Source organism: Diabrotica undecimpunctata, chromosome 3 (assembly GCF_040954645.1).
Source record: "Diabrotica undecimpunctata isolate CICGRU chromosome 3, icDiaUnde3, whole genome shotgun sequence".
NCBI classification, from domain to species: domain Eukaryota; kingdom Metazoa; phylum Arthropoda; class Insecta; order Coleoptera; family Chrysomelidae; genus Diabrotica; species Diabrotica undecimpunctata.
In genome coordinates this window covers 174534559-174606647 of record NC_092805.1, presented here as the reverse complement: position 1 = coordinate 174606647, position 72089 = coordinate 174534559, and the positions used below count along the sequence as shown (strand labels likewise).

The following is a 72089-nucleotide window of genomic DNA, read 5'->3' as shown; positions in this document are numbered from 1 at the left end:
CGATATTATGGTTCCTAAATACTTGAATTTATCTGTTCCATTTATTTGTCTTCCCTCGTCTATCTCTAGGTTTCTCATATCCTTGTTTTCTGTTGTTAGGTATTCGGTTTTCTCTAAATTTATTTCCATTCCGTTGTTTTTATATTCTTCTTCTAGTTTTCTGAGCATAAAGCTGAGATCTTCTTCATCTTGTGCGATGACTACTTGATCGTCGGCAAAACTTAAGGTGTATAGGTATTCGTCTCTTACTGGTATGCCCATTCCTTCGCACTTTCTCCCCCATGGTTTGAGTGTCTTTTCCAAGAATATTTTAAACAGAGTAGGGGACGTAGCCCAGCCTTGTAGAAGTCCTTTTGTCGTCTTAAATAGATTGTAGGCTTTATTTCCACATTTAATAGCTACTTTGTTTTCTTTGTATAGTGCTTTAACTGCTTTTATTAGTGTTTGTCGGATTCCGAGATCATTCATTGCTTCCCATAATTTGACTCTAGGTATTGAGTTATATGCTTTCTTTAGATCAACAAAGGCCAGATGGACCCGTCTACCTTTTGCCATTTTCTTCTCTATCAGTTGTTCTAATGTGTACGTATGATCTAGGCATGATTTTCCTACTGTGAACCCTGCTTGGTCTTCTCCAATTTTTCCTATTATTTCAGTTTCTAGTTTTTCCTTAATAATTTTCCCGTAAAGTCTACCTACCGACGATATTTCACTTTTTTTCCTGTTTCCTTTCTTATGTATGGATGTGATGTATGCTTGTGTCCATTCCGCAGGTATTTCTTCTCCATTTAGTCCTCTTTCGAACATTCTATGTAGCATGCGGAATAACTTTTCCGTTCCGTTTTTAATTAGTTCGTTTGGTATTCCACCGGGTCCTTTGGCTTTTTTGTTCTTCAATGTCTTGATTGCTCTCTTAACTTCTGCCAGGCTTATTTCTATCTGGTCGTATGCCCCATTTGGGGCATACGATCTGGGTTTTCTATGTCTTATTTCGTTGAAGTGCTTTTAATATTCGCCATGATTCTGAATTTCTCGTTCCTCCGATATGTCGTTCTATCTCTGTGCATGCTTGTTTCCATCGTTCGTTCTTTTCATTTGTTACTCTTTTCTTTACCTCTCTGTTTTCCGCTCTATATAGGTCTAAGTCTTCCTGTTTTTTGGTGTTTAGGTATTTTATGTGTAGTTTTTTCTTTTCTTTTATGCATTTCAATGTGTCTTCCCTTAATTTGATATTCTGATGGGTGTTCCTTTGGTCGTCTTCTCCAAGAGCTTCTAAGGCCGCTGAAATCAGGCAGGTTTTTATGTGTTCATGCATTTCATCTAACGTGTCATATCTAAATTCTTCTAGTTTTTGGTCTAGTCTTCTTTTGTATAAATCTTTTATTGATTCTTCCTGCAATAGATGTAATTTGAGCCTCTTTTCGTTTATTGTCGTTCCCGTTGTAACAATCGATGTATGTTTTTGTTTTGTCCAGATATAGGGGAATTCCATCCATGCCACCACAAGTTTGTGATCTGTTCCACACTCTGCCCCTCTTTTCACTCTGGTGTCTTTCACTTTGATGGAGCTTTTGTGGTTCATGATAATGTAGTCAATAATGGATCTAATGAATCTAATGGATGCAACCTCTAATGAGGTTAAAATTGCTCTCACTAGGTTCAAAAATACAAATATACAAAACCCTAATATGACCAGCAGTCGCGTATGGAAACCAAAGATGGACGCTAACAAAAACGCAATAGATAAATACTCCAGTTGTCAGACGAATATGCCACTGAACCTCTAAAAATCATACGAGCAAGCTGAATTTTGTCGAAAATGTCAACTTTAGGACGCTGAGAACGATCCAAAAAAGTGTACCACTTTTACTCCCCGGCTTCCCACAAAAACTCCCCACGTAGAGGGAAGAAAACGGAAAAAAATCGATTTGTCAAGAATCTGTACGCCATAGAAAAAAATGTTTTAAATAAAAATTGTAGCTAAGATAATTTTGAACAAAAACGTTTATTAGAAGTTTTTGTGTAGAATAAACCGTTCTCTCGGAAACAAGGATTGAAGTGATCGGCGATTTTTAATGTCAGTTCTTCTACTCTATGTGACCTATCGACAAAAATCAAGATGCGTTTTAAAGGTAAAGAGGTTTTTCTATGTCATTTTTGTATGTTGCCACAAATGAACTCAGTTTTTTTAAGGTTTTAAATAAATAAACGTGGCGCGATGTTTTCCATTTTTTGTATCCCTTTCATTGACCGGCCACTATAGAGTTTCCATAACAAGAACCTAATATTTAAAACTTATAGCATGAAACTTGGGTTTTGAGTTTTGGCAATAAATGTGGGCATGGGAAATATGCTTAAAAAACGAAAAATTTAAACTTTCACATTATAAACGATCTAAAACGTTTAAAACTGCCCTTTTTTATTTACACTAGTACATTAGAAACTGACCTTATTTGCGACATAATACAAAAATTGCATACGAAAGCTGCACTTTTTACCTTTACAACGCATTTTGATTTTTATCGATAGAACAGTCTGATCAAAAGATATCGATTTTTTACCGTCGACTTAATACAAATTTTATTAAACATTGATTTCGCTCGCGTAATTGACATGCAAAAGCGACGGTCGCCTCAAGCGTTCTGAGAGAACGGTAATGACAATCGCCTTATAAACAATTTATTTTGGGAAAATCCAAATGGAAGAAGATCTGTAGGACAGCCGAGAAAAAGGTTGAAAGATGCAGTCAGAGGATTTTCGGAAAATCAGAGTGAGATAAAAGAAAATAGTGGCACAGGACAGACAAACATAGAAGGCAATAGTAAACGTGGCAAAGACTGCCGAAGAGTTGCAGCACCATTTGTTGTGATGATGGCATATTTATACAAATTTTAATTTTTTATACATTTATTTTAAAACCACGTATTATATTGAGAAGATATATCACCATAATTTTTTGATTTTTTTTTTAGTGAGATTTTTCTTGGATTTTTGCAGTTCCCAGTTAGGTTCTTGCGACTTTAACGAATGTAGAGCATGCTGCCCATTTTATGGCTTGGGCGGTGGTAAATGTGTTGATTTTGAAAGTAATTCATATTGTATTTGTGACTATTATTTTTTATAACTAAAAACTAAACTATAACTAAAAAAATAATACGATATTTTAAGAGAAAAAATTTTGTACCAATCATCGTGAACTGATCTAGATGTATTTGAATCAATAAAGTGGTTTATAAATAAATAACTTTTTCTATCATGTTTTGAAATTCGTTAATTTTTTCCTTACCATCAGATGTATCATAATCAGATCTGATCACTCACCCATATTTTTAACTGCGAGCGATACGGTCATCCAAAAGGGAAGCAATCAAACACTGTCTATATTTTGAATCTCGAAGAAAAAGGTAATGTGGTTGATGAAATAGAACTACTCTACTAGAAAAATATTCGGCATACAGGATGGCAAATACTGCTCCATTGAATCCAAAAAAGAGTAAAAGTTAACAATTATCTAAAAGAAATTAAAGATCAAACAAAATAAGGTTCCGCAAAATAAAACAAGTTTAAATATTGCCTATCGACAATTAAAAAAGAAGATACAAAATATAAAGAATATATCAATTAGCACATACCTAAATAATTTAACAGCTAATAGTAGCACAGATCATTCACTGTGGTGTAACGATATATTTTGCCTACCATAGGGGTATTACTATTAGGGGTAGAAAATTGGGGAATAAAAAGTATGGGGGGAAGATAGGGTAAGCAAAATAAACGCTACTTGTGCGAACGGGCACTCAGGCTTTGGTAGGAGAGCTGGGGTCGTGGATAAGTAAAAGACAAGGGGGTTTGGATTGGGGCAACTACAGAAAAATAAAATAAAGGGTCATAAATCTCTTGGGACAAACAAAAAACAAAACGAAACAGGAAACACCTCAAGAAATTTAATATAGGGCGCCACTTGAGGTGCCTAATTATACCTATTACAACCAGCTAGTTATAACTGGAGATATAATTATCAGAAATACAAAACATTCAAAATCTTTTTCAAATTAAACTCAAAAAAAGGTTAGTAAAAAAATAAACAAAATGTTGAAAAACAAAATTTAACATTTATTTTTGTGTCACCACAAACAGTTACAAAACATAAAGAATACAAGAACGCTCAAAAAAGACAATACAAAATTATAATGACAATAGCTGCAAAATACAAAAATACAAAAAAGACTTACATGTGTCATCTGTTTACAATTTCCAGGAGTTGGAGATACAACAAAAACTTACAAAATTTACATGTAAGCTAACCTTTCTTTTAAAGAAAACAAAACAAATCAAAAATGCTAAAATGGGCTGTCATAAATTAACATTAAATTTAAAAAAACTGAACAAATAAATTAACAGCTAAAGTCAAACCATAAAATTTACTACTTTAAATATTACAATTACTTTTTTTGTATGAAAGCAATTATTACTTTTTTTAAAAAATGTCTGCTTTACTTTAAATTTACACAAAAAAATGTTACCTGGATTTCACTATTTTGCAAATAACTCTCAAAAAAAACTTGTTAACATCCATGGACATCTATCTGGACATATTCTGCAACAGGACCAAAAAACCATTTCTATGCTCAGGAACGAAAATCTGACGTGGATGGAGTTGAATCCTGGACACGAACACACGAACAAAAGGGACTGGATCTCACACTACAAATTGGATCGACCATTTGAGGCCAAAGCCGGCACTGAGCACAAAACTTATGACTCTGCCTCTGATTAACTGCTACTAAAATTGATTTCCATAACGAAAGACGAAGATTTCCCTGAAAAGGGACAAAAACAGAAAACTACAAATTCAAATTAAATTTGGACATGACGTTGGCCGCTCTTCTCCGCGGCTCCAACGAAACAACGAAAGTGACGAAATTATCTTTAAAAATTGCTCGCATAAGATAGAACAAACAAAGCACTTAGCGTATAAACTAAACACAACGGAAATTAAGACGTAAATTAATTTGAAAACGCAATATCGGGCGGTTCGAACAAAGAAATATCGAAGAATTTGCGCCTGTGACATAAATAAACAATAAAACGATTTATGATCGACCGTGGCGACCTAAAAAAATAACGAAAGATTATATGGGTTTTAAATTGAAGGATACGAACTAAGAAACATTGAAAAAATTCTTCGTTATTATAATGCATATATAAGGGGATTTCAATTAACACATATACGAGGGGACTTCAAAATAAAATGCTACAGTGGAAGGCAACAAAGAGACTGTAGAGACCAATTATCCATGATTATCAAATTAGGAAGAACAATTCTAATTGGACTAGAAGCAGTGAACAAAAAGCAGATAGATTTGCCATTCACCTGAAAACACATTCAGACCTCATAGTAATCGAGAAGAAAGAATAACCCTAACAACGACTAGAGAAGTTGCAATAAAAAGAAAATATAAACCCAAAAAAGCTCCAGGATAGGATTTAATCACTGAAGATGTACTAAAAAAGTTGCCACGAAAAGAAATAATCCAATTAAAATCAATTTAATAAATGTTTTATTCAGACTGAGATATGTCCCCAGGCTCTGAAAAGTGACAAAAGTTATTATGATCGAAAAACCACGAAAACGTCCTAACGAAATATTATCGTATAGACCATTACTCCTGATGACATCAAAATTCGTTGAAAAAATTGCAACCAATAATAGACAAACAAAATCTGATTCCAAATCAGACTTAACCCTCTACAATTACGCAAATAAACACATCAAAAATGTCTAAAGAACACATAGTTTTTTCCCACATATCCATCAATTACGATTGGATTTTCAAAAGTGACATACCGTTAGAAGCCATGCCTGATAAGTCAACAATAGATTCAGGTTAATTTTAGTGTACTATCATTTCTTTATGATGAAATAATCAAAGAAAAGTTAAGAAGTGTACTAATATATATAACAAGCGAGTCTTCTACAGCTGGCGCCGCTTCTCGCATCCTAATTTCCAGCGTTTTCTGTCGAAGCAATCTTCAGTTGTTAAATCTCTGGCGGTCATTGCATCGTCGACATCGTCTCTCCAGGATCGTCTTGGTCTACCTCGTTTTCTTCTAGTTGGCGGAGTCCATTCTTCTATTTTTTTTGGCCATCTATTTTCAGGCATTCTCTGAAGGTGTCCATACCAGTTAAGTCTTTTGGCTTTGATTGTGTCTATTATGTCTAGATCGATTTCCATTTCTCTCCGAATATCTTCGTTTCTCATCCTATCAAGTCTAGTGAGCTGGCAACATCGTCTCCAGTAGTTCATTTCCATGGCCTTAATTTTTGATTTGTTTCTTTGGTTTATTTCCCAGAGTTCGGCGCCGTACAGCCCAATACTTTCTATTATTGTTTTATAGATTCTTCTTTTATTTTCTTTTGTTATTTTTTTATTCCATAATAGTCCGTGTAGCTGTCTGGTGGCTGATCTTGCTTGGCCAATCCTGGAGTGTATTTCTTCGCTACTTCCTGCTTTTGATGTTATTTGGACTCCCAAGTATTTGAAATTGTCTGTTGGTTTTATAGTTCCCATTTCGATTTGTAGGCTTTCTGGTTTTTCTCCTACAACTAAGTACTCAGTTTTATATTTGGTATACTCATCTTCCAGTTTTCTAAGCATGTAGCCTACATCACTCTCGTCTTCAGCTAGAATGGCTTGGTCGTCAGCGAAGTGTATCGTGTACAATCTATCATCTCCGATTGGGATGCCCATATTGCAGCACTTTCTTCTCCACACTGAGAGTGCCTCATTTAGATATATTTTGAAGAGTGTAGGTGCTATGCAGCAGCCTTGCTTTAGGCCCTTACTAATAGGAATTTCTCTAGTTAATCTATTTCCAGTTTTAATGTTTGCCGTCATATTTTTGTAGAGTTGTTGTACTGCTTGTATATTTTTTTTTTGCTTATTCCTTGTTTTTCCATTGCTACCCAAAGCATTGAAAGTGGTACACTATCGTATGCCTTTGTCAGATCTATAAAGACTATATGAGTTGAAAGGTTGTGGGCTAATCTTTTCTCGATAACTTGCTTTAGAGAGAATATACTGTCCATACAGGATCTGCCTGCACGAAAGCCATTCTGTTCTTTAACATCTGTCATCTCTTTTTCAATTTTGTTTTTTATTATTTTTCCATACAGTCTTGAGAGTTAATTTATGACACTTAGCCCCCTGTAGTTTGAACAATTCTTTCCATCTCCTTTTTTGTAGATGTTGTTAATATGTGCTTTTGTCCACTCCGGTGGTAAGTCGTGTCCATTATAGAATAAGGTGAAGATATACGCCAGTAATTCCCGTAATACTTGTGGGCTATGTTTTAATAATTCATTTGGTATACCTTGTGGTCCGCATGACTTTCGATTTTTTAGAGTTTGTATTGCATTCTCGACTTCCTGTACTGTTATTTCATCGTCTTCACTGAATTCCAGTTCATATGTTGTTGAACTGATGTTCGTGAATTGAGGTCTTGTTTCAGTCAAAAGTTGTGAGTAGTGTTCGATCCAAGATCGTTCTTCTATTAAATCTATTCTAATCGTTTCTTTTCTGTTTGTTCTCAGATTTTTACCGTTTTCCATGCTTTCCTTGATCTTGTTGACCCTATATATTTGTTGAGTTCTTCGCATTTACTTTCCCAGGAAATATTTTTTGCTTTAGTTACTAAATTTTTTACTTCTCTGTTTGATCTTGCATATGTTCGTCTATCATCTGGATCATTTGTTTGTAGCCACTTTTGAGATGCTTGTTTCTTGTTGTGTACTGCATTGGCGATGTCATTTGTCCACCACAATGGAGTATTCTTTTTGTTCTTTTGGATTGTGCAGAGCGCTTCGTAAGCTGTGTACTAATTTAATGTAAATGTTTAACATTAAAATCAGTTAAAAACAAAAAATGTGTTTGTTTAATATTCTGTGTTTCCGTTGGCAGCATTAATTACAGTTTGACCGCTCCTTGTCATGCTTAAAATTGAACTACCAATTTCGTTTGAGGCAATAGAATCCATTCCTAGTTAAGAAAATCTTGAAGACCTTGTATAGACTTAACATTGTGCAGATGAGGAGCAATCTGTCTCTGAAGCATGTCCCATACATGCTCGATGAAATTAAGATCTGGCGATTATCCTGTCCACAGTAAAAATGTAATATCCACATTTTGTCAGCAGTACCAGTCTTTATTATCCAAAAATAGTCACGTAAACAATGCTAAAAATGCCGAAAGCTTATAAAAGCATGATAAAAGTTTTAAAACTTCTTATAAGACCAAAGAAAATGAATTTATAATATATTAATACAAAAAAATAACACAAAACATAACATAAAAACTTACATTTCTTGTAGTGTATCAGCTATCATAAAGCTACTAACACTTTGCACAGACAACACTTATTTTCAACTATATAATGATATTTCTTAAAAAAAATTCGCCCTAGTTATGAGCTCGTCCTAATCCTCATTATTAGCAGATATATTCATGAAGGATTTGGAACAAAAGATTATACACAAACAAGATAAACAACCCACAGAATAGTAAAGATATCTAGATGATATGTTCTTCATTTACATAATAAAACAAATAAAAGAAAAAGCTATAGAGTTCGGCATGCCAGCGTATATTTGCTTCATTGATCTGACGAAGGCGTTTAACAGGGTTCGCCTGGGAGACATTCTAAATATATTAATAGAAAATAAAACACCGACCAACATAACAAAGATAGTCCATAACCTAAATGACAACAATGTAATCAAAGTTAGAGCAGGAGATCAATTCACTGAAAATATTCCAACATCGGGAGGAATTAGACAAGGCGACAGTTTAAGTTCCTTCTTGTTTAACTTACTCATGGGCAAAATTATAAACAAAGTAACATTTCTCAATCTCGGATACAGAATGGGCAACAAAAGAATTGGTATGGTGTGTTACGCAGATGATGCAGATCCGCTCAGATGTAAGTTAGTGCAGCCCCATAGAACAGGTGATGAAATTCAGATATCTGCGCATAGATATATCAAGCACACACGATTGAGTAAAGGACCTAAGGAGTCAGATCAACAAAGCATCTGCATTGTCGGGATGTCTACGAGAGATAGTCTGGTCAAATCCGTATATGCGCATAGATAGTAAAATTAGAATCTACAAGACTTGCATACGAGCGATCATGACATATGGCATAGAAGTGCGCGAAGATACCAACAAAACGAAATAGATGCTAAGGGTTGCCGAAATGAAAACTCTAAGAACAATAGTGGACAAAACAAGAAGAGGCAGGGTGAGAAATACATACGTCAGAGAGCAGTGCAAAATTCAAGATATTGTAAAATGGGGAAGGCAGCGTAAGAGGATGTGGTACAATCATGTAAGACGAATGGATGAGAATAGACTCCCAAAACTTGCCCTAGAAAATAGCCCGTTCGGTTCAAGACCTCCTAAAAGATGGAGGGATAGTTGGCAATCTATCTCCCAGGAAATTAACCTGTGGTAGCTTCAGAATTAAAAAGATTGAAAGATCTCCAAGAAGTAGAAGAATAAGACGAAATAATATGTTTAAAATTGAATAAAGTATTTTATTTATTAATTTAGACTCTTCCAATTGTTTACTGTGACTACTATTTTGTAAAAATCCATATTTAATATGTGCTGATTTAGAATTCTCTTCCAAAGTATAAATATAAAAGTTCAACTTAAAATGTTTTACTAATACCTTTTTTGTCACACTTTAATACAATTTTTGAACTGATAATATTTATAAGAAAATAATTTTAAAATGAGAAGTGTATAGAATAAAAATTAAAGCCCGATTTCAGAGTGACAACCTAAACTAAACCTTAACTAATATTCACTTTAGACTAAAGTACACTTTAGTGTTACACCCGATTTCATAATACCTACAGCTCTTTTCATTATTAACAGTAAACTTTGGTGTTTGCAGGTTGGTAATTGTGTTTCTATAATTTTTGCTTTTCAAAATAACCTTATTTCTTGTTGTATGTTAATTTATCTGTAAAATTGTTAATTGTTATTAACATTATCTGTATCTAAAGTAAGTCGTCCTTTAAATTTCACAAAAAGAGGAACTTCTGTTTGTTGAGGAAGTATCTAAATATAAATCAATTATAGAAACCAAGAAAAAATATTAACGAAAGCTGAAAGTTTTAAATGAAAAGAATGATTGATAAGAGGACAAAGAAGAGAAACAAATTACCAAACATGAAAAATATTACGGAACAAGAATTAAAAATTGAATTCAATTTAAAACAGAAAATTTATAATAAATATACTGTACAAAAAGTGTTGTGAGTTAACGCCATTTATATTAAATAAGTAAATTTAAACTATACACAAATTTTGAGAATGCAGTACATAAATTAAGGCTATGAGTGCAATAACGGACCAACCCACAAAAATTCAAAATTTATTTTATTGTAGAATATTAACTGTCTAGTTGAAATCTATCAGCAACATAGTGTACCAATCCACATTTTTTTATCTGTTATTAGATGGCTGCACTAAAGTATATAGTTAGTATAGATTATAGATAGTTAGTTAGTATAGATAGTTAATTTAATATAGTTAGTTAGATAGTTAGCTAGATAGTTAGTTAGATATATAGTTAGTATAGTTAGATAGTATAGTTAGTATAGATAGTTTTGGAACTACATATTTGATAGGATGTTAGAGAAGCAAAGTGGACCATGCGCGGTTAGTCCACTGTGCTGCTGACAGTTAGATATTTTTGTATCATTCTTGATTAATATTTTTGAAACTTTTAGTAAATTGTCATTGTAGCCTTGTGACTTTTAATTATTGTTAAATTTATTTATTCTGTTGATATGAATTTTGATGAAGATGTTACAAGTAGAGTAAATAAACGAGTTATATATAGGTGGAACACAGAATCCCCTATTCTATTTTATTTTCAGAGAAACGTTCAACAAGGAATATAATTCACACTTTCATCCACCAATTAATGACTCTTGTACGGAATGTGATTTATTTGAAGTCAAAATATATGCAAATAATAGTGAATCAAGTAAACAACTCGAAACCGAAAGAGAACTTCAACAAAAGAAGGAGAAGCGGACTAGAGATTCTTTAAAAAGATACACCGAAATGGCAAAAAAAGGAAACGCGTCGGTCATCTGTTTAGATCTGATGAAGACTTTACCTCCACCTGTGCATACCGTAAGAATTTGTTACTACAAGCGGCAATTATGGACTTAAAGCTTCAATAATCATGAAATAGGAACTAACAACTCGTTTATGTTTGTGTGGGATGAAACCCTTGCCTCTAGGGGTTATCAAAAGGTAGAATCCTGCATTTTATTTTACACAAAAAATTTCGTAAAATCGAAATGACTTATGTATTCTGACCAATGTGGCGGTCAGAATCGTAATATTAAAATGTCATTATTATGCAATTATATAACTACATCTCCAGATTTTACCGTGGAAGAAATAGACCACAAGTTGCTGGTAAGTGGTCATGCTTACTTGCCATCTGATCAAGATTTTGGTATAATAAAAGAAAGAGATTTCATCCACATGTATTTATACCCCAAGACTGATATACAGTGATAAAACACACTAAAAAGAAAAATCCGTTCACAGTAATAAACATGGAAAAATCAATTTTTTTTCTACCAAATTGCTTGAAAGTAATATAACCAACAGAAAAGTTTCTGAATCAAAAACCAAGGTAGAATGGCTTAAAATTCAATGGTTAAGGTTTTGGAGAGACTTTCCCAATACTCTTCAATATTTGAACAATGAAGATGTTTATTTTAAAACAGTGGATCCTAATAAAAGGAAATCTGTTTCCAAGAAGACAATATAATTGCCACTTCTGTATCCAAATGGTAATACCATTAGTGAAGCTAAAAAAGACCTTTTTCAGTTAATGAAATTTACACCCCTATACACTATTAGATATTTATTAATTAAATACGAAACTACATTTATTTTAATATACCTATTCAGTTATACTACTTTAGTTTGGCATTTAATTAATACAAATTTTAGCGTCCGCCTTTGGTTATTTGTCAAAAAAGTTGACGTTTGTCAATTCTCTAGTTGTTTTTAGTTTTTGTTTCTGCTTAGTTTAGCCAAGTTGTTTTTAGTTAGTTGTTCTTAGTTAATATTTAGTTTAATTATTGTTTACCAAGAGGTTTAAATTTTTACAAAGACAAAATGGTACGTACTGTAGCCCACGAAGTAGGAGCTGTGTTAATGATTGGTCATTTTAATGAGAGGTACCCCGATCGCCCTACATCGAGAGGTTATTTAAGGAAGCTTCTTCGGAAGTTTAAACAAACAGGTAGTGTTCGAGATGTCAAACGATCTGGTCGATCAACAATTAGTAATGACAAAAAAATTGACATAATTTCAGAAATGGTAGTGAACCCTTCTTCTTCTACAGCCCAAGTTGCATCTATCTATGGAATCAGTCAAAAGACAGTACACCGAGTGTTGGATGAAAACAAATTTCATGAATACAAATTAAAAATTGTGCACTAAATTTTAGATGATGACCCCGACCGAAGACTAGAATTCTGTGAAAATATGTCCAATAAAATTAACCAACAGCCTGATTACATAAAAACAATTTGTTTTAGTGACGAAAGTACTTTTTCTCTCAATGGAAATGTTAACACACACAATGTGAGATATTGGAGTGACAAATCCTCACATCTTTCGTGAAACACATACTCAATTTCCAAAAAAAGTAAATGTTTGGGTAGGTATTCTGTGAAATCACATAGTTGGGCCTGTTTTTCTCAGTACTAACTTAACCGGTGAAGTATATCTGAAGATGTTACAAAATGCAATTAAAGCGTTAATACTTGAAATTCTGGAGGATAATCCAGATAAATTCGGCAACTTGGAAATAACGTTTCAACAAGATGGTGCTCCTGCACACCATTATGGTGCAGTTAGATGTTACCTAGATGAATAATATCGTGGTAGATGGATTGGACGACGAGGTACGATAGAATGGCCAGCTCGGTTACCAGGCCTCACACCATTAAATATTTTCTGTGGTGATACTTGAAATCTAAAGTACCGATAATATTAACATTTTGAAACAACGAATTGTTGAAGAATGTAGGACAATAGGATACATTACTGTCAGGAAGTAGATGAAGCACATTTTAAACACTTACTATAGGATCTGGTTGTTAAATATTTATTAATTAAATGAGAAGCTATAATTTTAGTATTTATTTAATTTATTCATCAAAATGACCTTAAACTCAAACAAAATTATTACGACAGAATAGATATTTTCAATACCTTTCAAACGATGTATCACTTGCCATAAGGTCCCATTAAAATTATCTATCACAGTGGCGCTGTAATGTCATCTGTCACTATTACGTTACCTAATATGACTAGTTGAGAAGTCTAGGTCTGTTTATTACCTCCCTCTAAATTTCACTATTCTAACAATAACCGTTCAAAAGATACGAGGGGGGGAACCGATTTTTGACTAGCACTTATATAACATACAATACATAACATGTAGAATGTTTAGATTTTAAACTAAAAGCACGGGTACTTGCCTACAAGATCGAGTTGAAGTAAGTCAACCGTCAATTTTCAGAAAACATAACCCAAACAACTCTTGGTTATGTTTCATTAGCACATTTTTTATACCAATAATCTTTTTTGAAAACGATTTCCGGATTATAAATCCAAAAGTCAAATTTTTGTATTTAAAAATTCAATTTACATTAAAATCAATTGTGGCTTAATCCCATACGAACATAATAACAAATGTTTTATTTAATTATTGTCTAAGTTATAAATAATATTTTTAAAAATATTAATACTATAATGCAATAAACAAACCAACAGAAAAGAGTTTGAGATTGTTAAGATAATATTTTTCGTAAATATTTTTTAGATTTGTAAACTTTTATGCATAAATAAAAATTACAAATAGGAATAATAGGATTAGAATTAAAAAATTACAAACACAGCGTTTGTATAAAATATAATGCTGCAATATTTTGCTGTACATAATTTTACACACACATTAAAGATGAAAGCTGTATATTTGTGTTTTTTTATAATTTTATTAGTTGCCTACATCTCAGCTGCGGAACAGAAACTTCAAAAACAAAATGTACCCACGATAGCGAAACCGATAAATGACATGGAAAACTTAAAGATTGTGCCAAATATTAGGGGTTTGGGAAAACGTAAGTACATAATTTAATTAGCATTATTTTCTAAACATTCCTTGTTAAACAAAATATTATAGAAGATTGCATTTCGATTCAATTCTCTTGCCATTTTCCTACACGTGTTTCAACTTTTGACTTTCATCAGGGAGACTTTGTAAAAGAACTGAATTGAATCAAACACGTACCATCCAGGTGATAATTATTATTAAGATATTGCCCCAATAAATAATAATAACGGCCTATAATGAGGTAAAATGAAGTCAGTGTCGTTGGCGATTAAAGTAAACTGTAAGCCGAAGCTAATAATACTTAAGTATTATTAATAATAAGTAAATGTTGAGAATATCATATTCCACTAATATATTAATAGTTTACCACTGTAAATCACCAACATTTTTGTCCTCCTTTCGTCGAGGAAGAACGATAAACAAATTTTCCATTGTCTTTCTTTTAACTCTTTATTTATTTATTTTTTTAACTAAATGTTTACTTTATATTTAAATGGGAATAAGCCACAATTAGAGGTTAAAATACGTTTATTGACGTTTCAATTTCCACTTCGAAAATCGTTCTCAAAATACAAACATTAGTATTTATATTTATATTACATATCTACTAATGTTTGTATTTTGAGAACGATTTCCGAAGTGGAAATTGAAACATCAATAAACGTATTTTAACCTCTAATTGTGGCTTATTCCCATTTAAATATAAATTAATTTAAAATGCCACAAGAAAATAACTTCAGAACAATATAAATGTTTACTTTTATGGCTAAAAAAGGTTTTATTTATATAAAGCTTGCCATGAGTTCGCTTTGAGAACGCTAAGAGGCAGAAATAGAGATATCAGCAACTGATGGTATGCTGTTATGAAATTTTGCTCTAGTATAGAGTACAAAGAAATCGTTTTCACAAAGGGATTTATGCCTAGACGAATTGGTATGACGTTGATACAAATTATAAATCCCAATGCCAGTGCATTTCGGAGCATTCGTTGTCTATTTATTTTGCAAAGTTAGAAAACACAGATTTGAGCCGAATCCTGAATTTGATTTCCGATTTATATTCTCGTTATTTTTTTTTTAAATAAAAATCTTTATTCTTGATCTTATTTTAAGACAATTTAGTTTTTTTTTTATTTGTAGCATAAGTAGACAATTACACCCAAGAAGTGTCCATACAATGAGGAGTCAGACAAAGTTGCATTTTGTCCCCAACATTGTTCCATGTTTACTCGGACCAGCTTTTTAAAAAGGCACTTGAGAGACAGCCATATAGAATAAAAATCAACTGACAGATACTTTCTAACAGAATTACTCTATCCAAATTCTGCTTGATCGTATTCACGAAATAGGAGAGGAAATGAGCATTAAAATAAACTTAAATAAAATTAATTTTTCAGTCTTTAGTTGTAACACACATCCAGATGCAGAGCTTCAATTAAATAGAAAAATACGTATTTGGGAACTGTCATAACGGACCAACTAGATCCAGGTATAGAAATAAAAAGAAGAATAGCAATTATTAAAACTACTTTTTAAAAATGAAGATATTTCTTTGCAATTATCTCAGTTTAGAACTAAGACAAATAATTGTAAAGTAATATATTCGGTAAATATTTTTGTATGGATTTGAGCAGCAAGAAAAACCAATTAGGAAGTACTAAGGAGGTTCAACAAAGATAGAGAATTGCTAAAGACTGTTAAACATCGGAAAATGTCTTATCTGAGTTATAAAGTGAGGAAAAAATGATATAAGATATTACAACTAATCCTTAACAAAGACCGCAGAGGTGTAGGAAGAAAACCGATTTTTTGGTTAAAAAAAATTCGTGAATGGACTGAGATATCAAATGCTGGGCAATTATTTCATATGGCAAAAGATCGACCAGCCTTCGCAGTGGTGACCGTCAACGTCGGACTACTGATATGGCACGTGAAGAAGAAGAAGTATAAGTTGGGATTCCCATGTCCAACTTTCATACTAGCCTGTGGTCTTCCGGGTGGTCTGCTGATGTTCGGTTTTTCTGTATTTGCAACCTTACAAATATATTATCACATATCAACGAATTCTCCTCTTGCTTTATTTCTGACTCTAGACCATTTTACAACAGTCTACAAGGTCTAAATTGGATATTACACAGGGTCCTCATATCGATGCTCTTCTGTCTATCTCTAAGTATCTTGCCATTAATTGATCTTATGGTCTTTAATTATGACGTTCTCAGTAGATGCTTAGTAAAGTTTATTACTGCTCGTATTTCTTCATATTACATCCCAGAGAAATCCTAAACACCCTATACCTTACACCCTCTACAAACTATATACCCTAAATTCTTGTTTGTATTTCCTATTTTAAATTTCTATTGCTTGTAATATTAGCTTGTAGATGTTTGTAGGATATGACTTGCTTCAACATTTTTTTTAATTTCTAACTTATTAGTTTCTAATTATTTAGGCAATCCGTTCGTCCAGAAGACTTTCACCTTTTTATATATTTATATTGAACATCACTCCAACTATTCAACTCAACAAACATCCAAGTTAAAAACGCTTGAATTTTTTAGTTGCCCATATCTCAGCTACGGAACAGAAGCTTGAGAAACAACAAGCACCTATAGTATCGGAAATGATAAATAACATGGAATACTTAAAGATTTTTCCCAATACTATGGATTTTAGAAAACGTAAGTACAGACTTCAATTAACCCGCTCATGCATAATTTTAAGGAATTTTCTTTTCTTAAAAAAATTATTTTATTGCGAAATATTAAAAATTAACATTAGAAAATAGTATAGTAAGTGTAAAAACATGATATTTTTTTCTTGAAACCTAAAAATAGTCCGTCCACTCTAGTGGTGACTATGCACTTGCGAAATCGCGGAAGCATCAATTACTGGTATGTAAATGTTCAAAGCACGATGGACACAGCGAGCAGCTGTACGCGCTGCAGATGTATTTTGTTTTTTTTTTGTAAGATTCAGAGTGACATCTTCGACCATTTGGTATATCAATTAGTTGTGGCCAGTGCCCCCAATTATTTTGTCTAATTTCAGGGGGTGCATGATGATTCGGTTTCTTCGTTTTCAAATGGAAGGTCATGTACCAGACAAAGCCTCGTTTATTTTCTTTCTGTATTCCCAAATTTATTAATGCTCTGGTAATACTTGCTTTAAATTCAAGCAGATCTTTTTTTGGATTTTCGTTTTTCTATATAAAATAAAAATTTACAAAAAGAACATCCACAAAATGTATAAAAACTCTTATGTACCAGCGATTGTTTCTTCTCCTTAGAGGATACAGGGCCAACAACTGGTCCATCAGATTTACTTCTCCCACGTTTATGTTATAAAACTGAAGAGAAAATGGTTTGTTCATTTCTATAGTAGTCTTAGTAGATTTAAACCAGCGTTTTGTTTTATTCTTAGTTTCTATTCGAGCACAATTAGAAACAATGTAAATAGTCTTGTTTTGTAACCATTTAGAAACAATTATATTGCCACCTTTAGCACTTGCAACGAATGAAGTTCCCAATTTTGTAGTCGATTCAATCGGAGAGTTTCTGTCACCCATATACCTCTTTTATGCAGTTCTTCGTTAAGGGAAAGTGAGCAAAATAAATTATCAAAAAATACTTTATGATTGATTCCCTCTGAGTCGTCAGTTAGACGCAAAACTACATCAGCGCACGCTCCACTGTCTCCCGAAGCTCCTTGGTAGACCTCAAAATGATACATTTATCCACTAACTTCAGCTCTTACCCAAATTTTAATTCCCCACTCTTTAGATTTTTTTGGTAAGTATTGCTTTATACCTAATTTTCCTTTTAGTGGAATAATTTGCTTATCAACTGATTGGTATTCCTCTGGATCTGTGGCACCTAAAAGGTTTTTCCAAATTTTATCTAAAATTGGTCGGATTTTTCGCAATTTGTCAGTGTTATTTTGATTTGCATTATTATTATTTACGAAATGTACAAATCACAAAATATATTCAAATCTATTAAAAGGCATAGCATCTGCAATAAGGTGCATCCTCAGGCCATTATCACTTGACCAGTAAAGCCGTATTCTGGGATATCTGATGTACGATATCACTAAATTTATGCCCAAGTAAGCATATAGCTCATATTTTGTAAAACCAAAATTTAATTCATTGTTTTGGCCAGCACATAAATTGGTCTGAAAGACGATATCATCCATTATATCTGCAGTGAACAGCAATAAAAAATAATCAATGGGATTGTTTTCTTGAACATAAATATTTTCTGTTCCTCTAAACTGTGGTAAAGTTGCTGGCCCATACATGCTGTTATTATTGCACCATTTCCAGTCATTTTTTTCTCAGCCTTTTTTGGTTTTTCTCTTGATTTTTATGTTTTGATGAAAATGCCAAAATACGTTGAGCTAATGAAATGTCATCTTCACTTATATCATCATCACTATTTTCTGGCTGTATTTCTTATAAGTCACTTTTAACAATTTGGTCTACAGCCATTACATGTTCGAGCAAATACGTCTCTTCATCATTGTAATCAGATTTCAAATGTGAACCTTCTAATAAATCATAAATATTGTCATCATTGTCAATACCTATAAATTCTTTATTTTCTGGTAAACATAAAGGTGTTTCATTCCCTTTGTCGTCTTCATCGGCAAAAAGTACTTACTGAAATAGAATAAAATTTCCCATCGAAGAAGTAATATATATGTAAAATCTAAATTGATGGGAAAATAATAAAGCAGGAAGCAAGGTTTATATATCCGGGAATAGATAAATCATCGATAGTACCAAAGAAATCAGAGGTCCGCAACAACAAAATCAACATAGTAAAATGTCTAATAAAACTAAAATAATGCTAAAACAAGGAAAGGAAATGAAAGTTAACAGCAAGATACAAAGAATACAATACACTGAACTTTGTAAGACGATAAGGAAAAGTATCAAGGAAGACATAAGAAAATACAATAAAAGACTGATAGAAAATTCAATCGAAAATAGAAAAAACTATAAGAAAACAAGAAGAGCATTAATCATTGGGAAGAAGCATATCGTTGGTCTACCAAACAAAAATAACAGAATTACAGAAAGAAATGAAATAATACAACTCGTAACTAAATTCTACAGCGAACTATACAAAGCCCCTGACAGACTTGAAGAAGTAATCAGTAACCAAGAAGATGTACCTGAAGTCCTTCCGGAAGAAATAAAATAGACAATTGTAAAAATAAAAAGCGGTAAAAAACATCCTAGCAGACATATTTACGAGCGAATTCATAAGAAAGGTAGCAAAGAGGATATCAAAAAGTACAGACCTATAAGTCTACTACCAATAGTATACAAGATATTCACAAAGATAATGAACAACAGATTAACAAACGCATTAGATGCTGCACAGCCGAGAGAATAAGCTGGCTTCAGAAGTGGATTTAGTACCATGGATCATATTCATACACTTCGAGAACTAATTAGTAGAACTAAAGAATATGAAATACCGCTAGCATTAACCTTCATAGATTTCGTGAAGGCTTTTGATTCTGTATATCTCAAGGCAGTAATAGAAGCTTTGACCAACCAAGGCATGGACAAACCTTACATAGAAACTTTAGCAAATATATACAGACAAACTAAAGCTGAGGTTAGAAAATGAGGATCAATATCACCAAAGATCTTCACTGCAACTCTAGAAAATATATTTAGCAAAATGAACTAACAGAACAAAGGAATATCCATTGATGGAGAATACCTCAGCCATTGGTGAATGACGAACCAGAAACAGGAGTGGAACGAACACATTAGTAAAATGGCAGAGGATAGGATAAGAATAGCACGACATAAGTTACCAAATGAACGAAGAATTATTGGCAGCCCAAAAAAAAGATCGTGCGATAATTTAAACAATTTAGGAGGCTAATATTGAAGAAGAAACAGGCTTTAAAGCCTATATACAAGAAGGAAGAAGAAGAAGAAGTTATCAAATCTGTATTTATTGATAGTGTGGAAAACCAACTAGATGACCAGGGAAATTTTTTTATTGATGAAAATATTGCATTTAGAAGTCCAGATCTCCAGCATTAACAGAACTCGACTTTTTTGATAGGATCTTTAACATTTAAGTTATACAAATATAAGAGAGCCTATTTTAAACACAGATTAAATAACAATGCAAATTGTAGAAAACAACATGATTGAATACAGATTAACCTGACCTTTTAAATAAGGTATGACTTGATATCAAAATTTGAAAAAATTTAAGATGTATCTCCAATAGGGAGGGGGTGAATCTGACGTCTATGACATTGGCGTCAGAAAGTATACCACTTTAGTAAAAAACGTAAAAAGTTAACGTGTTCAAGCATTTCTTTCTAATATGAAATTATTTTCCTTTTCAGATAGACATTTTATAGGCCTTTTTAGACGGCAAGCACTTTTCTTGTATATTTACATCGAACATTACTTTACAAATATTTAAGATGAAAACCGTAATATACATGCTTTTTTGTAATTTAATTAGTTACCCACATTTCAGCTGCAGAACAGAAACTTCAAAAACAGATTACAGTACCGAGACCGATGAATAACATGGAAAGGTTAAATATTTTGCGAAACACTAGGGGTTTAGGAAAACGTAAGTATATACGTTAATTAGCATTAGTTTCTAAATATACTTTCTCGTAACTTTCTTTTAATTCTTTTAATGAAATTTTTCTTCAAACGTCAAATAATGATGACATTACTTATTTAACTTGATCCCGTCAAAGTTTAATGTCTCCGCCGGCAGCAGTTTTTTTCCATTTCATTACGGCGGAGGGAAAAATGTTGTCATGGCAACAATATGAAACATGTCACAAAGCAACAATACAAATGTCATTAACAACAATTAAACATCATTTTTATTTATAGTAATATTAAAAGTACAATAAGTTAATGAGGCATTTTCAAAATTGAAACCGTGCAAAAATGTTCCCGACTCTTGATACGCATTGGTAATTGTTGATGATACTGATGGTCGAGAACAACTTTCAGCAATCATTCCCGATATTGGCGAATCATGAGGGTTTAAAATTTTTCGAGCATTATCGTTCTTATCGGACTTGGAGGGCCCCAAACGTGCTACTGCATCATTAGCCGCGGACTCAATTTCGTTTAGGTTTTCCATTTTCGCACTAAATTTGCGCTTGCGGTTGCAACAACAATAAGCTGTCTTTAATAATTGCAAACAACTGTCAAACAACTGTAACCAGGGAGACGCAAATCCCACCGACGACTTACTTATTTTAATTTCTAACATCTAGACGACTTTGATAGTTGTTACAGTTAATTTCGAGTAAAAATAGCGTATGAATTGTACTATTTATGGTTGAAAATTGCTACGTTTGAAGAAAAAATAGTATACTTTATTCGGCAAAGAAGCGACTTTTCTTGACTTGCCCTCTATATCGGGCGCGTCAAGAAAAGTCATGCTTCTCCGCCTCATAAAGTAATATACTATTTCATGTTTTAATATACTTAGCTCAATTCATCGTAAAATTAAAAAAAAATCCATTCATTTTTACTCTATTTTAAAGATGTTTTTATTTTACTATTGTTTTTGTTTTGTATATCTTCATTTTCGATTTTTTGCTACTTAGAAGTTATTTTTTAGAAGATTTTTATTTGCATAGTATATCTTATTTTTTTCCAATTATCCTCTCTTTAATTTTTTTTTATTTCCCATTGTTTTTTAATAATTTTCCCAAATATTGGAATGTTTTAACTTCTTTAAACATATTTTCTGCTAATTTAATTTTTTTTTCCAATTGTTTACCAAATCTTATTATTTTTAATTTTATTTAATTTATTAATAATACTTTAATAATTTAAGTCTTGGTTTTTTTCCTGTTAATAATTTTTTAAAATAATAGTCCAGAATTCTTTAAACTCGTCGTTATTTTCAGTATACTTCTCTATTTCTATTCTTAAATTTTTTTTATCTTTACTTTAAATATTATAATATTTTTGTGCTTCTGTTCTTGCGTTTTTTTCTATTTCATCTTTTTTATCATCTAACCAAGTTTTCTTATTTTTTAGTTTTCATTTCTTAATTTACCATTCCTATTTTTTGTGCTTTTTTTGTTTATGTGTCCAGCAGCTGCTTCATTTTTATTATATTTTCCCATTCTGTTTCTACATAATTTTTATTTTACGCTGTGCCTTCAGTTTTTTCTTTCATATCCTCTACAATTTATAATTCTTCTGTCTGCAACATTCTCTTTAAAATTTTATTATTATAATAACGTAAACACAAACAAAACAAACTGTTTTAAGTAAATTCTAATTTAAATTTAACTTTTGAACAAAGAACTGTTTCAGTAGATAACAATTTAAAAATTAAGAAAAAAACGTAGATAAATGTTGTAACAAAACGACGCTCAATTAATGAAAACTTAAATCATGTGTCGGGGCAAACTGAATTCCCCTTAGCATGCCTATAATCAAATGAGAAATGTTCTGTTGAGCAATAAGTTCCCATTTCTTTAGAAGAGCTTCTTATAACTGATTAAAGGTTAAAGGGGCAGCATCAAGACTTCGTATCCTTCGCTCAAGCATTTCCCAAATATGTTCGATTGTATTTGCGTCTGGAATCAATGCTGGCCAATCCATTACAGGAATGTTTATTTCATTTAAAAACTGTTGAGTGATTCTCGCACTATGAGGCTTGGCATTATCATGCATCAGAATAAAGTCATTTCCAACAAAATCAGCATTAGGCACAATAAAATCTTGGAGAATTTCACCAATGTACCTGGCAGCTGTTATTGAGAATCTCGGAACAATGAAGAACTCTGTACGTGCCTCTAGAGAAACTCCAGCCCACACCATAATTGAGCCCTCTTGATAGCCTATCCTAGGACTGAAGGTACATTCTGTAAAACGCTCATGTGGTATTCGCCATACTCTCTCACGGCCATCTGGAAACCGCAAGGTAAACCTGGACTCATCGGTTAATAAAACCTCTAATTATGTACAGTAAAATAAGCATGGTTTCTGGCAAACTGAAGCCGCGCACCTCTTTGACGCCTGAGAAGTTGTAGGCCTGTTGCAGGTCTGCGACTGCTTAAATTTGCTTCTCCAAGCCTTCGTCTAATGACACTAGTTCTTCGTTGGGGACCGTTTCGAGGTCGTCTCGTGTAAGCTCCGGTTGCCAAAAAACGTGTAAAAATACGGTACACAGTACTATTGGATATTTGATACTTTTGAGCAACATATCGGTCACTTCTTCCGTCTTGAAGTAACGCAACAATAGCAGCCGCTGTTTCGGGATTTACAACCATAATTCTTGAGATTAAATCAACGCAATTCAACTTCAAATTGTGCTTGACAATTGATTTGACTTGACAGTTTACTCACATTAACAAGAACAAAAGAATAACGATAAAATACCAACAGCTACCTTTGCACGATGGGATTATGGGATGGGAAGTGATTAGAATAGCGTATTCTCTATTTCTGATTTTTTATCCATTTTTTTTTTTGGTTAAGCATTTAAGTTCTATTAGAAATTACTTAAAACAGTTTGTTTCGTTTGTGTTTACGTTATTATAATAATTAAAGTTAAGAATAAGAATTTAAAGTTTTTATTTTTAAAAATGCAAGTGCTTCGTGTTTCCTGCCGGTGAGATGAGTGTATTTTAGATGACGACATATTGTAACGGAACTTTAAGAGGTTGTCTTAAACGAACTACACACATCAAAAATATCTAAGGAACACCATTATTATTCCAACTCTTTTCAATAAAAACTTAAAAACTCTTTTGTTAATACATGCCATTCACAAGCTGATGTTGCGCGTCATTTTCACGCGTCTCGAAGCGTAATTGAACAATTTGGTAATGTCGCTGAAATACGTAGATGTCGTCAACGTGCAACTACTCTTCAACAGGTGGAGATATAGCTGCACGTGAACTCTGTGGGACCTTAAAAAATACCCACATTACTGTATGTGACTTAACGTGAGGAATAGATTACATGAAACTGACCTGCACGACAGACGTTCATTGAGGATTCCCATATTACGTCATGGAAATCGTGGACTCAGATTAAGGTGGGCACAAAAATATGTGCAGTGGGGTTTACAAGAATGGAGTTCTGTGTTATTCACAGATAAGGCTAGGTTTTGTATCTACCCTGATTAAAGCAAAGTGAGAGTTTAAAGAGGACTTGGTCACCAAAGAGACTCGGGCATGTACAGGGTGTTGAGTGGTCTACAACTTATGATGTGTGCTAGAATAATTTTTTATAATCGAACTCTTCTCGTTTTTGTATAAGGCACTTTAAAACAATCTCAATATATTGATCATATTTTGGAACCTGTTGCACTTTCATTTGCCACTGTGGCAGATGATGATTTGTGTTACATGCAGAATAATACAAATCCATATACTGCAGCAACAGTAAAAGATTAAATTTATATCGAGAATATTACACTTTTACCGTGGCCAGGAAAATACGGAAATTTTGAAGAAATCTTTAACAGTTTGCTTAAGATTTCGACGTAAAGTTGTAATACCCAATCGTTCTTTCAGCCAGGGTTCGACGAGATGACGAGCCAATTCAACCATATATTCTTATCAGGATAAACATTTTTTATTTGCTTTTAATATGTTTGTGGTGTAAATAATACACGAGTTAATACTTGCAATATTTATCATATTATAGAAGATACACAAAGGCCATCTCCTCGTTTTACTACCCGCATTCTTACTCGAAAACATCTGTTCAAATGTATCCACTCCACCTGTCGTTCCATTATAATCAGTTATTATAGTGGGTTTACCATTTATTTTGGATACATTAGTGTATAAAGGATACATAACATTAGTAACTTTTGTTTTCTTCGGCGTATATGATACCAATGTCTTTCTTTTATCAAAATAAAACATGTAGATGTATTGGAGAATCTGTCCTTTACGTTTAACAAATCCTGTGGAATTTCTCTTTAATTTTGGAAAGAGTTCCGATAATTGTCAGTTTGTACTGATCTTTTAATAATTCCTTTGCTAAGCTAACTGATGTAAACCATTTGTCCATAGTAATATTTCTGTTACTACCATGAACTGATTTTGTAAGTTTCTTTACAAAAGATGTACCGGCAAACCATTTGTATTGGTTTTCTTGCCTAAATAAGAAATAGCATCGATCATATATTTCGAAGAGCTGTCACACATTATAACGATTTTGAGACCATACGAATTAAGTTTATCAGATAAATACATTCGAAAAAGGCAACGTCCTCGAAATCCTACCAACTGTTCATCAATAGTCAGATGGAGGTATATATGATTGTCTGCAGATGGTAATAAAAATATTCCATAGTTCGCGTATATGCGCAAAAGGATGATCTTGCTGCGTTTCTTTTCGTGTTTCCTTTTCATCAAACCTAACAGTTTATGAGATTAAAATTTTCCTGATTTATTACTATCAAACATATATTTCATGGACTGTCATTTTTTGCTGCAGACATTATCAAAATTGCCAATAAAGCTTTTAGCTCATTTTTACTCATGTTAGAAATATTAGCACGACTGGCATATTTTTTAGATTGTCTTGTAATTTCAGTAAACAGAGTACAACATAATATATATCATCTGGAAAAAATGTAAAAAATATTATTTAACTTTTGTGCGATTTTGGCATTTCCTTTGGGACCAGCTATAAAATGAATAATATTGCTAGCTGCTGTTCTTTTTGACAATGAAGGTATTTCATTTGACATACCACTTGTTCCCGTTTAACCACTTATGCCCGTTTTTACCTTTTAGAGCCTTTCCCAGATTTACAATAAACTGAGAAACAGATGTTCCAGTTACAATATTCCTTTTATATCTCGATCCATTAAATTTACAGATGAACTGGTTATACAGGATGGATAAAAAATTTCTGAATTACCAATATTTTTAGAGACACCTTCTTCGTCTGAATCGTCCGATTCAAACTCCAAAGCATCTTCTTCTAACTACCAGTCACTTCCACTATCTTCAAAAGCTTCCTGCTCACTATCTTCACCTTTAATATTTCACCTTATCAAAATTAAGTTGAATTTATTGCATACTAATCAGGCATTCTAACGGTAAAACTGTTTCTTCTTAAAATCCAGTCAAAATTAATGTATATATGAAAAAAAAATTGTGTTCCTTAGTAATTTTTGATGTGTTTAATTTAGAGCGCGGAATTGGTAACGGTCTAATCTGAATATAAATATTTTTGAAACAAATTGTTTAAATATCCTACTTAATGCAAAAATATTTTGGAAATGTTTAAGAAATGCAGAAATATTATGTTTTTAGGACATATTTGTACAAATTTTTATTTTTTATATATTTATTTTATGAAGACTCAGATATTTTTACATATTTAATATATATATATATATATATATATATATATATATATATATATATATATATATATATATATATATATATATATATATATATATATATATATATATATATATATATAACCATATAATATTGTTCTTTTCTTTTAGTGGGATTTAATGTATGTTGGTTCGACTTTTTCAACTGTGACTATTTAGACTGTAGGGAATGCTGCCCAGGAGATGGTGTATGTTATGGTTTCCGCGATTTTTCATGCTGCCTTTGTTACTAGTTTTAAACTAAAAAATACTAGGACATTTTACAACAAACATTTTTGTACCAAACATCCTGAACTTATCTAGACTCAATTAAATAAATAAAGTAACTTATAAATAAATTAGGTTTTTTCAACACGATTTGAAATTAGTTCATTTTTCCCTCACCCCTCACGTCCACGACTTATTTATTCTTTTTTCTTTATGACTATTCAATTTTTATATCATTTATTTTAGTTAATGATTATAATACATACCAACCTACTTGACTCCAGCTTGTACAGTTTTAGTAGATTGGGAACACCTTTATAAAATTTGAAATTGTAAAATGATTGGAACCAATTATTTTACAACTTGAATTTGAAGTGTCATGTAATAAAAGTTCTACTTCGCACAAAATTTTCACAGAATAATCCGATTCGCTACTGCAACAAAGTAGGCATCGGTCGTCAGAGGCCAGAACACATTTTTACTTTATTTGAGGGATTTTTATTTATCTAACAAATCAACGAAACTTTATATGGTAAGTGAAGCATTTGTGGGAAAAACATCTCTCAGAGGTGAAAAAAAAAATCGACCACAACACTTTCAGGACGGTTGACCGATATATAGGACAGAAAGAAAATTGCCACACAGACGACTGGCCGATATATGTGCCACTCCTTTACCCGTCTCCAAAGACCAGTCTATGATTGATCAGCCAAAATTTTAAAATGAAATTGGCAGATAGTTGACTGGGGGATATATCGTGAGTTGCTAATATGCCACACAGACGAGTGTCCTTTATATCAGTCACCGACCGATATATGCGACACTCGACTAGAGAGAAAAATGCGCGCGCAGTATACAGATTAGTTGAAATTGCCGTTTGCCACGTTGCCACGTGTTTCAGTAGCAATTAAAATGTCGTGAAACGAGAACGCTAGGCCTACGCGCAAAAAAAAATAAAGTTAATAATAAGGATACAAATGATTATTCTGTGTATTGTGGATTAACCTCACAGGAACTGGCTTATTTACAAAAAAAATAGTAGACACAGCTGAGTTTTCTGATAGTGAAGAGTAGCCATTTTCTGATAGTGGGAGTAAATATTTGCCAACTGGAGAAAGTGATCTGGAAAGCAGTGCTGAAGAAGAAATTGAATAAAAAAGATTATAGTGACATACAAATCCAGTGGGAAAAAATGAATCAAATCAAAAAATCAAGTTACATAAATTTGATGATAGTCAGAGCGTAGTGTAGGACATGATGAACTTAACGGAAGAACCAAAAGTAATAGATTATTTTTTTATTTTTATTATTGCTAAACAAACTGCTTGAACAACAGCAGTTTCCAACAATGTTGAAAGAAGCTAAGGTTGTCCTTACCCCGAAAGGTAGAAGTGAAGAGGAAGAGGTGCGATTTTGGCCAAAGTTTGATAGCTAAACGAGCAGCTTGTAAAAGGCCGACTTGAGCGAGAGCTAGAAGAAAAACATGCGCTGAGCGACCGCTAATATGATTTTAGGGCCAAAAGGTCCACCATAGATGCGGTCACAGAAGTAACTGTTTAGTTACGCAGGATACAAAGATATGGGTGGCTCTCATTCTGCTTGACTTCAAGAATGCCTTTAATACGGCATCATGGAAAAAAATCATGTACAGGCTGAAAGAATTGGGCATTAGTGAGTACCTGGTCAATGTAATTCATAGATACTTTACTGAAAGGTCCATAAGAGAAAAAGGTACCAGCATCAGGTTGTCGCAGGGTGATCCGCAGGGTTCAGTACTAGGTCCCATCCTGTGGAATGTCCTGTACGACGGAGTATTGAGGTTAATGCCCTGCATCGCATTGGTAGGTGGATAAGAGAGCACGATCTACAGCTAGCGCCTCAGAAAACTAAGGTGTTAGTTCTCAAATAGAGCCGGGAAAAATCCTCTCTTCGCTTTATAGTGGAAAGTGTGAAGGTTGCACCGGTTAAATCGGTTGAGAATCTGGGAGTCTGGTTTTCGGAAGGACTAAGGTTCGGGGTACACATCCAAAAGATGGTAGAGAAGGTGAACCGAAATCTGAAGGTGTTGATACGGCTGATGCCAAACATTGGAGGCCCAGGTAGCAACAAAAGAAAGGTGCTAAATGGAGTTTTCTAGTCGATGGTAACCTACGCTGCCCCCGTGTGGTGTAGTGTACTGAATACTACGAAATGCGCTAAGCTGATGGAGACTTCGTAAAGGCGAATGCTCCTCAGGGTATCTAGCGCATATAGGACGGTTTTAAATGGACGAAGGAGCTTATTCCCGATCTGAGGCCGTGGTGGGAATATAAGTTCTGGAAACTAGACTACTTTCTGAAGCAGTTTCTGACCAGACATGTTAGTTTTGGCACCTTCACAAATCAAATAGGCAAATCTGCCTCGGAAGACTGTACTCTTTGTGGATTACCGGACGCTCCCGTCCACATTTTTAACTGCCAGAGATGGGCAAATGTTAAGGGGAGATGTCGAGAGGCGAATCGGTTTCGGGCTAGATAAAAGAAACATGGTAAACATAATGTTGACAGGAGAGAAAGAATCGAGAGAAGTACACTGTCTGATTTCTGGGGTGACGAAGAAAAAGGAGCAGAAAGACAGAGGAGAAAATTAAACCAGGGATCTGAAATTTATGGTTAATATTATTTATTAGTTTCTGGCTAACGTCTGAAATATTTTCTGGTTTACGGTAATAGGTATGGTCATTTATAAATTTTTAGTTTTTTATTTTAGTTGTTCATTGAGTGGCAAGACCTCCTTTCTGGAACGGTGGTTAAGGTTTTAGCCGGAACACGGTTAATCCGGCACTACTCTAGGGTCTTTTGGCCTAGTATCTTACTCGGGCGAAAAATTCCAGGGTGTCTTGCTTCGTGACGTAGATGTCCAAAAAAGATTTCCCCCACCGTTGCCTGCCAGAACTCAATGGATACCTTTTTAGGCTCTTACTAGAATCTGGCAATAAGGCAATTAAAAAAAATTGAAAATTTTCACCGAAAATACAGCCAAATATATAATTGATGAAATTAACAGGTATGCTATGCAAAAGAATTTAAAAAATGGAAACATCATTATTTAGATGAGTTATTTAAATTGCTTGGATTGACTTTGCTTATGTCCAGAAATAAAAAGCTTGAGGAGAATTCACCAAAGGAGAATTGGTTAAAAGATCCTTTTTTGTAGGCCTCAGTTTTTAGCAAAAAATTGTCAAGAGACAAATACTTACAAATTATGACATATTTGCATTTTTCTAACAATGAACATGCAGAAAGCTGGAGGTCGCTTGTATAAAATAAAGGAGGTTTTGTCAGAAATAAAACAAAGATTTCAGTCACAATTCTATCCATTTGAAAAACTCGTTATTGATGAGAGTATGATATTGTTTAAGGGAAGACTCCTTTTTAAACAGTACATAAAAACCAAAAACCGCCATTTGATACAAAACTTTATGTTATATGTGACTGCGAGACTGGTTTTGTTGTGGATTTTATTGTTTATGTTGGGAAGAATACATATTCTACGGAAGAAACTATCAATAGCCACTGGAAATATTGTGGCTCAGCTTATGAAACCATATCTAAAAAAAGACCACTCACTTTTACTGACAATTTTTCTAGCAGTCTAACAGCCGGTTTCCGAAAGGCTGATCATTATCAAAATTAGGCAATCTACTGTTAACAGTCGATTAAATGCATCTTGAGATGCAGAAACATCGATCAAATTTCAATCACATAACACACGTTAACTAATCTAACAAGTAAATAATCGATGATTAACAGCCTGTCAGAAGTATTTTGGGTTTCCTAACCGCTAATTATCGTTTTCTCTGTCAAACTTCTGTTACACTAGCTTGTCAGGTAATCTGAGATTTTTGGACGATTAATCTTATAATCTTTGGTTATGTACCAATGGTTGTAAGTAAATAAAATAAAATCTTTGGTTACGTTGTAAGATACATAAACCTAAGGTGTTTTATAAAAAGCTGTTGTTTAGAAAGAACCCAAAAATATTGTTACAAAGGTTTATTTCAAGAATTGAAGATGATAAATGACAAATTGGTAAACATTAACGAACGACACAAAATTATTAGTTAGTTAGGTTATGTTTGTTTGTTGATTTTCAGAATGCAGATTACACATAAACAGGAATGATGGTAAAGTGAAACAGCAACATTACTTTCTTAATTTAGAGCAAGATAAAGAACAATTCGTACAGAAATAATAAACGATTACAATCGATTCTACTGTTTCCATGTAAAATCGTATGTCAAATAATCTATAATCGGTGATCACGTAATTTTACCATAATTTTCGTTTCGGAAACCTGTTGCTTGTTAAAAATTGATCAAATTTGATACTTGATTACATGATTGGAGATTTGAATAACGTTTCGGAAATCGTTAATTTTGTTACATTATTTGTATGAATATAAAATGCTTCATATGCCTTCTTTTATTTTTAAGAAAATTTGAAAAAATGGTGAAGTAGGTGGAAAAATTCTGACATTTGCTTGGTATTTAAATGGAAAGACAAGAGAGATATTATAATGAATATCTCTCTTGAATAGATAGAAAAAAATGATCCTACTACTAGAGAACCAGTAAGGAAACCATATTGTGTTATTGAGTACAATAAACAAATGGGGTCAGTCGATCGGTCGGACATGATAATAAGTAGCATTGATGGCATGAGAAAAACCACAAAATTGTATAAAAAAAATTTTTTTCACACAGTAGATATCTGTGTACTAAATGCCCATGCTATGCTCTTGACAAACCATACTATGCCAATGCCGCTTGCCAAGTTTCAACTGAGTCTTATACATCAGATTATTAGAAGGTAAGTTTTTGTTTTTTACTCGTTATTTGCAGATATTAAAGCTTTTTTTTTTTAATTTCAGATATGAATATCAAGTGAAAAAACCCACATACATGTCAGCGGATATATCCAGATTTAAGGAAAAGAATTTTTCTTTAGCCCGTTTATTATACATAGCCTAAAAACGTACAAAGGCATTTCTTCTCGCCAGAGTGTGTATTATATAGTTTTAATGTATTCAACGTCAGAATTTGGACTATATGAATAAAAAGTTTCTTGTACCATCTTATAGTTTTCCTTTCACAAGGGTAGTATGATAACAGTTGATTTTATTGATCAATTCCGGACATATACTTGTTATATTCCACAATAATCATAGGTTTTCAACGTTTTGCCCTCTTTTGTTCATAAATACTCGAAATTCGTCACCATATTACGAAGTTATATACATTACCTTACGCTTGTTCTTTCATTTACTCACATGTATGCCATTTTTGAATAAAAATTTTCCCTTTTTTAACTTTCTCTTCGAAATTCCATGAGGATTCTCTTTTAAGTTGGTCCTTAACGTCCCAGTGCTATAAGTTTTTCTATTAAGAAGACTAACAGAAAGTGCACAGCTGGTGTAGTAATTATGTGTATAAAGGGCATTGCCTTTACCTAATAAGCCCTTCATAAAATTCATAACGACTTTTGAAGCGTGTCCAGTACCGGTTAGCTCTTCATTATTTGCCCCTGTATAAACACAAAATCTAAGCACCGTTCCGTTTGATTCGGTCGACATATACAATTTTATTCCGTACTTGTGTCGTTTGTTTTTAATATATTGTCAAAAAGCCAATCAATCGATTTCGCCACAGCATCTTGCTCTCATCTAAAAAAAGTTCTCTGCCCGGAAAATATATGGTTTCCATTTTGCAATTAAAGTAATCTAGTACCCTTATTTTTCTTAGAGCGTCTTTATTGGATTCATTAATCGCATCTTCTTCGGAGTAACAGTGCAGACAACTCAAAATTAATAAAAACCTATTTATACTCATATGGTAACTCAGTAAATTCATCAATTGTTAATTCTTTCCAGGAAGCAATACGCGACTTGTCTCCACTTGAGGAAGATACAGAAATTCTATAAAATTTACAAAGACGTATCCGGGTTCTGAAGTAGCTTTCAATCACAAACCAATTGTGACAAAACAGTGTGCTTACTAAACTGTATAATATAGTCTATGAGACAGTAAAAATACCAGATGATTGGCTGACTTCTACTTTCACTGCAATCCATAAAAAAACCACGATATAAAATGTAAAGATCATAGAACACTAAAGCTACGGTTTGTTAGAACAGTGCGCAGCGCACAGCATGCACATACAGCAGAATCTGTTCTACTCGACTCACGGCAGTTTTGGGTGAGTCGGTTTGTTAGATTAAATCGCATAAATATTCTGTCGCTCTGAAAACAAGTTTAGAAATTAGTTTCACATTTATTCTCTCAAAGATTGTACGATTAAAAAAATTAATTCTCGCAAACATAATGCAATAATTTTATTACTCCAAGAAGAGGAGGAAGAAGAAGAGTTGATAACGTTAAATTTAAATTAAAGAAATAAAAATGTAAACGAAATTTTTTCATGTCTCAATACAGAAGGTGCTTTTAAATTTACAGTCGAAGAAAGATTGGAAAAATTTCGAGAATATTTTAGACTTTCCATGGATTTGTCCTAGATCCACTAGTCTTTCACCTTCCTCGGGAGAAAATTTAGTAGACATCACTTAATTATTACAATAATAATAACTATATAAAAATACAATTATAATTTCGATATAGATGTGTACGCTGTGAGCTCAGCTGAACGTTTGCGTCCAAATCAAATGGCAGTTGATTCCAGCGCACACCGTCGACGTACACGGCTATCGGTCTGCAGTGCGCGCAGCAGCAGATTTTGACGAACGTGCGCAGCTTTCGACTGACTGTGAGTGATGCGTCGCTCTCTGTTCTAACAAACCATAGCTTACGTTTATTGAGTAATACACTGAAATTATTTTTAACAGTTATACATAACCGTATTTACAAAAAAATAAATCCTAGCAAAAGTAACACACAAACCTAATTTTGCAATAAAGGGGAACGAGCGAGGCTTTATTGTGGTTAAACATATTAACATAACAACGCTATTTGGACGCGAATAAACGTGTGTATGACTGCTTTAAAGATTGTGAAGGCGTTCGGCAGGGTAAGGAGTATTAAACTCATTTTGACGACAATTTTGAAACAAAGCAAAAAAAGTGAGATCTTAAAATAATAGGAAACTTTATTATTATTATCCAGATTTAGCCATACAGCTCAGACTCCCTCTAAGGGGAAAATTCACTCATCCCAGATACCTACCTTACGGTATCAAAAGGATTGAGCTCTGGTGGGACTCTTTCCATGTTATAGAGCCCTAGGTCACTTGGTACGTTGGAGTATATCCCAAAAATTTTCTTACGCATCTAGATATTGGGAGCAGTACAGCTTTTTGCATATTCTTATAGAGATGTTCATTAAGACCCAGCTGTTTTATGTTCTTTAAGAGGCTCTTCGGAATAACTCCACCAGTAGAAAAAATAACAGGAGTCGTCTGAGTACTTTTTATTCTCCATTGTCTCCTTATTTGTATTTCCAGATCTCTATACTTGGTGATTTTTTCGTTGTATTTAACAGGCAGATTGTTATTGTTAAGTATCACCACATCTATTAATGTTGTCTGTCTAGTAAGTTTATTAACTAGCATGAGATTCGGTCTATTATGTGCTACAGGTTGGTCTGTGAGTACAATGCGGTTCCAGTAAAGTGTATAGTTGTCGAGTATTATTATTATTATTATTATAAAGTGATATCGAGCCAAAGCAAATAATTTTAAACATAAGTGATTTAATACCTTCCAGATTATGGCCTACAGTACTTATCTTAGATTGTTTAAAGAAGCCATTTGAATGCAAACACATACTCCGCCTCCTGCTCGATCTAAACGATCTTTACGATAAATGGAATAACCATTAAGTTTTATAAAATAATTAGGTATTATGGAACATAACCAGGATTATGTTACAGCAAAGTTGGCATGTAAAGAAGGAATATTAGTATAAAAAATATTTATCGTTGTTAACTTTTTTCGTTTTTTGCTACTTGTTGTTGGTTAGTACCAATAATATTTGGGACTTACTAATACTTGTTACTAGCAGAGAATATTGAAGATTTGTAGAGAATAGTTCAAAAAGTTTATACGGTAAGTTTACATTATGAATACAATTAGAATGATAAAGTTGAAATCAAAAAATATCACAAATTATAAGAAAACAGGTAATATACTTTATATGCATGAATTTAAAAGGTTGCGAAAAATAATTAAACAAATGATTAAAGCTCAATATAACGTTTATCTTGAAAAAATTCAGAATAGTATTTCTAACGAATCTAATAATTTCTGGGCATATGTTCATGCAAAGAATAAAACTTCTAGAATCCCAGGTGAAATGTGTTACAACGGCGATACATTTAATAATCCTCGCGATATAATCCATGCTTTTAAGATGTTTTTTGAAAACGTTTATTTACCTGTCGACAACAATGTATTAAATAATCAAGAATGTAGTGATATCTACTTACCCACTATTAATTTTAACGAATTTCAAGAAAACGAAATTTTAGTAGCCTTTAAAAGAATTAAAAATAAAATGACGTCCGGACCGGATAATATTCCAGCATTTTTAGTGAAAGATTGTTCTCGGGTATTTGTAAAGCCACTTCAAAAAATTTTTAACTTATCAATAAAAACGGGAACTTATCCCGAGTTATGGAAAAATGCGAAAATATGCCCTGTATTCAAAAACGGATCGAAATCTGATGTATCCAATTACAGACCGGTATCTTTGTTATCCAATTTTTCAAAGGTTTTCGAAGTAACTCTATATAACCGTATTTACCCTTCTGTTAGGGGATGGATATCACCTTATCAACATGGCTTTATAGATAAACGTTCTACTGTATCAAACTTGGCTGTAATAACTCAATATATTTCAGATGTTTTGGATGTACAAGGTCAAGTAGATGTGATATATACTGATTTTTCTAAAGCGTTTGATAAGGTTGATCACAAATACCTTCTCTTTAAATTATCAAATTTGGGATTTGCTGGAAACATTTTAAAGTTACTGGAAAGCTATTTAATAGGTAGGAACCAATTTGTATCCTATAATGGTTTCATATCAGAATTAATCTGTACTACATCCGGTGTTCCACAGGGATCAAATTTAGGTCCATTGTTGTTCCTATTATATATCAATGATTTATTTTTAGATATTAATAACAGAAAATTGTGTTTTGCGGATGATCTTAAAATATACTGTGAAATTAAAACAATTGCTAACTGTATAGATTTACAGAACGATCTAAATTATATAGATACTTGGTGTGTAAAAAACAAACTTTTTCTTAATGTCAATAAGTGTAAAGTAGTAAGTTACTCTAGAAGAGAAAATAAGGTTGATTTTAATTATGTAATTCAGGGGTCAGATCTTGAAAAATGTAATAGCATTAAAGATTTAGGAGTTATATTTGATTCAAAATTAACCTTTAACAACCATATTGAGCAGAAAGTATCCGATGCTATGAAAATGTACGGTTTTATCATCAGAAACTGTAGAAATTTTAGTGATATAAGACCGATTAAACTGCTGTATCTATCGCTGGTGCGAACAAAACTAGAATATTGCAGCTTAATTTGGTATCCCATTTATAAATGTTATATGCAACAGATTGAAAAGGTACAACGGAAACTTTTAAAATATTTAGCTTTTAAGGTTGATGGAGTATATCCTGTCCATGGTTATGATTACGATTTGTTATGTAACAGGTTTAATATTGTAAGTTTAGAGTTAAGAAGAATTATATTTTCGGTTTCATTTTTATATAAGTTGTTACACAACTGTATTGACTGCAGTGATATATTAGGTCAAATTAGATTTAATGTGCCAAGAATTACTTCCAGGTCGACTATAGTGTTTACTTGTCCACGTGCGAGAACAAATATGTTACTGAAGTCACCAATTTATATTATGTGCAATAATTATAACAAAATATGCAACCATTGTGATATTTTCTCATGCTCAATTAATCATCTGGTTGATACCGCACTGGTTTATGGAGTACATTAGATTGTTAATTTTTTTTGTGTATTTTTTTTTATTTCTTATATACGTAGTGGTTTGTTTAATTTATATTGTTCTCACTCTTTATTTTGTTTTTCACCTACTTATTTTTTGCACTTATTTTTTTACTTGATATTTTTGTATCACCTACTAATGATTGTATACTAATTAAAAATGTATCTGAAATTTTTACCCTAGAAATGGGAAACTGTTGGGTAATAAAGCTATTATTTATTTATTTATTTATTTATTTATTATGGCTTAAATATGAACTTGGAGTACCATCTTTATCAATAAAGCAAATAATAATGTCTTACTTATTATTGATTGCTAAAATATCGGGCTGGTATATAAATATTTTGGGACTTCAATAAATTAGAATGTTTTTACAAAAAACTAACAACCAGAATTGAAATGACACTTAACTGATCTATAAAAATAAAAGAATTTTTTTGCAATAGAACTTTGAGTATCGACATAAAAATGCGCATGCTTAGATGTTACATATTTAGTAGTATCCTCCTATAAGAGCAGCCACTCTGACTAAAGCGACGATGGTATACCATGCATTTTAGTCTTAGTTTCTTGAGTGCCTGAAACTGCTGTAAAAGTTTGTAAACAGCCAAACTGGTAGCCCATTCTCATTTACCAACTTAAGTAAAAACCTACAACGGATTGTGAGTAGAAGACTTATTTTGCCTAAAATTCATGAATATGTGGTTACACCAGCAATCTTTTAATCAGTATCACTTTTCTTGGTTGTAATCTAAATAAGAACTGGGACAGAGGCAAAAAAATTAGAATACATATAGAAAAAGCCAGAGCTTCATTTTTTAAGATGAAAATAATCATGTGGAAAAAATTTCACTTTGAGACTGAAAATTAGATTAGTAAGATATATGATGTGTTCTCTATATGGTGTCGAAGGTCGGACTTTAACAGATACACTTTTAAGAAAACCTTTAAAATCTGGGTGTATCGGAGAATTCTACGAATAAGTTGGGTTGATATAGTTCGTATCGAGGTTGTTTTGCAGCGGATGGGAAGAGTTATGGAAGTGGTCAGAACAGTTAAAAATCGCAAACTGTTATATTTTGACCATGCAAAGATATAATATACTTCATTTAATAATACATAGCAAGATAGATGGAAGAAGAGGGCCAAGTCGAAGAACATCATGGCTTAAAAACTAAAGAAAACGGTTTAAAAAAATTTTCCTTTCCTTCTCTCATCCTCCCTGCATCCCTTTTTCGAGCTGTCAATAAAATTAGTATAGCCAATTTAGTAGCCAACACACGATAATCGAGCAGGGCACAGTAAGAACAAAAACTAAATTATCTCAAAATAATGTATTACTATGTAATATTACATATCTTACTGTATGTCCATGTCTCTCTGCTAATAACCCTTAGTGGTTGATGCGGGCAGGGCCGATCCTAGGGAGTCGGACGCCTGCGTGAGAAGACTTAATGTGCCGCCCCCTTTTACAGAATGTGTCATATTTTTATTATTTCGCAATGATGACATAATGTATCTACCTGTCTAAGAATAAAAAGTAAAACACCAATAAAAATGCTAATAAAAGTTAAAACGCAAAAGTTTATTTTTTGGCCAGTAAAAAAATACTTTTACCAAGATACTAAAAAACAAAAATAAAATCTTTTGCATAAAAATAGACATTTTATAATAAGAAATACAAAACAAGAGTACACGCTTAGAAAATACAATCAAATAACAAAGAGTTCTTTGGTAAATAGTTAATAAATCAGTCCTTCTACAAGGACTACCTAATAGTCCTAATAAACATGTATAAACTAACTTGTCTGGCCTGCTGGGAAGCAAATTTGTCAATAATTTCGATGATATCAAATTTTTGAGCGATTTTGAATTCGATAGAGATGATGGCCAAATTTGTAAGATTTTCTTGTGTCATATTATTTCTTAAGTAATTTTTAATAATATTTAATTTACTGAAACCTCTTTCACCTGAAGCCACAAAAACAGGTAGTTAAGGCTAAAAAAATTCTTAATGGCAGAGTAAAATTTGGAAAACAGGGAATGAGATTATAGTTGGCTATAATTGGTTGGCCAAAAGGTGAACCTTCTTCTTCTTCATGTACCATGTCCTTTCAGAACGTTGGTTACCATCATAGCTATCTTAATTTTATTCACTGCCACCCTAAATAGCATTCTTGTATCAACACCATACCAATCTCGCAAGTCGCTGGCTTTAACCATGAGGTCCTTCTTCGCCCTGGACTGCGTTTGCCTGCTATTTTTCCTTGCATGATATTTTGTAGCAACCTATATTTGGGACCTCTCATTACATGTCCGAAATACTTCAGTTTTCTCTGCTTGATGGTTTTTATGATCTCAGTAGTCTTGCTGAGACGTTCTAGTATTGTTGAGTTTCGAATCTCCACCGCAAAGGAAGGAATTAATTGCTAATTGATTGACAAAATTTTACGTCAAGAAGCAATGTGTTGTTGCAACCGTTACCTAGAAACAATGATTATGCTAACTTTACGTTAAATCTAGCATAGCCATAGCTATATCTTGGCAAGGAGAATGTGTACAGGGACCATCTTGGTGGCATATTATATTGCTAAGAAATTGCTGTTGATCGGTATATTAAGCAATCCCTAAATACTACCTCATCATCTCCTAGCTCAAAACACACCCCGAAAAACCGAGATATTTGACTGTACTAACTTTAAGGTAAAGTTAGATGATCCATGGCAATATTTCGGCAATAAAAAGGGCTACAGGGACCATATTGGAGGTATATTTTATTGCTAATAATTTTTGTTGAATTTTATATTGACTAATTCCCAAAAGCTACCCAATCATTCCTTAATGCAAACGTCGCCACAGAAAAATAGAGATATCGACCAAAAATTTCGTCTTATTTTATCGACCCATACTAAAGTTAGTGCAAAATAGTTAAATAATGCACTTTTATGCAATAAATTCCCATACAATGGTTGGTATACAGCAAAAACTACACAGCTCTTTCTTGATTCGCCACTGATACGCCTACAACATTTCATTAAAATCTACAAGGTGGTCCAGAATTATGTACATTAATTTCTAGAGCTCATAGTACGTCCAAAAATAAGGGTACTTCTTTATGTACACTTTTTTATAAAACTGAATAATAAGGGAGATACAACCCTTTAAAGGGGTGAATTGAAATTCTTATTTTTTCAAATATCTTCCAAACGGTTTTGAATACGGAGTTCATATTTTGGGAGTGATTATAAGACATTAGGATAATTAATTTCATGTCACCACCTACCACATCCTTTATTAATACAGGGTAGTTTTGGAGGGTAAGTGTGGGATATTGCGTCACATGTTTTTTAATTTTTACATATTTTAAAAAAATATTTTAAAAATTATTTCCTTAGACTTTTCTACGCAAAAACGGTGCTCTTGTAATATTTCGATAGATATCACCGTTTTCTATTTATTTAAACTCGAAGGTATACATGTATTTTATTGTAATCGTTACATTTCTTAATATTCATCAAGTATGCTTTGGAATTGACACTTGTGTTAGCAACAACACTTTAATATCAAGTAGTCTATGAATTGTCAGTGACGTTTAATAACAATTAAATTATTTTATCTACACTTTTATTGTACTCGACAGTGAAATTTGTTTAACACGTCTCTTTTGCTATATTTTTAAATTTGTTTGCCCGCAATATGGCACACTATTTAAATTCTGAGATGACAGACATACTTTTAGTATTAGGGGAATGTTCGGGAAATGCTGCTGCCGCTGTAAGACGCTACAGAGAAAGGTATCCGAACAGAAATTATTCCCAATGCCAGGATTTTTGTAAGTACTGAACGACGACTGAGAGAAACCGGTTGTCTTCAAAGAAGGAATACAGATGCTGGTCGTCGTAGAGAAGCAAGAAATGTTCGCGTTGAACAGCAAATATTGGATGCTGTAATAAATGACCCCACAATAAGTACACGCAGGTTAGGATTAAGAACGAATATTTCCCATCAAAGTGTTTTAAGAGTTCTGCATGAAGAGCAATTACATCCTTACTATCGACAAGTGCAGGAATTGTTACCTGACGATATGCCACTTAGAGTTGATTTCTGTGAAGTATTGCAAAATAAATTTCAAACTGCACCAAATTTTTTAAGCAACATTCTGTTTACAGACGAGGCCACATTTACAAGACAAGGTATGTTCAATTCTAGAAATATGCACTTCTGGGCTGAAGAAAATCCAAGGGCTACAATGGAAACTCACTTCCAACACACGTTTAAGATAAACGTTTGGGCAGCTACTTTAGGAAATAGTTTCATAGGATACCACATCTTTCCCGGAAATTTAAATGATAACATGTATTACAATTTTCTAGACAATATTTTACATGATAGTTTGGAAAATATTCCATTACAAATACAAAGAACCATGCTTTTTATGCAGGATGGTGCTACACCACATTACACAAGAATTTATAGAAAGTGGTTACATGAACATTTCCCTGATAGGTGAATAGGCCGGGGTGCGGATGCACCGATTCATTGGCCTGCTCGTAGTTGTGATCTTAATCCAATGGACTTTACAGTATGGAGTTATTTGAAATCAAAAGTGTATAACACTCCAATTAATACAGTAAATGAGTTAAGAGACAAAATTGAACAAGTATTTACCGATTTACAAAACGATCCAGTAACATTAAATGGATTAATGCGTTCGCTAAATAAAAGAATTAGATTATGTATTCAACAAAATGGAGGACATTTTGAAAAGTTGTTGTGAAATATTATTTTCGCCATTAATTAAATGTTAAGTATTAATTAAGTTTTCCATTAATTTGTAATATTATTGCTAACACAAGTGTCAATTCCAAAGCATACTTGATGAATATTAAGAAATGTAACGATTACAATAAAATACATGTATACCTTCGAGTTTAAATAAATCGAAAACGGTGATGTCTATCAAAATATTACAATAGCACCTTTTTTGCGTAGAAAAGTCGAAGGAAACAATTTTTAAAATATTTTTTTAAAATATGTAAAAATTAAAAAACATGTGACGCAATAACCCCTACTTACCCTCCAGAACTATCCTGTATTAATATAGGATGTGGTAGGTGGTGACATGAAATTAATTATCCTAATGTCTTATAATCACTCCCAAAATATGAACTCCGTATTCAAAACCGTTTGGAAGATATTTGAAAAAATAAGAATTTCAATTCACCCCTTTAAAGGGTTGTATCTCCCTTAATATTCAGTTTTATAAAAAAGTGTACATAAAGAAGTACCCTTATTTTTGGACGTACTATGAGCTCTAGAAATTAATGTACATAATTCTGGACCACCTTGTATATCATTTTTTTGGTTATTGCGCCAGACAGAAAATACCCAAAATCAGGATGGATCAGACAAATAAGCCTTACGCTACGCTCAGAAGAATAAGTAAATCATTGCTTATTCATTAAATTCACTTAAAATGTAACATTGTCCACTTATATCAGCTTGTACTTTCGGTAAAAACCCTTAGCTTTAATGAAATTGAAATGTCCCTGCTGTAGAGTACTTTTTTCAGTTTGTTGAAAGAATTTCTTGCCTGTCCTATTCTTGCCTTAATCTCTTCTGTGTACTCATTATTTTCGTTAATTATTGTACTCAGATATTTATATTTTTCAACTTTTTTAATTTGCTCTCTATGTATTGCTGTTTTCTTGGCGCTGTTGGGCTTTTGTAATTAACATAAATTGTGTCTTTTTTGTGTTTAAAGACAGTCCGTTTTCTTCACTGACTTTTACCACTCTGTCAACCATTTGTTGTAAATCCTCAAGACATTCCGCTAATAAAATATTGTCGTCGGCAAACCGTATATTATTGATTGGTCGGCCATTTACTTTTATTGGACACAGCCTTGCCTGATGCCCCTCTCAATCTGTATTTCATTTGAAAAGACGTTGTTCTCTTTTACCACAGCGATCTGATTATAATAGATAGCGCTAATGATCCTGATGTCTCTCATATCTAAGTTTTTCTTTTCAAGTAATTCGATAAGACGGTTATGTCTGACCTTATCGAAGGCTTTATTGTTATCCAACAAACACATATATACCGGCTGATTAACATCCATGCACCTTTGCACAAGTACATTCACAGTGAACAGGGCTTCCCTCGTTCCCAGTGCATTTCTAAATCCAAATTGTGTGTCACTTATGACCTGCTCAAGTTTGTTGTGTATTCTCCGGTGTATAATTTTTTAAAATATTTTGAGCGTATTACTCATTAAACTTATTATCCGGTGGTCTTGGCATTCTTTTGCATTTGGTTTTTTTTGGTAGTGTTATGAATGTTGACATCAGCCAATCTCTGGAAATGATTCCTGTACTGTAATAAGTGGACCAATATTCCAATTTGCTGTTTTTTGATTAACCATATTATGTCTATAGGTATTTCGTCAGGACCTGTTGACCTGTTGTTCTTTATTTATCGCATCTTCTGATATGTCTGGGACGTTGTCGAACTTTTCCTGCTCTAGTACTATCTCAGTCCGTTCGTCCTGAAATAGCTCTTGAATATATTTCTGCCATCTTTTAAGCATTTCAGCAGTATCTTTGATTTTTTCTTAATATTAGTGCCTGTTATTTCCCTAATTTTTTTATGAAGGTTGAAGTTATCATGTTTCTCTACCAACTGTTCAATCTCTTCAATAAAAAAAATTACCTCTATGATAAAACTTCATACTAATCCCACTGAGTGCCAAATTCTGTCCTGCAAAAAATTATATTACAGCAATCAATTTTTCAATGATGGCGCTATCTCTTATTCTTTCGATTGTAAACATTTTGTTGTTCTGCGTCAATAGTACAATTTTTTTTCCAGGCTGATCTACAACTCGCAACTCGAAAATTTTGATTTTTTGCTATGATAGGCCTTGGATGCGGGTATATTGCGTAAATTAATAAAAATTATCAACTTAGAATGACACAAAAATAAGTAAAGCATTTTTGTAATACGGAAATAAAAAATTGTTTGTAAACACCATTCTATTTTTAAATTAAAAAAACGAAAGCTTCCTAAATAAAACCTTACGTATATAAAGTAAATCCTTGAAAAAATAAACAATTTAATTTTATATATACTTTTCGAAAACAGTGACTTTATCTTAAAAAACACGTCTTTAGTATAAATATGTTATAACAACAATTGGAATGTCACTCTGGCTATCATCTCCAAGCGAATACCATCAAAAATGAAATACATCTACATATACTTCATTTTCGCTTACCTCTACTTCTATGTTGATGCTGATCAGGTCCAATTAGGAGGTAAGAATAAATTTTTGAATAATATTATTGCCATTATTCTTTCAACAGATTTTCGGTTTTTCTTGAGTTCTCCTTATTTCTATCTTTTTTCAAATAAAAAGCTTTATAAACATTGAACACTTATTCTAAACCAGGGCCATCTTTTTTAGTCTCCAATGATTTTTCAAGGTATCTGTTTTTTTTCTTTACTGGACTGTTTTTTAAAATGATTATTTGTCTGTACGCTAACACTGATATCGTGTTTGTCGAATTGACTGTTTTCTACTTATTTATTTTCTTCTTACCACATTTTTAGTTGAACATACGTTTAATGTGTCATTTAGAAATCGAAATATCGAAACGTATTTCAACTAAAATTAATCAATTCTCATTAAAAATAGTAAATAACATAAAAAATTCTGCAAAAAAATAGCTTCATAACCAAATTTTAACATTGGGAACATTTTTATTAATTATAAATTTGGTATTTTAATATAAACCTAATAATTTTGACTTTCTTTGAGAATTTTCTATGAATTTCAGAGTAAAACAACATTACTACTAATCAAATTTGATTTTTTCGTATTATCTTCCATTCTGTAACTTGTGAATGTTATATATAATATTTAAGCTTGTATCTGAGTGTTATTTATATAAGAATTTACGTATATTTAAAAATTGTTCTTTTTGTTATTTTAGTTCTTACAACTACCTCAAAATGTGAATGCCTAGACAGCATAAACGCAATCCAGGCGGCATTGAACCAGAGCTGCGCCCAGGTGACAAGCATCAGAGCAACAATCAGAAGAATCAAGCTAGAAATCGACGAAATTGAAAGCGATCTCTGCATCAATGACGACAAAATCAACTCGATCAACGGCAACGTTACCGTATTGGAAGATCTCGTCAACAATAACCACGATCAAGTAAGCACCGAGAGTTTGATAATCAACGACATCGATATTAGAACTAAAGAAATCAACAGCGAACTAGAAGAAGTTGATTGTCTTATTACAGACAACGATGTTGAAATCCAAGAAATCAATAGTACTCTTGTTGATTTACAAACGTGTGCTTGTACTCCTAGAACAACACCAGCAGAACAATCAACCACTCCTTACTATTTCCATCATTAAAAAAATTGTTAAAATATCTTTCTGTGAATAAATTTTGTTTACTTACTTACATATATGTAATTTTATTTGATTTGAGGTGTAGCTATCTATGGTTCTAAACATGTTCAACTTGAGCCAGTTGATTTAAACAAATTTTGTGATTCGTTGAACGCTAAATTCTGTGGTATTGAAATTAAAAATAATCGTTTTCTAAAAATTGCACTTTATCGATCTTGTAATGGGGATGTTACTGTTTTCAAAGCTTATATGCTTTAATTGATTTCGCCTACAAAAATTATGAAAATATAATGATAGTTGGGGACGTAAATATGGAAGTAAACACAGGGGATTTTTGTGAAATACGAAATTTCTTAACCATTTACGGCTTAAAACATTTCATAAAAGCGCTTAAAAAAATGTGTTGACTGCTATCGTTTTAACAGTAAAATTATTAAGGCATCTCTAGATATAATTATTGAACAACTCACAATAATATTTAACAAATGTATTACCGAGGACTACTGGCCTGATGTATTGAAAATATCAAAAATAATTCCACTTTATAAAAAAGAAAATAAAAACGCTCCAGACAACTTCAGACCTATTACCATAGTACCAATAATAAGTAAAATTTTTCAAATCTTTAGCAGAATTAAAGATCATATAATAAATTATTTGGATACCAAATCAATTATATCTAGCTCTCAATTTGGTTTTAGAAAAAAAATACTCTCAACAACTAAAGCTTTATTAGAAGTAATAGAACATATTGTTCACGGTCTTGATGCAAGTGAATCTACAAATGGATTTATGTGTGACCTTACAGAAGCTTTTGGTTGTGTGCGAACGTTATTTTCAATGCAACCTAAGACCGGCGACAAACTTTGGAGGAGGATCTATTATGCTCTGGAGCGGAATATCTCTTAGGGCTCAAACCGAATTAGTACAGCTAGATGGAGGATCCTTAACTGCTGATAGGTACATTAGAGAAATTTTGGAGATGCATGTTGTTCCTTACGCCCCATTTATTGGTAATGACTTTGTTTTAATGCATCACAATGCACGCCCACACGTCGCAACAATCGTTACCGAGTAACTTCAAGAGGTAAATTTATAGTACGTTCAAGTTTTGAATTGTCCAACGCACAGCCTGGACTTAAATCCAATAGAACATGTTTGGGACTATCTTTACAGGAGGGTGAGATCTGATAATGTGACGCTAGCTAATCTTCAGGACCTGCAACGGTTGTTAACCGTAGAATGGGATAATATCGATCAAGCTTATCTAACAAGATTAATTGGAAGTATGCCACAACGTTGTCTAGATGTTATAAGAGCTAGAGAAGGCAATACGTCTTACTAAATTATCATTACTTTTGATTTTTATTTTTTTTTTAATGCTGTTTGTGCGCTTACTTCTAATTTATGAAATATATTAAATAAAACCTTTGTTTTTCGTACATTCTGCATTTTTCTTTTAATACTTGTTACGTACTTAAAAAACAAAAAAAAAAACAACAGTGAAAAATCCATGTTTTAAATTATTTTTAATACAAAATTTGCAGTTTCATAGATGATGCGATACTTTTTTGGCGGAGTGTAGTAAAGGAATAGAAATAGTTTAAGCAACGAAAAAATATAGAATAAGTATTATGGGATTAAGTGAAACTAAAATAAATCGAAAAGAAATAAAATTACTAGATAACGAATAATTATTTATACTACTAATTGAAAATACACCTTTTTTGGTTTTTTTATTTCATTCAAATACCCATCTAATTGATCTGGTTTTGCCAAGGTGTAAACATTTGAGAAATTTATTCTGTTAAAATTTGTGAAAACGTGATTTAAAACGAATCTTAATTTAATATTCGATTTGCACGGTGAAAGAATTACCGCTTACGTTGAAAAAGGGCATTCACAGTGGTTCGTGGCGGAAAGAATGGGTGTTTGTCAGAGTGATGTCTAACGTATATGGAATAGGTTCCTGGACACAGATTTGATACAAAATACAACTCTGGTAAACCCCGAGTTACTAATGAGCAACAGAATAGACACATCAAAATTTCTATTCAGAGATCTACTTCTATGTCTCTACCAGGCTCCCTGATAAAAAAAAGAGCATAAAAAAAGTATAAAACAAAATAAGAAGAGAATGGCAACTGTGTATAGCACAGTTGTTTGAAGGTGACAGATATAATATTACCAAATTCTACCAAAATTGTCATGGTGGCCCAAAAATGATAAAATTAAAGGTAGAATACGCTATAAAAAAGCATAAATTAGGAAAGTTTGTGGTCCAGATGATACACTAACTGAATTGCTGAAGCTGATATAGATGAGGATTACATAAAAGTAGTAGCAAAACTTTTTAATGCAATATACAACTTTGAATTGATTCCCACAGACTGGCGTACGTCCATCTTTGTCGCAATAATTTAAAAACTTACACAGAATATCAATTAATAAGCCATACTCTTAAGATTTTTCTAAGAATACTCCACAACAGAATTAGACGTAAATGTGAAGAAGATCTCGAAGATACCAATTTGGTTTTAGAAATTCTATGGCAACTAGGGAGGTAGTACTTTTTGCGCCAAATATCCTATAACAAAAAAGCCCTGATAAAATAAAATATGTCTTTGCATGCTTCGTGGACTTCGAAAAGGCATTCGATAAAGTACAGTACGTAAAATTAATGCGGATGGTAAAAAATATAGATATAAATGACAAATCTATTTGTGTCATTAAAAATCTGTACTGAAACCAAACTCCTAAAGGTTGCATTTTGTTGCATCGTTCAATGTTTACTCGGACCAGTTATTCAAACAAGCACTTGAGAGACAGCAATATAGAATAAAAATCAACGGGGAACTACTTACTATAATAAGATACGCTGACGATACAGTGATTCGATCAGAAAATATTAAAGGTCTCCTAATTCTGCTTGATCATGTTCACGAAGTAGTAGAGAAAATGGGCATTTAAATAAACTTAAGAAAAACAAATTTCATAGTTGGGAACCATTATAACGGACGAACTAAATTCAAACAGAAATAAAAAGCATAATAGCAATGATTAAAACTACTTTTATAAAAAAGATCTTTGTTTGCAATAACCATCGCAATTTAGAGCTAAGACAGAAAATGATTAAGTGCTATATTTGTTCTGTACTTTTGTATGGAGCAGAAGTGTGAACACTAAAATTATCAATTCATAGACAAATCAGAATTGAAATGCAAGCCATTGCATTTCTTTTCCGATTTATTGATTTATTGCATTTCTTCTAATAAAGGCAAATATCTATATATCTAAATAAGACAATTTTTTACACATAAGGAGCAGTAGAAGTAGTTATACAAAACCCGACAAATAGAAGGAATAAACAGCAACAAAATCGCGGAAAATGATAAAGTACAGGAGATCTGGTTAAAAATATAAATGAATAAACCGCGCAACGGAAACTCTCGGAAAAAGACGAAAGAAAAGAGAAAAAAGAAGTAAATAGGAATAAAAAGTTCCACAACAAAAGGTCATGTTTCTGTAAAGAAGTATAAGAAAAATACAACAAAAAGACAAAAGCATCTTTAAAATACATGAATAATAAGACATTACATTTATAGGTATAAAAACTATTAGAAAATTTGCAATATGACACGTAAGTTAGTTGGAATTCCCAAAAACAACCACTGGGAACACTTATCGAAAGATCTGGAACTTAACCTCTATGAAAAGAAAATGTGGAGATTAATAAGAGAACAGAGACATGGAATGAGAGAAATTATAGAAGTTAAAGACATAGAGATAAACATTTGGATAAAATATTCGAAACGACTGTACTCAGAGGACAAACCGACACCATCAGAAGCAAAAAGATGAGAAGGAACAAACCAGAACAAACACAGTGAAAGTGGAGGAAGCACAAAGAAAATTAAAGACAAGAATAGACAACCTGCAAGCATAGTGAAACAACAAACAAACGAACTGTTAAAATATTGCCAGATAATGATAACAGACAGATCAATTAGCCCAGGTCAACATGACAATATTGCAATACCACAAAGTATCCACAAATTGGAAAATTATTTATATTTGATTATACTGATTTTTAAAAACAGTGATAAAAGAACAGGAAAACTATAGAAAGAGAATATCACTTAAGGATAAACAACAAGCTTTCTGGAGATGAAGATCATGTACAGACGTTGTAATTGTTAGCAGAGAAATTACAGAAAAGTGACTAGAATATCTAGAATACAATCGATTGTCGTTTCTTTGATTGATTTAAAATTTTAATTTAATTTTTTTTATGAAGTGGAATGAATATTGATAGTAGCCAGTCTTATATATGTTGTTGAATAGCTTAGTAAGAACTGTGATTTGATGTGCTACAAATAGTTTTAAAATTTCACTATGAACCTCAGCAGGTCCAGGTGATTTCTCATCTTTAATACGCTTAATGATCATGATTACTTCTTTAATTATAATTTTTGGGCCGTAGGGTTTTTTAATTTCAGTCAGTGTTCTTGCTGTATCTTCGAATAATTATTGAATGTATTTTTTCCATCTTCTTAATTTGTTTTCAATTTTAGTCAAAATATTTCCTTCCATGTCTACAAGTACGTGTGTATTGCGTTGTTTTTTGGTGTTCTGTACCTCTTTAATATTTTTGTGCATGTAGAAATTGTGTTTTTGTATTATAGTGATAAAAAACTACCAGCTACATTTGAACAAAAATTCTGAATCATGAAAATATAGAGTAGTGAAAGAAAAAAATAAAACACTTAGAAGATATAATCTTGAATTATACACAGCAAACAAATAACTTGACATCATACCATTTATAGATATTGGAAGTTAAAGCTGGATAGGACATATCGAACGGATGTAGGAGAATAAAATACCAGAGAAAATACTAAAGAAGAAGATCAAAGAAAGAGTTAAAGTTAGTTATAGGTGACAAGTCAAATAAGATCTGAAAATTCTAAAACTTATCAACTGAAAAACAAAGCAAGGACAAATCAGAATGCTAAATAATCATAGAACAATCATAGAACAGCTAAGACCTACTAATAAAGCTAATCGAGGAACTAAAAGAAGAAATCGTAATGTTGCAACCCATCGATTCAACAATTACGAGATATAGATCTGACAATAAATTCAAAATTAATATACCAGGCAGTAAAGACTGGAAGGAAGGTGTATCCATACAAGCAGAAGATATCTGGTACACTGATATCTAAAAAAACAGCTGAGGGTGTAGGAGCTGGTAGATAGGGAATACTAGGCTGGTAGATAGGGAATCCAGAAGGAAATATGGCAATCAATCGCTGCATGGATCAAATAGAAAGGCAGAAGAAAACGCACCGTTCAGTTGGAATCTTCCCAGATAGCCAAGCAGCGGTTAAGTCATACAATTCTGTAAAGATCAATTCTAAACTAGTATGGGATTGTGTGGGGGTTCTAAATAAACTAGGAGACCTTAGTAAGTTTACGGTAGCCTATGTACCAGGATACGAGAGTCATAAGAACAATGAAAAAGCAGAGGAAATGACCAAACAAGGGTATTTAATGCCATTCATTGGACTGAATCCCTTCTACATGATCACAAAGGCAGTAACAAGGACATATACAAGAAAGTGGGTAGCACACAAATCTCTGGAATTGTAGAGAAATTCTCCAGGGCAAAGACAGGCAAAACAGTTTATTATATAACATATGGCAACATTTACAGCAGACCTAATAAATAAAGATAGGAAAACAGTCAAAGCTATAGTAGATCCGTTAACAAATCACTGTAAGCTAAAGAGGCAGTTGAAGCTGATGGAATTGATAGATGATGGTCTATGCAGATTCTTTTACCTAGAGGAAAAAATAACAGAGCATATTTTGTGTCAGTACGATAACCTGGCAAACAAGCGATTCTTTACATTAGGCGAAAAAATTCCACCGGCAAAGAGCTGCATGGAAAGTTCAAACTTGAAGCTATCAGACCTTTTACAAAGGGTCAGGCTAGAGAATGTAATCTAGGATTAGAGGACCACAATGGATCTAAAAAGGTCGCAGTGGAATACGCCAAATGCCACTTCATTAAATCTATCTATCTATCTAAGACCTACAAAGGGTTTTCGAGCTAATGATGATGATGAATTGTAGTTTTTTAACCAAAAGTTTGTGTTCTACAACACGATTTGCTTGAGATGTCACGTCCTATGTTACCTTCTACATAAACTATTACATTTCATGTTAAAATGTCACTTCGTAGATTGTCACACTTTAAAAATCTTTCAAGCTTTGAAAGCATAAAAAATGAGTGGAGTTGATCTTAATTTTTTTCGACGTTTTCCTATGATATAATAAGGGATGCCGCAACCAAATGGACCATTTTATTGTTATATATTTACTGATTGTAGGAAAGCATTACACCCAACGTTTACTTTTAGCGGTTTCTACTGAATTTACCAAGTTTGCCTCACATTTCAGATGAAATTAAAATTTAACGTTAAATTGACACGTTTATGTCACGCCACAAAGGCTTTTAAATCTAGACAGGCTCAAAACTGAGCAGCATGAACCTCAAACTCTTTTAACATTTTCCGTAAGTAAAAATAATTGACGACTTTACCAAATAGACCGTTTTCTTGTTTATTTAGTCACTATAATATATAGTATGTTAATTTCACTAGGTGTGAGAATAAATTGCGCTTTATGAATCTGTTACATAAATAATTATTCCTGTAAGTTTTGTTTACAAATTTACTAAAGAATTATATTCTTTTAACACTATAAAAAATATATACATACATTGAAACGTTTTTAGAACAATTGATTAAAAATATATGTATAAATATAGAACAGGGAAGCAGATTTTTAAATCCCATATTTGTTTATTCTAAAATTACAAAACAAATGTGTGTGTTTGTATTTATACAAAATAAAATTAAAGCAAATAAACTCAAATATGAATCAACAAAAGCTTGAGATTGTTATAAATATATTTTAACAACAATATTGCTGTATAAATAAGTACCCTGTCCTGGCAAAACCATCATTCCTGTTCAGAACAACTAAAGAACAGCGTCAGCAATGAAATACTTTTATTTGACTTACGTCTTGGTTACTTACTTCTACTATTCAAATGCCGAAGAATCACCAAGTCTAGCAGGTGAGTTTTGTTTGTCTTTGGAGTAAGTATATATAATTTTCCTCCATAAATATTTGTTTATCCCTTGAACTGACCAAATTTGTCAATCATGTATTCAATGCTGTCCTATGTTGTCCATCACCACACTCTTTTCGATTTTTATCACTTCTTTTGTTCCAGTCATATATCATATCAGTGTCTTTTCCATGAAATTTTTGAAAAACTAAATTAAAATACGGAAATTGAAATCGAAATGTTAAAATTAAAATTTTTCAAAAAACTTTGTAATTAATTTTTATTTGAGATAGTAAATAATAAAAAAATGACACAAAAGAATAGCGTCAAAGTCGAATTCTGTGGATTTATTGTTCATATTTTGTTGATTTCACATACAACATTCTTAATTTCGATTCTGCTTTTAAATTAGTCAGTTACTAAAGTATTTTGCCTACTGAAGTGACACAAATTGATCCTTTTGTCATCAATTTGCTTATTTTACACCTTCATTAAGACTCAAATATGATTTTGTTTTAGCTCTTGCACCAAAATGTGAATGCGGCGACATCATCGATAAGATCCTGTGCCAATTATCAGAGAACTCCAAAGAAATTCTCGCACTCCAAGTAAAACTAGTGTCAATTGGAAAAGAATCACAAGAACTTCAAAACAACGTAGCTGATAACTCAGCTGTAATTTGTGAAATCGACGACGACGTCACCGTTATTCAAAAACAACAGAACCAAACTGTGACTATTATAAATAACCATACAGAGATCATCAACAGCATTAAAGTTCAAGTAGAAGATATAATCAAGGACCAAGATGAGCTTGAATGCGATATCGACGCAAACAGCTGCTCACTCGCCGATATTAAGAAGATCTTATTGGGATTGCAACTTTGCCAGTGCTCATGTATTAGTTGTTCATAATGATGAAATTTGTAATTAAATTTTCTAACGACCATTTTTTTTTATTACAATGAACAGAAATTGATCAAAATGTTCCACCTTAATGTACTGCGTCTCTATAACATAATAAAAACAATCTACATGAAATTTCGAAGTTTTTTTAATATAAATAATTGTTTGGAGCTCACCCATGAAGTTGTTTTAAGAATATCCTTATGTAAGCTTAATATTTTTTTAAAAATAATAGATACAATATATTTTGTTTTCCTAAATAGTGGTTTAGGGAAAACGGTTTACAACATTACCGCTTGATCGGTATTTTTTGTTAACTTTCTGCTGTCGGAAGGTAAGAGTACATGGAGTTGTTGCAATTTTTAGCGATAATAAAATCTCTACACATAAGGGTACATTTTGTGCATTAGAAATTACAGTATTAAGACAGTTTTAAATTAAACAACTATCCTAGTAACAGTGTATAAAACTGTAAATTGGAAAGTTTTTCTAGACTACCTGAAAAGTTATTGGTGTTTAATCTGATAATTTTTAATAGAAACAATAATAATTGGAGATTTCAACATTTATTTCAAAAAAGCTTCTAGTGAAATAAATAATTTCCGTGATCAACTATATTTTATGACATTTTTAGATCGCTAAAAATGAGCTAATTCCAAAAAAGTATAATACTCGGGGTCTAATGGATATAATTTGAAAGATAGGAGCTTAGAAAATTAATTATTTATTATCAATTGAAAAAAAGTACCCTACTAGTGAAATATAATTATTTTTAGTAACGTTCAAAAACGTACAGTACTAAGTAGTACAAGAATTGTAGTAATTCGTGAATGTTCTGTATTATTGCTTAGAATTAATTTGAAGTAGAAATGAATTTGAATGTAAAGCAAAGAATTGGAATACTCATGATGATTGGGTAGAGAGACAAATCGCGAACTCAGATGAAAGTGTGTAAATTATTTAATGATAAATATTCAGAAATATCCATAACGCAGTCAACAGTAAGTAAGATTGAAAATAAATTTCGAGAAACTGGTATGGTTGAAAATGCACGTAAATCAGGTCGTCCCTCTGTAAATTATGATACAACATTAGATGTTCTACTTGCTTTTGAAGAAAATGCGCACACTTCTGTTCGTAAGGTTAGTCGTGTTTCGATATTTGCAAAACAACGGTACATAAAGTAATAAAACTTGAAAAATGGCACACCTTTAGATGCCCTAGATAAAAGAATACAATTTTGCGAAACAATGATGGATAACTGCCACCGAAACCCTCTCTTGGTTCAAAATATTATTTTTTTTAATAAGGCTACATTCACATTAAATGGCGAGGTCAACCGTCAGAATTGTAGATATTGGGCAAAACTGGATGCGGGAACATCATACACAATACCCTCAAAAGGTAAACGTGTGGGCTGGCATTGTAAAAAATAGAATCATCGGACCCTACTTTTTCAAATAGGGTCAATATACTTCAAAGGTAATTTAAATGGGCCAGCAGTTTTTACCTTCAGATTTTAATAAGGTATCTCGTACATACTATTACCCAGTAGAATTAATCCTGGAGGTTTTGATGAATGTTTATGGTTTCAACAGGATGGTGCGCCTCCGCATTATGCTGGTAGATGTTTGAAGGTACCTAAACAAAATTTTTCCGAACAAGTGGATTGGAAGACGTGGATATATTCAATGGCTGGCGAGGTCGCTAGACCTCAATCCTTTCGATTATTTTATGTGGGGTTATTTGAAAAAGGTTGTTTATGAAACGACACCTGCAAATATTGAAGACTTAAAAACAAGAATTCGTAAAGAAATAAACAATATTTCCCAAGAAACCATAAACAAGGTTCTATAAGAATTTGTACAACGTTTGGGTTACTTTCAAGTACAACAAGGGCTACAATTCGAACATTAAAGATAAAATCATGTATTAATTACTGAATTACTTTCAAGTTATTTATTTTAGTTTATTTATAATTTATTATTATTAGAAATAAACAAAAATTAATTTTCTCAGCGCATATTTTTCAAATTATATCCGCTAGACCCCCAGTCTTTTTTGAAGTGATGTGAAAATGTCCTAAAATACAGGGTATTACATTTAAAAAACAGCTGATGAAGTCATCACCTTAATGTGTATTACCTTGTATAATGAAATTTTATTGTAAAATGTAGAACATTAAACTTAAAAATTGACTTGTTTTAGATTTTTTTAAAATGTCTTTTCATTTAGGAAATATCGAATTTATTCCATACTTTACGGACATACTATATAGTGAATATAATAAATTTAAACAAACGCTACATATCAACAATATCATTAAAAAATACCTGGCTTTTTAGCATTTCTTTTCCAATTCAGAAAATAAATCTCGTGACAGTTGGGAATTGATAAATTATCACGAAAATACATTTTCGTTACAATTTAATTACTCAAACTTTACCATCTTTTAGGCTAACACCGTATGTTATTAAGACGTGTATGGACTTAGGAGGCTTTAAGAAATGCTGTACTAAATCGGTGCAGATAGGACACTAGAAAGAACGTGGGATTCCTCGTCTATTACAACTGATGCAACCGTAGGATTTCAACTCCTCATTGTTTTGTTAAAACCCAGGTCAACAATTAACATTTAACTGTGGATTCACATAATTATATCGAGAAATGGGTGTTGTTTTTGTATATAAACATGTATCAAATTTTTATTTTGACTGAAGACCGTATGTAAGGTGTATCGTACTTGGCGTGTATTGGATTCAGGGTAGATAGAGTACATCCGAATGCATTTCCCCTTGTGGGAAGTCTTGCCTCCGAATACAACCATAGTACCTTTCCTACCAATAAAGTCATGTCTTTTTAGACCGTTTAATCGTGCGTGCAGTCTACCATGTCCCTTTTGTTTTTTTATTAACTATTTTTATGAATCTTTTTTATAATTTTTGATATTGAATTCAAAACATTCTCAAAATTGTTTTTCCCTTCCCATAACTGTCATTATGTCTTGAAATCTGAATATACCTAATTTTGTGTACAATTCGGTCTATCTTTATTAAATCTATTACATATTAATACTCAATGCTTGGCTGTGGCATCTCCCCACTCCGCGCAGTTACCATCTGTAGCTTTCGAGATATTTTTTCGAGATCTGGCTTTGAACTATCCACGGCTCGTTAAGAATTGTTTAAAGGATGTGCTCTTGTAATTGCAGTTGATCCACTTCTCCAATCATAGATTAGCATCCCCGTCCACGTAGCCGTCCATTATTTTCCCATTCATCTTACCATATTCTTATTTTGTTTCCCATCTTTATTTTTTTTTCGGCTATTCTTGATTTTTTACCTGCAAGTGTATTGATGGTTCTCTCGCTATGACCTGTAAAGCTACCGTTTAGGCTATCCGGTATGCGCCGACGGCCTTTAATAAAGCTTTCTTTTATGTTTTGTCTGATACTAATTTATACATCTTTTTTTATTTTATTTATACGTCTATTTATATATATTTTTTCTGCATCATGATCCTCCTAATTAGTCATAATTTTTGCTAGTGCTGTACTTATTTGATCAGCTTTACTGGCGATATATTTGTCAAATATTCACTTACAATCAAGTATGACTCACAAATACGACACATGTTTCACTAAAAGTATTCTTCTTTGAGCGTGAAGGGGATAGTGATCTCTGTCTCTCGGTCCTTTACATATGATTGCATCTGTTTTTTGTGAAGCTAATATTAAATCTCTGTTTTTCAACCAAATTTTATCTCTTTTTCGTGCAATATTTATTGAGTTCATGATTAATTGTGTTCTTTAAATACTTTTAAGTCATCTGTGTATGCTACAGTCTGTATCTCTTCTCCTAGATCTTCTTTTAGTATATCGTTATATAGGATGTTCCACAACAGCGGTCTGAGAACCGAACCCTGTGGTACACCCGCCGATGTCTCATTAGATTGCTCTTTGCTATGTTTATTTTTCTATTTGCGAAGCATTCCTTTACTAGATTTTGAATTGTTGAATTGTGAATAGAATTGTGAAAGATTTATTACTGTGTTCCAGCTTTTAAAAGTATGTGAGTTTTGAGATAGCGAGCGAAAGGCAGAAACGAAAAAATGGGGATATCAATCTAAAGAGATGTTTTTGTAGATGCTTTTGACTTGATTGGTCTGGGATGCGAGGATGTGATTGAGTTGATTGAGGGTCTGAGTACAGCACAGGAGTTGGATTGTGTAAGGTCAATTGGGAGATATGAAAGGAAACAAAAATACTGGTGAAACGAGCGGCTAGAACATCTAAGGACAAATTGTATGAGAGTAAGAGGTTAAGAAGAGTACAAACAGGAGATTTGGAAGAGGGAATGAATAAATTGAAGCGAATGCAGAATAAGTACAGGAATGAAATAAGAAGATCTAACAGAGATAGGTGGGGTAACCTACTTCAGGATCTCGAAAGGAATATCTGCAGGCAGGGCTTCAAGATTGTGTGTAACGAATTGAAGGGGAAAAGACACCCTACCCCCTGCTTAAGGAGGAGAAAATCCTTAAAAACCCCGTTTAATACAGGAGCTTTTTTCCTTAGTTGGAGAATAGGCGTAAAAGGGTTACCGGTTTCGAAGAGGCGGAACCCCTTATTGAGTTAGAACTCATCAAGTATGTTGGACGGATAAAGATCCAAAAGGTACTTAGTATCGACGGAGTCATGCCCAAGATATTAGACTCACCGCACTAAGATCCCCATAGGTTTTCCTGAGATTGGTAAACAAACTGCTTGAACAACAGCAGTTTCCAACACGGTTGAAAGACGCTAAGGCTGTCCTTATCCCAAATGGTAGAGGGGAAGAGGAAGAGGTGCGCTTTCGACCAATTTGCCTTTTTAGTTCGGTAGCTAAATTGTACGAACAGCTTTTGAAAGGCCGCCTAGTGCGAGAGTTTGAAGAAATATATACGCTGAGCGACCGTTAATATAGTTTTAAGGCCAAAAGGTCCACCATAGAGGCAGTCCCAAAAGTGACCTCTCTGGTCATGCAAGATACACAAAGATGGGTAGCTCTCATCCTGATTGGCATCAAGAATGCCTTTAACACGGCATCATGGAAAAAAATCATGTTTAGGCTGAGAGAATTGGGCGTTAGTGAGTACCTGTCAACGTGGTTGACAGATACCTTACTTACAGGTCCATAAAGCAAAAATACATCAGCATCAGGTTGTCGCAGGGTATTCCGCAGGTTCCGGTATTAGATCATACCGTTTGGACTGTCCTGTACGATGGGGTATTAAGGCTGCAGATGCCAAAGGGAAGCGCTCTTGTAGCTTAGGTTGATGATGTCGTACTCGTTGCGAAGACGAGTCAGAAAACGAACATGGCTACTGCACCTAACACAGAACTGCGTTTTATTAGTAGGTAGATCGACAGAACGATCTATTGCTAGCACCTCAGAAAACTAAAATGGTAGTTCTCAGAGGGAGCCTGGACAAATAATCCTTTCTTTGCTTTATAGTGAAAGGGGTGTAGGTTGCATTGGTTAAATCGGTTAAGTATCTGGGAGTCTGGCTGTTAAAAGAACTGAGATTCGGAGTACACATCCAAAAGACGGTGGAGAAGGCGAACCAAAGTCTGGAGGCATTGGTGCGGCTGATGTAGAGCATTGGAGGCTCAGGTAGCACCAAAAGAAGGGTGTAAAATGGAGTTTTTCTGTCGGTGGTGACCTAGGCTTTCCCCGTGTGGTGTAGCGCAAAGTGCGCCAAGCTAATGAAGACTTTGCAAAAGCGAATAACCCTAGAGTATCTAGCGCTATAGAACGGCGTCAAATCAGGCTCTGTAGCTCTCTGCCTGCCAGAATTCAATGGATACCTTCTTAGGTTCTTACTGGAATCTGGCAATACGGCAAATAAAAACAAGCTTTCACAATTAAACGCATTCTTGGTATCTAGAAAGAAGGCCACCAACCACCCGCTTCTACATAGGGCTGCTATTCCCATTACTATTCCCACTGCGTCTACTACAGATTTCCCTTTCCTAAAGCCATATTGGCAATAATATATACTCCCTTTTTCTGTTACTTTTTTTTTCAAGTCAATTTTTGATTAGTATATCCAAGTTCTTGTCCAATGTATTTAGAACATATTCGTCTAAAAGCTTCTTGTTCATCGATTTCTTTTCCAGGTTCCGCATCTAGCACAATCACAAGAAAAAAGTCTCTGTACCTATTCCGGTGTGAACTTTTCTGTTAACTTATCCATCTATCTCTTAATGTTGTAGTAAAGCTTTATTCGAAGTTCGTACAATATTTTTAAAATTAAAAGTATGTTAATTTGTTAATTTTTCCCAAGGTATTTTTTTGATATTTAAAAGTTTGCCTTTCTATTGTCTTATTAGTTGTATGACCACCCTCTATTCTACCCTCTATTTTCAATATCATATAAAATGAAGTGCCAATACGTATAGAAACATTAACACCTACAAAAAAGTTCAACTCTTCCAAATACCGGAAAAACAACTCGTTTAAATCCTTTGCAAACTCACCTCAGTTATTTTTGTAAAACAAAATCAAACGCAAACAAATTTAAATAACAAAAATAAGAAAACTTAAAATACATAATACGGATTAAAAAAGGATTAAACCATATTCATAAATAGAATAACAAAAGAGCACGATATAAATAAGAACGCCTGGATATTCTTCTATCATATCGATTTAGTCCTTACCAAGAATAACATCTAAAATGAAATACATCTACTTTTTGTTCATTTATTTCTTGGTTGCCTTGGCAACGGCAGAAGAAACTTTAAGTTTAGAAGGTAAGTGAAAAAAAAAATGAGAAAATAGTTTGACGCCTTCATAACATCCTCATAAACGTTCTCAAATATTAATTTATTTGCGTCTGTGTTACTTGTTGAGTAAATATTTTTATTATGCCAATGTACCGCAACTAGAATTTTTGAAAAGCGTTTTTTGTTGGATCCAACTCTTCTTTTGTTTGTTTCATGATTCTTTGAAATATTAAGAGTTTGAAAGTTTTATTTTTAATTTGTACTGAAATCAATAGTTTTTTAATTTGTTTGCAATTTATTCATCTTTTATTGTGATGTTTTATATCTGTAGAGATTTTTCTCTGTGCAGTATTTTATTTTTAGACTTTGTAGTCATTTTTAGACATTAATCTTAAAAAATATCCATTTACATTTTTCTCTCAAAATGGTCTAAATGTTTTTGTTAAACAATAATGAAAAACTTAAAATAAGAAAGAAAGAAAATAATTAGTTTTATTTAAATTTTAGGAAGACTTCCAAAATGTGAATGTAGGGAAATAATCGATCAGATCCTGTGCAAGCTAACGGGCAACTCAGAAAAGGTCCTCACCGTTCAAACCAGACTAGCCAAAATAGTGAAAGAAACCAATGAAGTCCAAGAAGAAACACTAGAAAACTCAGCCAAAGTGAAGGAAATCGTTGCCACTACCAAGATTCTTCAACAACAAGTCAACGTTACTGTCACAGTTGTTAATTCCAATACCGCAGATATCAATCAAATTCAAGTACAAATCGACAATATACTTGAGGAAGATCAAGAATTAGAACAGACTTTAATTGGAAACAGTTGTAAATTGAACCAAATCAAGAGAATATTGATCGGTCTTGGAAACTGCCAGTGTAGACAACCTGATTCAGACGAAGGAACCACGTCAAATTATTAGAGTTTTTAAATATGATACATACACCTGTAACAATAAATGGACTTTTCCTTTATGCGACCTTTTCAATAAATATCAACCACATACAACACTTTTTCTATATTATCTCTAAAGTTTCTTTTTAAATAACATTTTAATCACTGTACGATAGAAACGCATTTTTGAAAAGCTTCTAGAAAAATCCAAAATATGCACAAATTACGATTTTTAAAAAACTAATTTCATATTTTTGTAGATATAAAATAAAATAAAAAAAAATTTGTAGGAATAAAATACCAGATTTAATAGATTTCTTCATAATTAAAAATATCTCATCCAATTACTTGGACATTTGTGAAGGATGGGATATGAACTCCGATCATTCACCCATAATTCTAACCATGAGTGATATGATTATTAGAAAAGAGAACAACCCAACCTTAACTAATAAGCTCACAGACTGGGAAAGTTTTAAAGTAACTCTTGAAGAAAAGATCATTTTAGCCGTGCCACTAAAGACAATTGAACAGATAGATCAAGAATTAGATTTATTTGTCAAAGATATTCAAGATTCAGCATGGGATTGCACTCCCATACTGAAAACAAAAGTTAAAGGGAATAACTACCCTAAAGAAATTCGTGAATTAATAAAAGAAAAAAAAAACTAAGAAGAAAATGGCAGCAAACGAGAGCCCCTCGAGACAAAACTAACCTAAACAATGCCAGCCAGCAACTTAAAAGAGAAATCTAGAAAATTAAGAATGAATCTATTAAATCTAATCTGGAAGAGTTAACAAACGACAGCAGCACAGAGTATTCGCTTTGGAAAGCTACAAAAAGAATTAAAAGGCCAATATTACATTCTCCTCCAATAAAACTGGAAGACGGTAGTTGGGCCAGAAATAATCAGCAGAAGGCAGAGAGATTTGCCACTCATCTAGAGAACACATTTAAGTTGCAAGATGACCAAGACGATGACCAGGATTGGCCTGAACCAAAGCAAATAGATGAGAATATCAAGCCAACTTTCCCAAAAGAAGTAGCTGAGTTAATTAAAGAACAAATCGACCCAAATAAAGCACCAGGTTATGACCTCATTACCGGAAGACTGCTAAAAAATCTACCAAGAAAAGCTATCGTAAAATTAACAAATTTAATAAATGCTGCCTTTAGACTACAATATGTTCCAGATTTATGGAAGATAGCTGAGGTGATCATGATACCAAAGCCTGGGAAACCCCCCAATGAGGTGACATCATATAGACCAATATCACTCCTACCTGTGATGTCCAAGGTGTTTGAAAAACTCCTCCTGCGAAGAATCCTACCAATAATTGAAGAAAAGAAAATAATTCCAGATCATAAATTTGGATTTAGAAATAAGAATTCGACAATTGACCATGTGCATAGAATAACTGCTATAATTGAAAGATCATTAGAGAAAAGAAAAGTCTATTCTGCAACCTTCCTAGATGTGGCACAGGCGTTTGATAAAGTCTGACATAAGGGTTTGATACATAAACTTAAATCATTCATGCCTAAACAATATTCAAATATATTACAATCATATCTAGCGAACAGACATTTTAGAGTTAAACAAGAAGATGCATACACTGATCTCAAGGATATTGAAGCAGGTGTTCCACAAGGGGGTGTATTGGGTCCAGTCCTATATCTAATATACACGTGTGATATACCTGAACTAGAAGACGACACCATAGCTACCTTCGCAGATGACACTGCTGTCTTAGCGGTAAGTGACACCGTCGAAAAACTACAAAATTCAATAAATAAAATCCATGAATGAACCAAAAAATGAAAAATTAAACTGAATAAGAATAAATCAGTCCATATAAATTTTACCAATAAGAGAAATAATAATATTCCTATTAGAATAAATGATGTCCAAGTGCCTATTGCAACATCAGCAAAGTACTTGGGGATCACTCTTGATGCGAAACTTTGCTGGAAAGCTCACGTGAAGAAGAAAAGAGAAGAACTAGGCATCCGCTACAAGAAAATATATTGGTTAATGGGAAGACATTCCTCTCTATCCATAAATAATAAACTCCAAATCTATAAACAAATACTGAGACTAGTATGGACCTATGTCTGCCAACTCTGGGGCTGTGCCAAGCCTAGTAACATCAAAGTAATCCAGATATTCCAGAATAAAGTACTGAGGAACATCGTAGATGCGCCTTGGTACGTTAGGAACAACAACCTTCACCGGGACCTCAAGATGGAAGACGTCAATCAGATAATCAAGAAATTTGCAGGGAGCCATGAACAACGACTCCATCATCATGTAAACGTCGAGGCTATCCAGCTCCTCGACAATACGAACCTAGAAAGAAGGCTCAAAAGAACAAAGCCTTTTGAACTGGTATAATGAGTGAGTGAAAAGCAGAGTAAAGTGTTGTGCGAGTATGCATGCTAAATTTTATGCTAGTTATTAGAAATAATAGGAAAGATACTAGTGAGTAGACACCTAATTTTAAGATTTCATTAGTAATTTAAGTTAGAAACAAATTGATAATTGGTCTTACTGACCAGATTTTAATGTAAGTACACTTCTGTGTCTTTAGTAAAAAAAAAATATATTAAAATATTAAAAAAAAAAACAGAAGAGGCATTATAATCAATACCATAGTTAAAATATTTATTACAGAAAAAAAAAACAGAAAACAACTTCACTAATAGGGGAAAAAAAGAAGCATGAAAATGTATTTATAAAATTACTTATCAGTAGTAATATCCCTAGGACATTGATAACAGACGAGATAATTTCATGACAATCGAAAGCTCGTTCCTTGATAACAGCACGAAGCCGAAGGCTGAGTGCTGTTACCAAGCAACGAGCTTGAGAAATTTGTCATGAAATTATGAGGCATTCATCAATGTCCGAGGGATATTCGGCGGATAATTTTTCGAAAAAAAAAAATCATAACTCAACATAACGAAACATTTATTTATTAAAAGTACAGTTAGTGAAAGTACAATTATTAAAATTTAAGTTAACATTAGATTCGTTGCTGTTCTCTACTATAGAAGATCTATTACCAAATTTTTCTTTCTCATATTGACGACCCAATCTTTTAGTATCAACGCCAATTCTTCTAAGCTTTTATGTTCATTTAACTCATATTCTCGTCCGCAGCAAAATTCCATGAATATTCCCCAAATATATTTGTGACTGTAGGTTGTATTTCTGGGAATTTTTTCTTTGATTAGCGCATTTATACTTTGAACATTCTCATTGCCGAAACGTGACATTTTGAAATTTATTTGGATGAAGTTGTCAAACTCGATAGTCTCGTTGTCATAGGGATTGAAAATTGCACTGAATGCAATTATCAGTCTAATGTCGACATGATTGGGTGAAATTGTTCCACATGACACAAAATGACGAAATTTGAATGGTTGTTAGAACAGTCGAAAAATTATCTATATAATAAAAATACTCTTTCAGTTGGTAAGCTGTGGTTTAAAATTTTCTGCTTTCTTCAAAACACAAATTTAAAGAGAATTAGATAATCTAAAACATGTAAAAAAAAACCTCTTAAAATAAGTTTAAATATAGGATCAATTTTAATTATGTTTTTGATCGAGCAGTAAAATTTACTTTAATATCTATTAAAATAGCCTGGTTCAAATCTTAAATCCAGCAATTAAATTGTGAAAAGTATATCTGGAGACATTTGGAAGAAAAAACTTAACAAACCGAATTTAAAACAAATAAGTTATTAGATGTTTTTAGTGGAGAAAGGATAGACAAATGTTTTCACGCGTATCTGGGTAAAAATATGTTACAGCAGAAGTAACAAGAACAAGAAACACACCAAAGCAACGGTCTGTCCCAAGAAATCTGCGGAAGGGGGAAGTCGACATTGAAGAAGAAAAAGAACGACAAAAAACTCCATATAGCAACATATAACATCCGTTCCGTGGCAAAAGATGAAAAACTCTATGAACTAGCAAAGGAATTGGGAACTTAAATTGGGACTGTCAGAAGTTAACAGAAGAGAAGAAGGGTATGAGAACTCATATGCAGGCAATAGGGTGTACCAAGGCAAGGAAGATTATATATACAACGGAATAGAATTATTAATTAATAAGAGAGATCACAAATTCAAATAATTAATAGCATCTCGGTCAAGGTTGTATACAAGATCTTAAAACTAAATTCACAAATCAGAATGAAGATTGTGCAGGTTTGGGCTTAAACTGAAAAAGCAACTGTTGATGAAATAAATAGCTGTTACAAAACCTTAAAAAAGCTATAGACAACAACAAGGAACCTAAAATAATCATAGTACAAGATTTTAATGCCAAAAATGGAATCATCATCATCATCACGCAACCTCTTCTGTCCACTGCTGGCCATAGGTCTCTCCCATTTTTCGCCACTAATCACGGTTCTGTACTTCTTGTTGCCAAATATCCAAGATATTAGACGAATATCCAAGAAATGGCAACAAGAAGCTCAACAACAAAAATGGAAGAAAGATTGAAAATTTTGGATTCAGCACAAGAAACACAACGGAAGAAAAAAGTATGGAACTGCTGGAATAAAAAACATGTATGATGCTATGAATACCTTTTCCAAATTAAATCCAAACAGAAATTAGACATGAACAAGTGGACAACTTCTAGAAAAGTAACAATTGGTAGTGACCATTGTAAATTTATAAAGAAAATAAATATTAACACGGAATAAGAGAGAAAGAGGATCTTAAAAAAACAACGCAGATACATGCCTTCAAAGTAAAAACAAATTGAGAAGAATTTCGAAAGGCCTTAGCAAGTAAGTTTCAAATAAGCCAAAAGAAAAATAAAAACGTTGGATCAGAAGTACTATCAAATATCGAGGGCATTCAAAATGAGTAGAGCTCTAAAAGAGCTAAAAATAATAACACACCAGGATACGACGGTCTAATTACAGAGCTGTTGAACACATACAAGATAATAACAATCTCAATAATAAGAGAGCTCTTTAACCCTTTGTGTACTGGTGGGCTAAGCGTTAAGACACATTTTAAATAATTTTTTATGCTGTTGAAGCATGTTCATAATTTCTTTAAATTATTCCCTTTAATAAACTATTTTCACGCCGCCCATGCCTGCATACCTTCGTTTTGTTACGCCTTTTTTTAACAAAGAAATAACTTCGCCAAATGTTTCTTCTTCTTTTTATCTTGTTTTGCTACATAAAAATCTTTCCTAATAACAAAGGAAAAAGGACCTATTGTGAAATCTCCGAGCTACCTTCTCAGAAAATCAGAAGAGTTGTTTTTCGTAGAAACTTTACTTTCTATTGGTAAACGCTACGAAAATGAACCCCAATATCTCGGATATTTAATGTCAATTTCGCGTGGCATCCTTCAGCCAATATCCCTTCCCTATTTTCAACCTTCGCTTGTCTAAGCCCTTCTAAATTCACAATCCGATATTCATTTCCAAGTTGGTTCCTGTGGCAAGCGGTCTTATCTTCGACAATCGGCGGTAAGTGGATTTTCAATTCACCCTTATTTATCTTTACACAGTGAGTCCTATATTAAATATTTTCTCTTTTGTCCAACAGACGTGTTCCACTTCGAAGGAACGAGGTCACTTCTGTTTGCCGATTAACCATTAGCCATTAACGATTAGCCATTAGCCATTAGCCATTATTTAATATTCACTATTCATTGTGCATTATTCATCATTCATCTCTACTACCGATTATTACCTGTGCTATTCCTGTTTGGCTGTCTATCTTCTCGTCTGCCGAAATCAAACCCAGGAATTACGGATTGCAAACCGTAATTCGTTGCGTAGCTACCTGTTGCCGAGGACCAAGTGTCAAGTGACTTTATTGAAGGCCTAACGCCACTATCTGTATCCACCTGTGGCATATTAATTGTGAGTAGTAAATTTTATTGACTAAAGCTCAACTTTGATACCTAAACCGTAAGAATTTGATTTATAACGTTTAGTTTAGTGACCTTGCTGTTTATGGTTAAACGGAACGAACTATTATGAGTTTGAACCTACGATACAATATATGTATAAATTACGGACCATTTCTTTTATATTAATGTAGGGTATATTTATGTTAAATTTCATATATAGATTTGAGGTGATCACATTCAATAAAAAAATTTTTGGTAAACGTTTAAGTGTTCTCAAGGCATAATAATAATTTGTTTGACGAATATTGACTATTATAATGTCCCTTGCTTTCTTCTATCCTTGAGAATACTACGTTATGCAGAATTATTTTCCCAAAAAAAATATTTTTTGTTTTTATTCGATTATAAATTAATCAATCACTTATCTCGTGTCATCTAACTGTGCCGTAAAGATTGTTATAGTGTATTTTTTTATATACCTCAATATAATTTTGTTGACGAACCTTTTGCTTTTTATTTTTATTGTTATGATGTGAATATATATTATTGTGCATGGTGTATCTCTTTCAGGCATTTTTACTGATTTATGTTATTTGTTTTATCGTATAATTAGTGTATCTGTGTCGAAATATTGAGTGTGTACCGCACGATCAAGATACCTTTTCTCTCACGGTTTATTTTATTCTCGCGTATCTTAACTGTATCTTATCTTTCTCATTATCGTATTCTCTATGCCTTAAGGTTTCCCTGTTCCTCTAAAAATAGGGTGGTGCCCAAATAACTTTTCTTCTCTTATCTCTTATCTTCTCTTCTAACTTCTTGTCTTTGTGTCGTAAGTACTTCCTTAATTGATCCGTGATATTTGAGCTGTAACAAGAACCCCGACCAAGATACCTCTACCAGACTGAAGCCCGAGCCTAGTACCGTTCTTTGTGTAACCTTCAACCGATCATCCAGAGGGTACACAGAAAAGAATGGCGCCCAACGTGGGGCTAACAGCAAGAAAATATCGTCCAATGTGGTAGCTAAATGGTAAAAAATAGCACCGCAACGCAGTCTTCAAATATAAGTATCTTCTCTTCTCTCGACTATTTTTTATCTAAACGAGTTTAAAAATGGATTCTTCTGTTATCTCTTATCTAAAGGTAAATCAGATCGATTACGAACTGAAAATCAGAGGTATTAAGTCAAATAGAACTCTTTCCGAAAAAAAATCTATCCTTAAGAAAGCCCTTCAGAAAGCCACTCCGATTATCGATCTAACGGAAAATCCCCTTATCTTTGAAGATGAATCAAGCCAGATCGAAACTATCTTTTCCGAAGTCGAAAATCTTATTTCTGAATTTGAAGGAAACCCTAGTGATTCTGTCTACAAAAGAACAAAGGCCCATTTATTGCATCTTTCCCTAAGACTACAACGTCTAACCCCAGATCCACAGAAACCTGTGGAATCGAATTTTAAAGACGAAGCTATCTCTACCTGCCTTCTGTTAGAAGCAAACCTAGATGATAAAATAATCACTACCGACTCGAATCTTGCATATATACCTTTAACTTCACAAGCTCCTATGCCAGCCATTAACCCTATCGTCCATGTTAATACTCCTGTCAATGTAGGTGATTGGAATATTAAATTTTCCGGTGATCCTAAGCATCTATTTAGTGTCTTGGAAAAAATTCAAAATCTTGCTGAATCGCGTGATATTCCCGATGCGATACTTTTCCGATCTGCCGTGGAATTTTTTTCAGGTAACGCAGCTAAATGGTTTAGCAGCGTTAAATCTAAACTTACCTCTTGGCCACAACTGGTCGAATTACTTAAATTCACATTCCTTCCGCATGGCTATGAAGACGAACTGTGGGATCAGATCAAAAGCCGTAAGCAAAGAAAAAATGAACCTTTCGTTCTGTATCAAGCAGACATACTTAATTTAATAAAGAGATTACCGAGACAGCCCTCCGAAAAAACCATAATCTCTTATATTCGTTCAAATCTCCTACCGGAATATTCTACTATGATAGCCACTAGTACGGTGGATACCGTAGACCAATTATCTTCTCTCATTAATACCGTCGAAATAAATGCTGCCTCAGTTTTCAAACGTGACTCTCTTTCTATTTCTAGCGTAGAAAACCAAAGGGATGCCCAGAGAAACCCTCCGAGACATTTTCAGTCTAGAAATAATTTTTCTAGTAATACCTTTCCCACGAACCGTTCTCTAGGCAAGAATTACGTACCTCCCTTAACTTCTAAGCCAAACTCTTCCACTGCGTGTTGGAATTGCCAAGGCAAAGGACACAGTCACCGTGAATGTCGTCGTCCGAGGAAAATATTTTGTTATCGATGTGGAAAATCTCAAGTTACCTTCCCACAATGTACAAATTGTAATCCTCCAAAAAACTAACGTACGGAATAAATACTATCGGCTATTCTATTCCCAGACATCCCAAAAAGTCCGATATCTCCCGATCCTCCAGTTATTCTTCAAATAGAATTCAGAATAGAAACTCCTACCGCTTTACCGAAAATGAGTGGAAAAATTACCTTACGGAAGTTAGAAACTTCTATCGTCTTCCTTCTCATAATAAAGTCTGTCCCCTTGTGATCTCTAAAAAGACTGATAAAAGACCCTACATATCTGTAAATATCTACAATCAAGATTTTACTGTACTATTGGATACCGGTTGTTCCATTACGTGTGCCGGACAACAAGGTCTCGCTTTTCTTAATCAAAATAAAATTCCAATAAATAAATCCGTTAACTCGACAGTTTCTCTAGCAGACGGTTCCAATAAAAAAGTAACTGGTCTCATAGATTTACCTATTCTTGCCGATAATGTCTTTAGAGTAATTCAATGCCTTGTAGTGCCTTCTTTACCGTGTTCTTTTATCCTTGGAAGTAATTTTGCTGAACAATTTTGTCTCTCAATTGATTTTAATACCAACCAATGGAATACTAAGTCCGACAAACCAAATCATCCTTTTCCTATGGCCAATCCAGAAGCTATCTTCCCGCATCTTTGTTCGTTAGAATCTCTTAGTCCAACCGACCGTACCTTAGCGAACAAAATTATTAATAACTTTAACGAAGTTAGTAGCGCTGAAGGTATAGGCCGCACAAATAAAATTCAAATGACAATAGATACAGGCGACTCAAAACCATTCAAGCGACGTCCTTTCCCTATGTCTCCATATATGTCGAATATCTTAAATAAGGAACTAGATTCAATGCTCCAGCTAGGTGTGATAGAACCCAGTTGTAGTTCTTGGTGTTCACCCGTTTTGTTGGTTAGGAAGAAAAATGACGAATTTCGTTTTTGTTTTGATGGTCGTACTTTAAACGATGTCACTAAACATGACACCTACCCGCTTCCAAATATCGATAGGATCCTCTCTCTTTTACGAGGTGCCAAATTTATCTCGTCTATTGATCTTAAGAAAGCTTTCTGGCAAATCCCCTTGGAAAAATCATCTCGTGAAAAAACTGCTTTCGCCGTAGTAGGTCGAGGGTTATTCCAATTTACCGTTATGCCTTTCGGTTTGTGTAATTCAGCACAAACACAACAACGTCTAGTAGATGCAATTTTCGGACCTGAATTCGAACCCTTTATTTTTTGTTATCTTGACGATATAATAGTATGTTCCCCTACCTTTGAAGAACATATCTCTCTTCTTTCTAAAGTTAAAGAAAAGCTAAAGGACGCAAATCTTACCATTAACGTAGATAAATGCGAGTTCTTCAAAACTTCCCTTAAGTTTCTCGGTTATATCGTTGGTGATAATTCTCTTCGGTCGGACCCCGAAAAAATATCTGCTATGATAACCTATCCCAGACCTACAAACACTACCGAAATTAAACGCTTCATTGGACTTTGCTCTTGGTACCGCCGTTTTATTAAAAATTTCTCTACCCTTGTCTCTCCAATAAACGATCTCCTAAAGGGTAAAGGAAAAGAAAAGAAACAAACCATTACTTGGAATCCTGAAGCTGAAAAGTCTTTTATCTTAATCAAGCAAGCCTTAGTATCTGCCCCCGTACTGGTTCAACCAGATTTTTCGAAACCCTTCGTCGTTCAAGCCGACGCCAGTGATACTGGAGTTGGAGCTGTTTTGACGCAAAAATTAGATGATAGCGAACAAGTTATATGTTACGCTAGTCGATCTCTGACTAAAGCCGAGCGAAATTTCTCTGTCACAGAACGTGAGTGCCTTGCCGTCCTTTTCGCCATTGAAAAATTTCGTCCGTACGTTGAAGGAACCAAGTTCACCGTCATCACTGACCACTATTCCCTTCTCTGGTTGACTACCCTCAAAAATCCCTCGGGTCGTCTTTGTCGTTGGGCCATGCGCCTAAAACAACATAACTTTACTCTTGTTCACCGAAAGGGATCCTGCCATAAAGTACCGGATGCACTCAGTAGAATGCACGAACAAGTCCCTCTGGACGAAACTCCTGTAAGTCCCGAATTAGCTTCTCTCGATGTCGATCTAAATAGAATCGAGCCCTGGTACGATAACTTACGGTCAAAAATTATCGCTAATCCAGATAACTTCCCCCAATGGAAAGTAGAAAATGAATATGTTTATAAGTATGTACCTACCTGTCTACCTTTTAAATCTAACGAAATAGAATGGAAAATTTTAGTACCTTCTCCCCAGAAACACGACGTTCTCAAATCCTGTCATGAACCTCCTACTTGTAGCCATTTAGGCTATTTTAAAACTTTATCCCGGGTCAAAGAGAGATTTTACTGGCCGAAGATGAGGAGAGACGTCCTCAAATACGTTCGTTCTTGCCAAGTCTGTGGAGCACAGAAAGCTCCAAATGTTCCTCAAATGGGTTTAATGGGAAATCAGAAGAAAGCCGAGTTCCCGTGGCAAATAATTGCTATTGATTTTATCGGTCCCCTCACGCGCAGTAAAAAAGGTTTCTCTTGGTTACTCGTCGTGACTGACTGGTTCTCTAAATATACGTTAATACAACCCCTACGCAAAGCTACCGCTCAGAATGTCGCTAACTTCCTAGAAAATAATGTTTTCTTAACTTTCGGTGTTCCCCAACACATCATATGCGACAATGCCTCTAATTTTAATAGCAAAATTCTTAAGAATCTTTGTCATGAATACAGAGTTCAAAAAATCTGGTTCACTGCCGTTTATTCCCCCCAATGCAAC

General features: G+C 33.2%; 3 protein-coding genes across 3 annotated transcripts; all 3 read left to right on the top strand.

The window, feature by feature from the left end:
* The first annotated feature begins 44096 nt into the window (after positions 1-44096).
* On the top strand, positions 44097-45346 carry LOC140436318 (uncharacterized). Its single transcript, XM_072525028.1, has 2 exons — positions 44097-44193; positions 44872-45346. The coding sequence occupies exons 1-2, from the start codon at positions 44118-44120 to the stop codon at positions 45306-45308; spliced, it is 513 nt and encodes a 170-aa protein (XP_072381129.1). The 5' UTR covers positions 44097-44117; the 3' UTR covers positions 45309-45346.
* A 7002-nt stretch (positions 45347-52348) lies between these two features.
* LOC140436317 (uncharacterized) lies at positions 52349-53449 on the top strand. The gene is made up of 2 exons (XM_072525027.1): positions 52349-52452; positions 52966-53449. Exons 1-2 carry the CDS (start codon positions 52374-52376, stop codon positions 53358-53360), a joined length of 474 nt encoding a protein of 157 aa, XP_072381128.1. The 5' UTR covers positions 52349-52373; the 3' UTR covers positions 53361-53449.
* A 6570-nt stretch (positions 53450-60019) lies between these two features.
* Positions 60020-61095, top strand: LOC140436316 (uncharacterized). Its single transcript, XM_072525026.1, has 2 exons — positions 60020-60147; positions 60628-61095. Exons 1-2 carry the CDS (start codon positions 60072-60074, stop codon positions 61041-61043), a joined length of 492 nt encoding a protein of 163 aa, XP_072381127.1. The 5' UTR covers positions 60020-60071; the 3' UTR covers positions 61044-61095.
* The last annotated feature ends 10994 nt before the right edge of the window (positions 61096-72089 follow it).

Excerpts from the sequence above, each read along its gene's own strand:
- LOC140436318 (XM_072525028.1), top strand. The coding sequence starts at position 44,118 with ATGAAATACATCTACATATACTTCATTTTCGCTTACCTCTACTTCTAT. Across the intron at positions 44,194-44,871 it reads TGATCAGGTCCAATTAGGAG|TTCTTACAACTACCTCAAAA; the intron begins GTAAGAATAAAT and ends TTGTTATTTTAG.
- LOC140436317 (XM_072525027.1), top strand. The coding sequence starts at position 52,374 with ATGAAATACTTTTATTTGACTTACGTCTTGGTTACTTACTTCTACTAT. Across the intron at positions 52,453-52,965 it reads AGAATCACCAAGTCTAGCAG|CTCTTGCACCAAAATGTGAA; the intron begins GTGAGTTTTGTT and ends ATTTTGTTTTAG.
- LOC140436316 (XM_072525026.1), top strand. The coding sequence starts at position 60,072 with ATGAAATACATCTACTTTTTGTTCATTTATTTCTTGGTTGCCTTGGCA. Across the intron at positions 60,148-60,627 it reads AGAAACTTTAAGTTTAGAAG|GAAGACTTCCAAAATGTGAA; the intron begins GTAAGTGAAAAA and ends TTTAAATTTTAG.